Raw genomic sequence first — 72,089 nt, forward strand, 5'->3', positions numbered from 1 at the left:
TGCACTTTTGTAGTGGCCACTCCGAAGTATTTGTATGTCATCTTCTGACAATGTATTATGGGAGTTCATAATAATAATAAAAAGATTGCTGCCATACGTTACGAGAGATTTGACAAATTTAATAATGCATTTCGACGGGCATTTACTGCCGTCACACCAGCAATATTGAAGAGAACTTCACGTCGTACATACAGGAGAATCATACTGCGTTATGAAAACGATGGTGTACACACAGACACTCTGGAATAAATAGTAAGGAATAATCACACTACTTCAAAGTTCTCCTTTGCCATGAACCTATATTAGTACAATGCAACCATCTATGAATATGTGGACACGTGATAGGAGGTAATGTGACTTTTTGATATCTCTGTACATCTAAGTATATGCTGTGGAAGTATCTATAGCGAAGGTATGTACACCAGCGAAGATATATTCCCGGTAACTACCCGGCGAAGGTATATATATCACAGTTACAAGTGAACAGTGATACTATACTGAGAACGGTAATTCGAAAAATCATATGAATAAAAAAATAAAATAATATAACCTGTATGAAGAAATAAATTAATTTAAAATAATATTCTTCCTAAGCGCAAGAAAAAACGTGAAAAATCAATCCGCGCACAATAATTTTGAATGTTGAATTTCAGATAACAGGAATTGAAATTTAGGTAAAGTCACATTGTTCCCTAACTAAAAGGGCCTATGTTTAGTTGTTGACAGCCAGATTAATTTTTTAGAAAAAAAAAATGTTACAATTTCACTTATTTCTGTTAACATTAGGTTAGATTATATTAGGTTAGATTAATTTAGTTCAGGTTAGATTACGGCTAACTACTTGCATCACTGTATTCATATTCCCTTATGTGCGCTGCCGGTAACTACATATAATCTGTACAGTATTTCAAACTTCTTATTTCTATAATATGTACTATGATTCCGCTCTTAAACGACACACAAATCAATTACGTTTTCCTTACTTTAACTCATTTCCCCTGTAAATATATATATTTTTTTACATACTTCTGTCTCCCTTAATCTAAATATAGCCCAATAAAAGTTCGCATAGTTTCTAAATACGTATATTAGTAACGTATTAGGGGCCACGGTGGCTCAGTGGTAGAGCGTTCACCTCTGGTGCATGGGTCCCTGAATCGAAACCAGCTCGCTCCAAGTGGGTTTTGTGGTAGACAAACACGGTATTGGTGAGTTTTCTCCGGGTTCTCCCGTTTGCTCCCAGTTTCTTCTTCCCACCATTTCATTCATTTCCCATCATCATTGTCTTTAGCCTAGCCGGCATAACTGTGGGACGTAAAATTGGAAGATTTCATTCTATTTCATATTAGCGCATTAAATTTCACGAATATTGTGAACAAACAATTACGCTATTCAGTTCCTAAATGGAGCGCCTTTGTGGCTCAGCGGTTAGCATACACGCCTTTCACGTGGGAGATCCAGGTTCGATTCCCGGCGGGAGTTCATGTGGTTCGGATTCGACGTTAATCAGTAGATCCATGTCTCATATGGTTTGGGTACAAAACCTCGCGGCCAGAACCTCGCGGCGACAACCTCGCGGACCAAAACCTCGCCTGGCCAAAACCTCGCCTCCCAAAACCTCGCGGCCCAAAATCTTGCCGGGCCGAAACCTCGCCTGGCCAAAACCTCGCCGCTCAAAACCTCGCGGGACAAAATCTCGCCTGGTCAAAAACCCGCCTAGCAAAAACCTCGCCGCCCAAAATCTCGCCGGGCAAAACCTTGCCTTCCAAAACCTCGCGTCCCAAAATATCGCCATACCCAAAATCTCGCGGCGGGCCTAAAAAGAAGCGCCATATTGCGTCAATATGTAATACTATTTATTTAAATGAAAATTACTGTATATTTGAACTTTTTTAAATCGGGGAAAGGGGGATTAATTCGCCCTTTGTTGGAGGCTAAATTAATCGTTTATTCCTGATTGATTTTAATCAAAGATGTGAGAACTGTGCTAACCTTCAAATAATATATACTTAAAATTTTAACAAAAATTTAATAATATTTATGAAAGTATGAAATAATATATGAGTTTTTACGACGTCCCTTGATTATGTCCTGTAGGTTAAAGGAGACGTAGATGACCAGGATGAAGGAAATGATCGAATAAAGAAAGTGGGAGGAAACGGGAATAACCCGAGAAAGCCCGCGCACACGATGTTTTGTATATTATTATTATTATTATTATTATTTGTAATGTAGAATTGCATATTAAGAAACTCATTGGGTAAATTTTAAAGAAAAGTTTCATTCCGCAAGGTTTTGGCCAAGCGAAATTTTGGTTCGCGAGGTTTTGGATGGCGAGGTTTTGACAGGCGAGGTTTTGACCCGGCGAGATTTTGGCCACGCGAGGTTTTGGCCCGGCGAGATTTTGTCCCGCGAGTTTTGGCCCGGCGAGATTTTGTCCCACGAGGTTTTGTCCACGCGAGGTTTTGTTCCGGCGAGATTTTGTCCCGCGAGGTTTTGGGCGGCGAGGTTTTGCCCACGCGAGATTTTGGGCGGCGAGGTTTTGGCCACGCGAGGTTTTGGCCGGCGAGATTTTGGGCGGCGATGTTTCGGCCGCGAGATTTTGTCCGTATCCCGTCTCATATAGTCTCGCTGCTGAACGAACGTTAACATCAACTCAACTCAGTTCCCAGATGTTTTTGCCAAATTCTTATAGTACAAGTATTAGTAAATAACTGAAAGATTTATATTACAAAAAAGTAAGAATTTACTTATAAATGAAGTCAATGAAAGAAATTTTATATTTTATTACGTGAAATACTGAAGGGTTATTGTTACAAAGGAATCTTACATTGCATCGAAGACCGATAAAACAATATGCATACGAACATACATCGGCGAAATGAACAAATTAAAATTAATCTTGAAATACTTTCAGTTATTTTAGTATTTGGAAACATTAAATATTCGCTGAAGTATAATTTCAAAATAAGAATTTACAACCTGTTTCAGTTTTTATTACATTGATTTCGTATCTTGTCAGAAGGAACTTAAACAGGACTGCGTACAAGCAATCTCTGTATTGAGATTACAAATACTCAACTGAATACTGTTCCATTCTTGCTTATTTCTTAGAGTTACTAGGTATAATTGTCAAATTCTGAAATCACATCATATATTGATTAGGGATGGCCAGAACCGGTTCCTGGTGGAACCGGTTTTCGGGTCTGAACGGATCCGGTTCTAGAAGATCCGGAACCGGTTTTTGGATTCAGCTCTGGAACCGGTTCTTCGGATCCAGGTCTAGAACCGGTTCTTGGATCCAGATCTGGAACCGGTTCCTAAGATACGGTTTTGGAACCGGGTTTTCAGATCCAGATCTGGAACCGGTTCCTAAGATCCGGTTCTGGAACCGGGTTTTCGGATCCAGGTCTGGAACCGGTTCCGGAACCGGTTCTGAAAGCCGGATCTCCAAGCGGAAGCGGCGGAACCGGAACTTTGTGGCCATCCCTAATATTGATTTGTTTATGTTCGATCTGCAGGACCTATTTCACTTTCATAAAGTTTTTAAAACACATTACAACGTCCTGCTCTCTACTCACATATAAAGACATTCCAAATTACATATATGCAACAAGACACACATATTACAAAATAAAACTTAACATGCCCCTAACTTAACTTAGTGCACGGCTTTTCAATGCGTTCGCAACGCGTTTCTATGGCTCCTGCGTACGTACGCTTGGAATACGCTGAGCACGTATTTAAATGTGGATAGCTCATCACAATACGTTGCAAATGCGAAAGCAATAAAAAAAAACGCGCAGAATAGTACGCTCGAGCGTATTTGGTGCGTTTCGGTACAATAGACCGTCTGCTGTTTCGGAATCAGTAAAAGATTTCCAGAGGAAAGAAAAAAAAAAAGGGAAGACGTGTTGCCAGACAAGGGGATTTTAGCTAGAAACAGCTGCTTGGAAGATACTATGTGCAGAGTATTGAGACTCTGCTATTATAATGTATGTGCACGTATAACAGAAGAAAATTCACAAAAATACAAGGACATTCCGAAAAATTAGCTAATCACAGAAAAATGTACGTAACACAATAGGGTTACTTCTCATTATTCGCATAATGAGAATAAGGGTGTGACAGTAAGGCCTGGAGACCCTGACTGGCTCACAGTATGATTTATAACTCTGACGAAGCTAAATTTACCGAGTAGCCACTTTGGTCGCATTCGCTGCTGGGGGTAACGCATCGGAAACGCATCCTCGAATATCCATAGTCTTAAACTATAATGACAAAATTATACAGCACATACACGTTTTTATGCACCGTAATACTTTGAGAAGTCCTATTCTAAATAGGAATGTAAATGCAGTGAAATAGTTCCGAAATAAACACTGGACCGTAATATATAAAAGTAAATTTGGTTTACCGGTGAGATCAGTTTATGAGTTTGAACGGAAACTGCATAGATTTATTTATTTCAGCATTTCGATTATAATACGAAGGAAAAGATTAAGATTTAGAATATGTTTCTTTACCGGGAGTTATAACCACAACAAAAATAGTTTCGATGGCGCTATCTGAAGAATTTAGTTCAGATTGCAGGAAGTGTCGGTAAACAAATTTCAACACCTTGTAATACATTAGGGATATTGATGTCCTTCCACTCTTAGGTTCTATGGTGTTTGTCACAGATTGACATTGGTGTCATCTGAGTCGATTCTGTGTTGTGAATGAGCATAGCCAGGAATTCAGCAGGGAGTTAATATGACTCACGGACAGTAAACACAAGCAAGACACCATGCCACGAGGACGCAATTGTGCTCCATTCAGTCGAATGAGCGAGTTCGAAATCGTATTGTGGTCCTTCGAGAGGCTGGTTGGCCCGTCCGTGAGTTTTGAAAACGCAGTAGACCTTTCCTTATGGGGACTGAGTCCAGCCAATCAGAAATTAGAATGGAGATATCATCAAGCTAGCATTGGAAATTTATGGATCAAAAGTCTCGTCTACAAAATAACAATAAATGTCTACAAAATGAAAGTGCAGATGCTAGTGTCAGAGCTGTTGTATATCCATAGAAGTTACTTCAGAGAATAACCAGATTTCTTTCATTTAACACTCGCTTATCATTTTCCAAGAATTTGATTTTATAAGCTTTTTTACATTATAAATATTTGATTATTGCTTAATGATGTATTAATATTAAACTGGGTAATAGTGATTGCTATTTCTCCTTGAATTATTTATTTCATTATTGCTACAAGCCAGTTCTGATATAGTTCGTATTCATATCACTGTATATAAATGGGTTAAATTCCAAAGTTGGGCGTCTGTTTCCAGCGAAATTTTTAAAATTTACAGGAGAGATATGGATAATTTGATCGTTTGTGTGCTTGATAATATATGAGGGTCTCGAAAAATCTGTTTATTTGTTATATATAAGCGGTTATAAACATGGGACTATACGGCGAGCGGAGGGAACTATTTGGCGCAAGGTAACCGAACAGTTGCATTGTGGGAAAGAAACGAGCATTTATGTTATCAACACGGTGAATGTACAAGGGCAATGAACTAGCAGTTTTAACATTTGTGAAGCAATACGTTGATAACGAGCAAAATCTTTTAAAAGTTTGTGAAGAGCACGGATTAATGAACCTAATAACAAATTGCAGAAAGTGTGGAAAGGAGATAACAGCGAAAACAATTGACGAAAGCGGACGCCCAACTTCGGATGAATTCTTTGATGAAGGTAATGGATGTTGAGAATCAATTTTTTATGCAAGGCCACGTGCTTATTCAAAGTCATTTTAAAAGGTATTTAAATTAGTTTTTTTCGTCTCAAAAATTTAGGATAGTTTTAACAATTAAAAGGAAATATAAGTTAAAGTTATAGGAAATGGATAATTAAGTAAAGTAAGTTAAAGGAAATTTATTTATTTTATTTAACAATCACCAGATAAAGCTCAGATTCCATTTCACACTGGATATATAACAACAACAATAACAATGGAAAGGATTTGGAAAGGTATCGGCCAGGGCCTGTTTTAGTAGGTACCATCCCGGCATTTGCCTGGTAGGACTGAGGGAAACCCTGGAAAACTTCAGTCAGGATGGTCGGCAGCGGGATTCGAACCCACGACCTCCCGAATGCGAAGCCAACATTCTACCACTAATGAAAGATATTTATGGAATGAAAATGTGGACGATAATGTGCAAATTCAGAGTAAAAGTACAAACACGATGTTGTTCTCTAGAAATTCATATGGTTTGGAATTGAACCAGGGACGCCTCGCACCATAGGTAAACGTTTTAACCTTGAGCCACCGTGCACCCATTCTTTAGTTGAAGTTATATCTTCTCACGTTGTAAGACAATACTCAACTTAACTTATATAGCACTTCCAACCAGTAACGGACGCAGAAATACTCTATATCGTGGAGAGCACCTGGTGTAAGAAATACACTTTACACACATGCATACACACACACCAAGCATTATGTGGTATCATCGGCTAAAATGTGGGCTATCTTGTCAGCCAGAGTACTTCATAGGTTTTTGTGATACGAAGTTTAGTATTGTATTTTAGTACATAGAACTGAGGCGAATTGCAGGTGAGATATAAGAAATAAATAAAATTCTTTTTCAATTTTCTTTAGTTACACAGTATTATGAAATACTGAAAAAAATTGTTAGGAGGTAATAAACTAAACTTTCTGATGCTACATCCATGAAAGACTATGTCCAAGCAGATGGCTCACGTTGAACTGGAAGATGAGTTTCAGTGCAACAGTCCCCAGACGCCTTTATTTCTGGTTTCCTGGACCGGAGTTCGCTTCCTCTTAATTCAGATAGCTCCCCAATTGCCTCATGATGTTGGTTCGATACGAAATCTTTTTTATGCTACTGCCAAGAATAGGACCAGAAAACAAGGAAAATTAAGGTCGCGCACGGTAACATTTCGCTAAATCGGAGCTAGATAATAATAGTAATAAAATTTAAAGATTTCACTTTCTTTTCTAATGCTTTGTATCTATACCCGCAGACAAGGGCGTCCATCAGGTGGGCAAGGTAGGGCGCTCACCCCCCTTCCCTAGAGGAAATTGTACTCCGAAATATCGAAAACCCTATAAAATTTTTAGAATAGTTACAGCAAAATTTGAAACTATATTTGAAATGTCGATTTTTCTTGTCCCCCTTTGAAACCACAACATGGGCGCCCTTGCCCACAGATGATAAATTTTGATGGCTATGGTAACGAAAAAAGAGTTGAAAAAGATTAAGAATACAGTATATAACACTGAAATCTTGTGTAGGTTTAAGAATAAGAAAATGAAATGAAAACTTTAGGTTTTACGTCCCATGGTCATACCGGTTAGGCTAAAGGAGACAGTGATTATGAGAAATAAATGAAATGGTGTAATGAAGAAAGTGGGAGGAAACGGGAGGACCTCGAGAAAACCCACGAGCACGATGTTCGTCCACCACAAAGTACACACGGCGCGAGCTGGGATCGTACCAGGGACCCCAAGCACCTGAGGTGACGCTCTACCACTGAGCCACCGCATCCCTCCTTTAAGAATAAGAGTTGGAGGTTATAGGTAGTAAGTTTTCCTTCAAACATATCTGTGTAACGATTGTTCCGTGACTAATTAGTCGTATCATGTCTATATAAAAATCATAATTGGAACATAGTGTACGAAAGCAGAATCCGTTTCGTATCACTATACTAAAGAGGGGGAGGACTTGGGTTGATTCAGTATTGCCTACGCCATTGATACTATTTATCATTAACTTTTTTTTTTTTTTACTTAAATTTAGGTAACAGGATATACACATTAGATATTTATTAGCCTACTATTCTATTACACAACTGTCTGAGAATGATTTTATTTTTTTTCTTCGATTTTTTCTCAGTTTTTACCATTTTACTTTCAAGTGACGATAGGAAAGAAGAAAGTATGTGACAGTGAGAAAAAAAAAGCGAATTCAATAATTCAGTTGATTCACACATTTCGTGGCCTCTACACGTAAAAATAAATAATAATAAAAATAAAAATATTAGATATCTGTTCGTTTGTCCCGGTGTAAAGATGTTCGTTCGCCTAGATGTCACAGTGTCCAACGTATGAAGACCAAATTTAGAAGTTTTTATAAGATTCTCTAGGGTTGTTATTTTTTTTTTTAATCTTACTATCACGTTCGCTGCCACATTACAAAAAAGTATGCTTAAAAATACTCCTGCTGACTAGAGATACAAAAAAGCCGGCTTTTTTGAATCGATGGTTTTTTCACATAAAAAGCCGGCTTTTTTGGGAAAAAACGAGAATTTTTGAAATTTTGGCTTTTTTCATTTTCATGATTTTTCTATCTAAATAGCTTTCTTATAGTATATTCTATAGTTAGATAAGAATTCCATGACCTAAATGCCATATTTCGCTCTGAAATTAACCATCAAGATGGATGGAGCACATGTTTTACGAATTAAAGCTAACATGAAGAATGTAGTATTTGAGGGCAATTTTACAGGCCATTTAACTTTATTTTAACTTTTGAGTCATCGATATTTTTTTTCTTCTCTATATCAGTTTAGTTTGTCATCTGTGTTTCATTTCTAAGAGCTTAGTACTCTAGCTTCTAGCACAAAAGTTAAACTTACGTTTTTCTATATATCCGTCAAAGCGTACGTTTTTCAATATGTCCGTCAAACCGTACTTCCACATTTCTAATTTTCCGGATACAACCTTGAATACCAATTTATAAAATAATCAGTAGTGGATTTAGAAAAGAACTTTGGGAGGGGTTTCTCTGAATGTTTCGTTTTCTAAAAAGTCCTAATTTTATTTGGGAGGTGCTTGAAGTTTATGAGTACAGGCATAAATAAATATTTCGTTTCGTTTATATGTTTAGCAATAATCTTCCGGATACAACCTTGAAGATCATTTTATACTGAGAATCAGTGGCGAATTTAGAAAAGTATCTTGGGAGGGGTTTTCCTTACTAATGTTAAGTTTTTCTAAACATTTGTAATTTTTATTTGACGGGAGCTTAAAGTTTATGAGTAAAGGCATAACTAATAGATAATTCGTTTGTTTTAGACATTCTGCAACTTTAGGGAACAGGCTTCAGTCCAAAAGACCGACCCCCTAACCTTCGCAAAACCGTCACTGCTGGTAATTAGTAATAACAACGATTTAAAAACAATAAGAAAGGAAGTCGGCCAACTCACAGTACACGCACTATTTCTACATTCACAGATGGAATGAAGAAAAGCTTTGTCAGAATGGTTGAATGCTGGGTTGAATCCCGGACTTCCCGATAGAAGCGCAAAAGCTAACCACTCAGTCATGTTTGTTGTGCAGTTGTATGTAGCTTCACTTAAATATATTTCGTAGGTTTTTTTTTTTTTTTTTTGAGCGGGGAGTTCCGTAATGATATGTTGAATCCCTCTTGTTAAAAATTCAGAAAACTTGAGGATTGGGTAAGCCGTGATGGTGGTTATAAAAAACTTAACTGTAGAATGTCAAGAATATACAGAACCAAAAGTTCTAGATGGGCAGCCTTTAAGTGTATCATAAAAATCTAAGTATTTCTCTTATGTTTTATTTTAATTTTATTTTGTTTCAAAAAGATGGTATGAAATATTTTGAAGTAAAAATACTACATACAATTTTGCTAGTTATTTGTATGTTTTTTAGAAAAGAAGCGTTTACTTTTAGGGTTGGCTCGTTTACACCAGCTGTTTTTTCTTTTTCTTTTTTTTTAATAACTGGTTTAAACCAAAACATTAAAAAGAACGAAAAATGCGAATCGTGTGAACTTCATGGTGACGTTTCCACATATCAAACCATCTGCATTAGTTTTATTTCGTTTTCACCTTTTAATCAAGGTGTCCCATGTTCAATTCTCGGTCGAACCACAACCCTTCTTTCATATGTAAACAAGTAGCGGTTCGGATGTCACTTTAAGCGTAAATCTTCTCCTTGATAACCTCGGTATTACGTAAGGATGTTAAGCCTAAACATACGAAACGAAACCAAATTATATATTTCTGCATGCCTGAATGCCTGCTGTTAATGCCTAAAGAAGCCAAGGTTCCTTGAATATATTGATAGAAATTGGCAAAATTTATCGATTGCCTACGTAGCTTCCAACATCAGCTTGGATTGGACTTTCAATATCTACATACTAAATTTGTAATTTAATACCTCAGTGTTATCGTACTGATCATGATATTTGACCTTTAAATTTTACATGCAAAGCAATAACAGGATTTTTCCATGTTTTACGTTTAAAGTAATGACGGGATTTTCCCGATGGCTAGGGCTGGAGTTTCTCAATTTAAGAAATTTACTGACCGGACTTGTTTAAGCTTATGGGACCTCTTCCAGCATAATCCGTTGTTGCATAATAACACCAAGGCGAAGCAAACATATTTCTATGAATATGTAATATAAATACATTAAGCAAAATATCTAAGTAAAAAAACCTGGTTTAAACCCCCAAAAAAACCTGGTTTAAACTCCCCCCAAAAATGGGTTTTAGGCATTTTCAAAAACAACCATGTTTCTTGCCAACTCTGCTTACTTTTTTATATAGGAGGTTAAATTTTTTTTATTATAGACATTAGTTAATCCTTTGGAATTCATAATGTAAATATGTTGAAGTAAAATTGTTTGAAATATCTTTTCGAAATTCATGGTTTATTTTCAAGGTTTTATATTATTATCGGCATCAACCACTAATTAAATGACTTTTTGTGTTATAGAGAAGCGAAACAATGTCTGATTTATCAATTTAAAGCATAATTTTGAAAAAAGCCCAAAATTTCCCAAGCAAAAAAGTGAAGCAGAAAAAACCAAGTTTTTTCCAAAAAAAGCCATTTTTTTCGAGCCCTTGCATCTCTACTGCTGACACATATGTGTGTCACTATGTATTTCGCCAGATACCAATGGCACAGATATGTACCGTTCAATTACCCTGTACAGCTCACAGATGGCGAGAAGAACCCTAAAACAGGGGAAGCGGGGAAAGGTCAACGACACGATCAAGTCCATTTTCGGTTTTTGAGGTGTGGTCTATACCTAGATGTCGTCTGCCACTCCGAGTAAAATTGTATGACGCTATTCCGTGGTGTCATTTGAAACCCCCGTGCGAAAAGTGGGTGAGGCCATACCTACGTCACACTACTTCTGCTAGGGTTCTTCTCGTCATCTGTGAGCTGTACATGATGGCTGGCACAATGTCAAGGTCTTTGTTGTTTAATGGACGTCTATTAAAATAAGCTACCTGACACATATATGTGCCATTTGGCAGCGAACGTGCTATATCTAAAAATAAGGGTACTTTATTACAGGATGATAATTAAAATTTGCAATTTTCTCAAAAACTGCTCTCACGATTTCGTTCATATTTCATAAATAAATATTTCATTAATAGTATGACAATATGGCATAACTCATTTGTCTCCAAAGAATTTACAAGGGGAAATTATACCTGAGGGTAAATTATTATTGAGACGATATTTGCACTGGAAAAAATGAATACATTACCGTGAATGTAAAAGCAACATTTACAGTACGAAGTAGGTTACACGCGTAAATACGTGTGAAACACACGTAATACGTAAGAAACTCACGTTCAGTGAAATTTGTAATTAGACGTGTCTACATTACAAGAAATGACAAAGTGAAAATGTCAGAATTAAGGAGGTTTGCTACGTATACATGTTGTCTTTCCATGTATAAATTGTTACACGTATGGCACATCCTGCCGACTGGTAACACAAAGCAATATGACGTCATATACGAACACAAGCAAGTAGGAGCAGGATACAATCACCTGCTGAGAAAAGCATAAAAAAGACAATATTTGCAATACGTACGGATTTTTGCGTGGACTGCAGGAGATTCCTGCAGTACAACTGGAAAATAACAATATAAACTTGATTTTCAGGAGAGCGCTGCTATTTACAATCTGGAGAGAGGGAATGTGTGGGTAACCAGGGCAAGAGTGAACGCTGGGGCAAGAGTGAAAATGCTATTGATGAAGAAATGGCAACGTCGGTAAACAAACGAATGTTGAAAATTAGTTCGGTATGACACATGTAGAAACGGAAAAGGAGGGGAACCGTGTGCGTGCAGTGTGAAGAGCAGCAGAGTAGAAAGTTTGTTGCAAAAGGAAAGAAGTAAAAGATTCGTACGTAAGTGTCACAGTTTATAACGTAGTTTCAGCTGAAGGTGCAGGATTGGAAATATTTCCTGGAAAAGCTGTATAAGTTCGTATTTCTTATGAGTGGTACGCAAAAGAAAAAAGTGCTCTGGCGGTCGATGGCACGCAATTATTGGAAGATAACTGAAGCGGGGCAAGTGTGAACGTTCACACTTGCCGCTTGTTTTAAAGTTGGGTAAAGAAAATGTAGGTTTGAACGCGTAACATTGAGTAAAAAAAAAAAATGAAAAAAAAAAAACATTTGCAAATGTAAGACAGAAGTTGGCTTCTATTGACTACCAAGAAAACGTTTGCATTATCGTTTAGAATTTCGCAGCCCGAGTTGTTGAGCATATGTCATGTCGCACGGGAACACAAAAGAAGGTAGAAATTCGCATCAAAGTCATCCTCCACACCCATGGGTATGCCCAGCCAATTCAGTGGGAAATTGTTTTCAGATACACCAAACGGTGAAATGAGGATTTCCTGTATCATATGCGAGTGGTTTCACGAATAATGTTCCAATCTTAATCAAAGGAAGTCTGTGTACGTGTGTGACCACTGAGTGCACCGGAAGTAACATTTTTGTGCTTCGTGATTAATGTTGAACTGATTTCTCTTATTTTCATATTTTGTGTAGTATGTATGATATACAGTACTGTAACATTTGTTGGCAGTTCCATTTGGCACTAATCTGTTTGGTATTTTATAACTTCCTTAGTTCCATGTAATCAGTACATATATATCTGTAATTCAATGTATTTTTTGGTGTTTATGCCTACGCTTTTATGTTTGGATTCGACTGTACATCGTTGCCCCAACCGTTGTTTACTCTTACCCCACCATATGGGGCAAGAGTACAAAATTTTTCCTTCGTCAAAACTATGTTATTCCTCCGTATCCTCTACTTGATTTGCCGCAATTAAACTGTATACGTACATACAGAACATATTGCGTTTTTCTCTGTCACCATTCCACCGCAATTCTTTGATTTACAAAACGTGTTCACTCTTGCCCTGGTTACCCATACATACGTACCGGTGTGAAACACAGTATTTTCACGAGAATACAGTAAAACATACTACAGTCTGGCAGGATTGTGTTCAGTCGCTTCGTGGACTTCAAATGTTTACTGGACTTTGGCTGAGCGGAGAAGCAAGAAGTTATGTTAAATTCACAACACAGATCCACAAATTACAGCCGTGTTAAATATATACTAATTGGAAATGAATATGATCTCTTAAATAAAAAGGTAAGGGTTAAACTATTACAAGTACTGTGTGAATGTATTATCTATTGTTAATTTTCAGTACTCACGTAATGTTTACAATAGACTGTTTGTAAAGGAGAGTTGCTATGTTTGCAATACACGTTGAAACATAGCAAAATTCATATGAAGCGCCAAATAACACAATGTACGGACCCGATAGAATTGCTGCTTTTAGTGGTCAGCTAGTATATGTTTATCGCATATTTAGCTGAATGTAATGTAAGTTATAACCTACTAACCGAACCTACCGTAATGTTAGCTTACGTAGCCTATTACTACTGCTACTTCTGTGAGGAGAAGGATGGGGTGGGTATTAAAGGAAGAAATGTACTAATACTCTTGTTAATACTACTGCTACTATCATTACTTATAAGTTTAACTAGAGGGGTCCTGTCCCCCAATGTTTTATTTGACGAAAATATTGTGATATTTTTACGTCAATTTACATATAGCCATTGCAATATTCAGAAATAAGGGGCCATGGTCACCTCAGCAAAGTATATACTAGTTACGCCAATGCTACTACTAACTAAACTTAACATATCGTAACCTAATCTAACTTACTACTCCTATTATTATTATTATTATTATTATTATTATTATTATTATTATTATTATTATTATTATTATTATTATTATTATTATTATTATTATTTTGTCTGATTGGTATTAACAGAAATTATGCTCATCACTTGGTACGCATATAATTAATCTACACAATTTTTTGGGCATACTGTACTGCATAAATATAACACCGTAGGATGACTTAGGGAATCCTTTCGGGATTTGTTCCATTAAGACCCGCCATCTTCTCAAGAATTTCATTTTAAAAATGCCAGCGATACTACTACTAGTAGTTTAGTAAGTTAGGAGTAGTGAGGTTAGTACTAATGAAGCATCCGGCTAAGCTAGCGAGCACACTGTAATCAATCTACATATGGTCATTGTAAAAGACGTACCCACTGGGAGAACTATTCGTGCAGTCGCATAATAGGTAAACAATTTTTAAAATAGGGAGCACTATGTTTCAGTGGTAGAACGCTTATTTCAAGTGCGTAGGGACCCTAGTTCGTTCCCCGGCCAAGTAAGTTGTGGTTGGCAACATCGTGTTCGTGGGTTTTCTCGGGGTACTCCCATTTCCTCCCACTTTTTCATTCTACAATTATTCCACCATCATTCACGTGCCTTAGTCATAGTCCCTTATCCCAAAGGGTATAATGTTAAACTGAAATATTTCATTTTCATTTTTTTAAAGAAAAGTATTTTTCTCATCTTTCTTGCTTGAAATAATTCCCTAACACATTTTGCATTCTTACTTTATAGGCGCATGCCCAAATTATCGCGTACAGATCCAATATAAATAAAATAAAGAATTTGTGTCTGTGCTTCAATGTGGCCATACGAATGGACCGAGAGTTACCAAATTTTGGTCACGGGTAATCTGGTCCCGGTCCGAGAACAAGACGAAGCGTTTTTTTTTTTTCCTATTTCAAACTAGGAGATCACAGAGGAGGGTTATTGGAACATATAATAAAAATAGTTTAAAATGATCGATATTAGTTTAAATTCCATAGTTTTCGGGATCGCTGAGATCAATAGTGAAATTCCAATCGCTTTTAGTTAGAAATTCAACCCCCATTGGCTCTGGGACCGTGCCTTCGGGGTGGGAAAATTGGAGTTTTGTACATTTTTTTTTTAAACGAAATCCACTGCTTTCTCCAGGACTTTTCATAGTATCCGAAATCCACGGCTTTTTCACGGTTGAGTGGACACTCTGAGGAAACAGATTGTGATTATTCTAGCGTAGTGAGCACACCGAATCGAACTAACTTGTAAGCACTTTCAATGAAAATTTGTGTTTTAAGTGCGTTACTTCTATTGCATCAGATAGTTAAACATTTTCTTTTTTATCGTTGCTTACTTCAGAACGCGCAAATCTGCCTTCAACATTGGGGGGCGGGGGGGCGGGAGGACGGGTAAGACGGTTTCTATTGCATAACCCTACTGTTGCATAAGGACATTAAAATAAAAATTTCTTTCTGTCCGTATGTTAGCTAAATAAGTGAGAAAATCCATTTAAACCAAACAAAACGGTTTAAATAAAAAATCCTAGTTTGTGCCAATCCTGCCAAATTATTATTATTATTGTTATTATTATTATTATACTTTCAAACTATACTGCATCAGTATCGGAAGTCTTTTGGACAAAAGTCACATGAAACTCTCACAGAGAATCAAACTCGGGTCTTTCGCTCTGAAGGCTAGTAAGCTAACCATTTAACCACAGGAAGCGCTTAGTAATGAATCACTAGTAAAAATTTCAAATTAAATAATAATTAACTCCGCGGGTCTCACAAAAGTTATTTATTTTTTAAAAAATTTACAGGTACTGGTGAGCACTTTAGGGCCAACATCTGGAGTTGTGAAAATCCGTGGAATGTGTGATAAGGAAACCACATTTCTGTTAAGGAGTTCCGTCACTTGTGAACACTTTTAAAGGTATGTTTATATTTCTACGTTAACGACAAATTGACTGATTGTAATGCATAGTAAAACGTCGTCTAGTCAGCAGCGTTTCTCAACTGCTGTATCGCGAATACATGTCATGAGTGTCGCGAGATTTTAAGTTTGATGGATGTCTTCTTATATTTCTGATGGTAATATTTATTTCTCATATTCCTGCTTAAGGGTCATAAGCTTCTTTTATGTTAATCTGTTTCTCTTCAAGAATCTTACGTAATTTGTATGTGAGATTTGTATCTCACAGTCGTTCCATATATATATATTTAATGTATGCATTTCTGTGTGTTTGCTTTATTGCATGTAAGAAACAAATCACATGCAGGGAGGTCGCGAAAGTTTGAAACGTCCCACAGTGGGGCGAAAACGCAAAAAGCTGGCCAAAAGTAAAAAAAAAACGAAAGATAGTAATATAGGAATTTTTTAATGTAGTTGGCTAGAGTGATGTTAGAAGGGCCCAAATCCATAAATAGAATAGGGTTTTTACTTTATTCCGACTACCTGAGCCACTCTTAAGTAGACCCTTCAGCAGGTCAAATACGTAGAGAACAATAGAAGAATTGTGACGCGTCCGTTGAAACGGTTGTAACTTTCGAACGCGTTCATAGTTTTTAAATCTGTAAAGTTTTCCTATATCGTACTGGTAAGTAGAATAAGTGTATGAAGTGAAAAATTAATAATAATGATGTAATAATTTATAATTTGAATCGCAAGTCAAGCAAAATTTTCACATTGTTTATATATTTTATTAACTTAAAGCGTTGAAAACATTATGTGCACCCTCGTGCACCACATTCATATTTTGTAGAATGGCAGTCTGAATATTAATTAATGCTATCGACAAAAATGTAGCTGCCAAAACGTGCCAATTACGAAACGTGTTGATGTCAATTATTGTTCATTTAATGTTACAGTAACAAGCCGTTGCAGTTATCATAACGGAATCAAATACCAATAATTTGTGTCATTTAGGTAATAATACATTTCTAATAAATAAGAACGTAAGTAACAAGTAATTGTTCATCGAAATATGTGAAAAAAGTGAATGTTGTTAAAGATACATTGTGAAAATTACGAAGTATGTTGACATTGTTTTTATTCCGCCATTTTGGATCTGCCATTTTGTTTTTTTTAAACTTTAGTTGCAGAATCGTAATCAACAACCTCAATAACCCCTTTATCGCCATTTTTGAGAACATTTCTATGACTTTTTCGACTTTTGCAAATTTTATTCCACCATTTTGTTTTTTTCAACTTTAGTTGCAGAATCGTAATTAGTAACCTCAATAACCCCTTAATACTAAATTTCATTCAATTTGAATATAGTTATCATATTTTGGACAGCTTTTTGCGTTTTCGCCCCACTGTGCGTCCCTTGGTGTTCCCCAAAGGAAAAAATTTTGAGAAACGCTGGTCTAGAGTACCGATGAAAGATTAATCGCAGTGTTACATTGAGTAATATAAATTACCTTACTTCGATGTAGATCATTACGAAAGAATTATGTTACTCTACTCGTGTCGGGGGCCAGCACTGCGGAAAAGACCAAACTGTTATTCTTCTTTAGTTTGTATGTATGTTATGTATAAGAGAAAACGTTTATGAGCGCTTGAACACATGGAGAGATCGAAAACGATTTAGGGGTGGTAGCGACTGCCAGTAAGACGCTAGAAAACCCAAAGGCAGGGGGCAGTGGAGGATATTTAAATGAATATATATATATATATATATATATATTTGCGTTATTGCTTGTTGAAACACGTTCATTATTAGAGGCTTTCATCTGCACTGACTACTTAAAAAGGAAATAGGAAAGAAATCTAAATGAGTCAGATTCTTTATATTATTATGAACTGTCCTCTCTGAAAGTTTGTACTCGATATTTCGAAATTTTTGACAGTACGCTTGTCTAAAATTGTGGGGAAAATGCATGGTAGAGCTTGTGAGATTCTGATGCTATTTAATAGTACAGACAGCAGTTTCAGGGAAATGTGATTTGATGTGTGAAGGGGCCTTAAAGGCTCCATAATAGATAATGAATATGGGGAAGGTTATGTTATTTCTGGGTCTGGCTTAATGTAAAGGCCAGCACGTACCTTCCTAATACGTTAGGTAGTAGTTAATTAAAAAAAAAATATCTAGGTCAACAATGTGCATTACTATTTTAAAAATACAAAAAAAAAAAAAAGAGAGAGAGAGAGAGAGAGATTAGGGGTATAATAAATGCTGCAATATAAAGGGAGAACCTGAAAGATGTGCACAAACTCCGGGAGCTGATTCGTGACATCAAAACAAGACAGAAAGACATCTTGCATGCTATGCGCATGTTATCTGCGCGTGAGAGGGACAGAGTTGCCAACTCGGAATTGAAAATCGAATCGTGACAACTGGAACGAAACAGAAAGATGTGCTTCGGGAGGTGATTTGTCATATCAAAAGAACACAGAAAGTCCTCTTGTATGTTGTTAAATTCCGGTCGTGTACGAGTGCAAGGTGTGCCAACTCGGAATAGAAACTCGAATCCTCACAATTGGAACGGAATAGAAAAATGTGCACATCAATGCACCATGCAAGAGGATTTTTTAAAATCTTCTTTTGATGTGACGAATCTCCTCCCGAAGTATGTGCACATCTTTCTGTTCCGTTCCAATTATCACGAGTCATTTCCAAGTTGGCATCCCTGTCACTCTTACACGACACAGAATTCAAAGTTTTGGCCCCGCTGGGCGCTCCCTGTGTTAACGCTCGGATGTAAAATCACCTTAATAAATACTACTTAGTTGTTATTGATTAATACCTGTGAAAAATTTCAATCTCATTTCTTAAAAATTAAGGTCGGGAAAATTATTTATCCGTGTGCAAAAAATACCCCACGTTACTCTTACATAAATAAAACGCAAAAGACCTCTCTCCTCAATTTTCTTTCCTCAGGTACATGGTACCGACATGCGAGAGGTACCGTTCAAAAGGCTGATTCATTCCGAAGAAAACGAGGTACGATTCATGTTCTTATGATAATTTAGAGTGTCTCAGGAATTTTTTGTGTTTTTGTCATAATATAAGGGAACGTGGGATATTCTTTACACGTAGGGAAACATTTTTTGCGCCCTCAGTTTTAAAGATATGATATTTATATTTTGCACAGATATTACATACACTATGTAGTGTGTTTTAGGTGATTTTGAGATACGATCGTTAACACAGGAGATGCCCAAATGGATTCAAACTTTCAAAAAAAGATATTTTTCACAAAATTTTCCCTTTTTAGGGAATTTCTCTCCTCGAGTACGTGGTACCGACGTGCGAGATGTACCGTTCGAAAGACTGATTCATTCCAAACAGAACGAAGTACAATTCATGGTCCTATGATAGGGATGTCTCAGGAAATTCTTATACAATATCTTGTTCACCATGAAAAGGACGGGATATTCCTTACAAATAGGGAAATCTTTTTTTCTCGCTCTCAGTTTTCAATATATTAAAATTTTGCACAGGTATTGCATACATTACGTAGTATGTTTCAGATGATTTTGGGATCTGATTGTTTACACAGGGGACGCTCAGAAGGGCCCAAAATTTGAGAAAAGGGATTTTTCTCCAAAAATTCAACTTTTAAGGGAATTTTCTCTCCTTTTAAATGGTACCGACATGCAAGTGATACCGTTCGAAAGGCTGATTCATTTCAAAGAAAACGAGGTACGATTCTTGTGAATAGTGAATAATCTTTATGCTGAAGCTGATTGAATAAAAATTGACTAAAAAAGTATTATCCAGGGAAAATTGGTAAATCGGCTAGACTATCAAGACTATTTTTTTTCTTGGACCATTCTTTATACTTCATTCTCTTTAAAATGAAGCAGTTTTTTGGTGCCATTTCCACGTTCGTGTCCTGTACCTGAGGGAAGAAACTCACGATAAACGGAGATTTTTCCAAAAATTCCATTTTCCCACTTTGGGCGGGAATTTCCAGCCTTGGGTACATAATAGGGAAATTTGACTGATACACTTGGAAACATTGCTTCATTCCAACTAAACGGTGTATGAACCGTGCTCCTACAGTAAATAGCATTGACGCATTGGTTGATTGAATGAAAGTTTACAAAAAGCCTTTTTTAAATATTAAAAGGATAAAGCCCGCAAGGCGTTAACGTAGAACGTTAAACTAAAGATTTGTTTTCGTTTTACATCAAATTCTACTTTTTCGTTCAGTCGAGTTTGTTAATTCAAGCTAATGTTTTAGTATGTGAGGAACAGGTTTCTTCTCGTTGTTAACATCATTTTGTGTAAAACAAAAACGATTGAAAAAAAGGTAGGTCTACTCAAGGATGTTATAAAATAGAGGATGCGTCCATACATATCTTCATCCTATGAACTCAATGAAGCCTGAAAACAACCGAGCATCGTCTAAGCTGACACGTCTGATTGGCTAGTCTCGTTTCCGCCATGATTGTTGGCTCGAAACATTGTGATCTTGCTGGCGCGGAACGGGCAGAGTGGGTGTGGCGAAACTGTGACGTATGGATTCACGATTTTGTTGTATGGGCAGATCCTCTATTTTATAACATCCTTGGGTCTACTACTCTTTTGAGAAAAAAGTTAAATAGGTTAAGTTTCATAAGTTTATGTAAATTATTCAGGCCATGTATTACAGAAACTCCTTTATATACGGTATTTACATTTCCCTCCAGGAGATAGAAATCTGAAGAATTAATTAATAGATTATCACCAAATTTGGCCAAAATATAGAGGGACAAGAGTTACAAGTTTGTTGTTAGAATCGTCTACTCAAATCGGAAGTGATTCAAATTAGCCATTTCCAGTTTTAACCATAGAGCTAAAACTGCAATAGATAGCAAGAAGCAAATTCCTGGAATCGATTACAGCCATTTCCGGTTTTAACGTTGATCACCATAGAGATAAAACGGCAATAGATAGCAAGACGCAAATTCCTGGAATCGATTACAGCCATTTCCGGTTTTAACATTGATCACCGTGGAGCTAAAACGGCAATAGATAGCAAGAAGCAAATTCCTGCAATCGATTACAGCCATTTCCGGTTTTAACATTGATCACCGTGGAGCTAAAACGGCAATAGATAGCAAGAAGCAAATTCCTGCAATCGATTACAGCCATTTCAGGTTTTAACATTGATCACCGTAGAGCTAAAACGGCAATATATAGCAAGAAGCAAATTCCTGCAATCGATTGCGGTTCCCCAATACATGTTTTCTGTTCAGTCTCAACTTTCTACTAAAATCAAAAATGGTTCAAATTCACTAAAACTTCCTGTTTCAATATTACGCTATATAAACCACAAACGGTAAGAGATAGGGAAAAAACGGTTTTCTGTAATCGAGTAAATGTCTTACGAGTAGAAATAACTTCCGTCTCCTTCAATAATTACCTATTGAAACCGGAAGTTATAAAAATTAATAACTTCCGGTTTCAATGTTGATCTTCATAGAACAAAAACAGTAACCAATAACGAGAAGAAGATTTCTGAAATGGATTCAGCGTCTTAAGGAAATATAACAGCTTACTCGTATCTATTTCAACTGTAGCCGGAAGTTCTAGAAATTTAATACGTCCGTTTTCAATATTTATCTTCATAGAAAACAAACGGTAACAGATAGTGAGAAGCAAGTTTTTAACTAATTCAGCGTCTTCAGAACATTACAATATCCTTGTCCGTGTCTTTCTGCTACAACCGAAAGTGGTAGAACATTTCTACTTCCGGTTTCAATATACCGTACATCTACATATTGCAAAAACAATTAGATATGTCGAGAAGCTGTTTCTTACAATTGATTTAGCGTTATAAGAACAGGAAAAATCTCTCTTGAACTTCTATTCGAACTGAAAACTGGAGAAATTAACCACTTCCGGTTTAACGTTGATCACTACTATAGAATTAAAACGGTAATAGGTGCAGGAATCTGTTTTCTGTGATTATTTCAGGGTCCCAATAAATATATTCTGTCTGTACTAAAACTGGATTAGGTAGAAATCTACTACCGTTTCCGGTTTCAATATTAATTAGGAAAGTACTATCACACAATACAGACCAAACTCCTTCACGTGGTGTACATGTGGTACTACTACTTGGTTTATTTATAGCTATATTTGTTGTAGAAAACAGTTATCTCTTTATGGAAATTGCATCATTGCCTGCCAACGCTATTCTGTCTTATACCTTACATATAAAAAGCAAACTTATAAAACCTTCAATTGTATATACTCGGGATTTCTCTAGTAGAATAACTACGAAGTATATTAGTATCTAATTTAAGAAAAAGTCCGATGTTTCAAACACCAATTCTCTTGAGATACTGATACGATGAAGTTCGTAAAGAGTGAAAAATGTGTAATTGGACTGGATATCGAATCAGGGACAGAGCGTAGCAACACAGTATGTCCAAGACCCTGGGTTAGATACCTTCTCCAATCATAATTTTTCACTCTTTACAAACTTATCACGATTTCGCTTTTTTATTTTTTTAGGGCCGCGGTGGCTCAGTGGTAGAGCGTTCACCTCTGGTGCTTGGAGTCCCGGGTTCGATCCCAGCCCCCGCCAAGTGAACTTTGTGGTGGACAAACACAGTGTGCGTGGGTTTTCTCGGGGTTCTCCCGTTTCCTCCCACTTTCTTCATTCCACCATTTCATTCATTACTCATCTTCACCGTCTCCTTTAGCCTAACCGGCATGACCCTGCGACGTAAAACTCAAAGATTTCATTTTTTTCGCTTTTTTTTTTTTTTTTTTTTTTTGCTCAGTTAGTATGTAATTTTCCTGCGCATAGTTACTCTTTATTTGTTTGCTCATTATTACTATCTGATTTTTAGGTAAGTACTTCGAGAATTTCACCAGAGCTCTATTACTTCGATATTTCAAGCAGTATTTTGAGAGCCACTGGAGCAGAAGAGGATCTAACAAACTGTGCAGCAGATACAGTTACAGTTGGAGAATCGACATCAATCCTTTTCGATAAGGAGAACAAGGAACAACCAGTCAATATTGTATCGATTTATAGATAAGTAATATCGATTTACTGGTGCATAATGATCGATTTAAAGATAAGTAATCATCTTAATTGGTAGTATCTTAATCGCTATTATTTTAATTGGTAGTATAGTGGTTTTCCTTTTAGATTATTAATGTAGGTTTCAAATGCCTTGAAATTAAATACAGTTTGATGTAAGTTTATTAGATAACAAATCAGATTATTAACAAAACATCTTACAAATGTTGCAGGCATGTTCAAAGTTAATAATTCAAATAATTGATAATTTAGTGCACTAAAGATGTCTGCTATTTTCAAGACAAGTTAAGATTTACTGTACCGAGATCTGAAGGATCTGGTAATTTAATAGGCCTAGCAGGAGACCTCCATGAGAACAATTTAAATACATTCTCAATGCAAGACAAAATTCAACAAATTAAAAAGGTTAACTTACATGAAAGTATTCGTATGAAATACATTCTCATATCTCGATGAATATAGACGTCTGCCAGTAATCCTTCCCGTCTTCTTTCTTATTGACAGTAAAATTTTGGGAAGTATTTATATGAATTGTGAAGTACTTTCACTGGCTTATAATACAAAAACAACTAGGACGTCATACATCCTTGTAGACTATTTTAAAGTTGTTTTTGTATTTGAAAGTTTCTCTATATTCCAACAATAACTATATGTGTAGTTCTTGTACATGCTTAATCAAAAGTTTTTGATACTTTAATTTTAATACAATAAAAAATTTTAATATTTCACAGATTGTTAAAAGATGTTAACAATAGTCAACACATAGCCCTCTCTTCGTTTTGAAGTTCTCTTATTTGTATAAGTCATGTATCAAATTACGAAGAGAACTACTGTTTAATATTTCACAGATTACATGCACTATGGTCGGTGTCTATGTAATGAAGTTGTACTGTATAATAATATAGTAAAATTCGAGAAAGCACTAAAATCACTTTCACTGATAGAAACACTAACACAAGTGTTTGTAAACAAAAGGGTGTGTTCAATACATAGAGGTATTGAAGAGCGTCGTTGAACTTGAGAAAGTCTTGTTGACAACCAGAGATGATGTCATGTCGGCAACGGTAGCTGGATCTCGTAACGGCGAGAGTTGGAGAGTGAAGTATGGCTGGTACTTGACCATCTTTGATAATGAAGATGAAGATGATGATGACGCATCTAAGCATTGATTGAAGAACGTTGTAGTGAATCTCAGAACGTCTGATCCTATGGAACGTCTTCCACGAATCACGTTGAGAAGTCTCTGGACAGGGGCGTCGACTTGCAGAACGATGGACACAGTAAGCTTCTAAGATGGCCAGTCTCGAAGATGACTGCGACGATCGATGTGTGGTGAAATGGTGGGACATCGACATGATGCGAAGAATCGAAGTCTGGACCCTTGCTGCTGGAAACTTGTTCTTGGCTGGAAAACCAACGATGATAATAGGACTGGGTTGGAAACACTGCTACATTTTATGTGGCTGTCCTTAGAGCTCGTCAGGAACAGAGATGCTCAGTTGTTAAAGATGCGTAGAATCACGGTGAGCGATAGATGACCAATCGGAAGCTTGACGTGGTTCGAGGCGGATGATGAAGTTACTGCCTTGCTCTTGGGCTGGAGATAATGCTGGAAGCAATAACCTGAACACTGGAACAGCGTCTGGAAGGAACATCTTCTTCTTACTGGAACGGGTAGTCAATCCTTGGAGCGGAGTGACTATTGAGAAGAACATCTTCTTCTTACTGGAACGGGTAGTCAATCCTTGGAGCGGAGTGACTATTGAGAAGAACATCTTCTTCTTACTGGAACGGGATCAATCTTGGAAGCAGATTGTTGACGTCTGTGGGTGTGTAGCGCTCTCGGAATCTTCTACTGAAACTGTCAACGAGTTTGCTGAACCCTGGAACTGGAACTAGAACTGGAACTACCATGCTCTGGACTGTATTTTCGGCATCTGGCGTCGGACTGCGTGGACTTTTCGTCTTTTGAAGTGGTCGTCTGAGGTCGAATCGTTGTCCCCAGGAAGGCTAGTTTGTAGCTTCGTATTGTGACACTCATATTGCAGTTGAGCGAGTAGAGAATGAGAGATGAGAATTAAAATTTGATATAAATATAAAAATATATAAGGAAAAAGGAAAAGATTTGGAATGGGTTTGTAACGCGATAATCTAACAAGGATGGGATAATGGGATATGTATTTACCAACATCCTTATACATGGAGTAACACAATATATTTATGTGTTATGTCATTTATTTACATCATATATCACACAGACAACACATCCTGTGTAATGGGTCCTTAAAATTTTATATATGAAAACTAAAAATTGAATTGCATAAAAGAAAATCAAAATAAATATAGATATTTTAGACTAAAAGATCTATATATTAAAGAATATAGTTGTAAAAATTTAGTGTCGCTGACAGACTCAAAATTGGAAATATAGGATTATTGAAAATTAATACTGCATTAAGAAAATCATAAGTGAAAGGATGGTTAAAAATTGAAATTTAATGAATGGAATTGTAGTAAACCTTTTCTAAAGAATATTCATAACAAAATTTTCGTATTAGTTTCCGTAAAACTTTTTGCTGTATATAAATAGAAATAAGGTATTTAAACAAAATTAATTGTTTTTTTTTTTTTTTTTTTTTTTTTTACTTATTAAACTAATGAACTATGGAAAATGAAACGAAAAGTACAAATAATATTGCCGAAAGTGAAAACTGTATGCACTGACTGAATGAATGTACGTGACCTATTTAAGGCGTAGAACGTTCGATCCGTTATAACTGTATAGTATGCGATAAACATAACTTATTGAAAGTGAAAAAGTTGTTGAAAGTAAAAGTGTCTGAAAACTGAAAGGAAAATGCTAAATTGAAAAAATAAGATAATCCAACACCATAATGAAATATGTTACCAAAACCTTATATATATATATATATATATATATATGTGAATAATAATAGTAATACTAAAATAATCTCATCTCATCTGAAAGGAAATAACTATGTATTTCTATAAAAAAGGTATTTCATGAACATATTATGTCCAAATTATTTGGTAGAAAAATGTGTTTTAAGAGGAAACACTAAAAGAAACTCAATAAAAGAGTTGTGCTTCTATGTGGTTATTTCGAGGCTTTATTCGCCATAAATTTGCGATATTTCGCCTGAAAAAGTGGATCATGAGGAACATCGGGAATATATAATTTGAGACGTTCCTGTGCAATATTCTGCAGAGTTCCATTTATGTCAAGTATATATTGATTGGAATCATGAGTCTTAGCTTTAATGGTGTAAGGTCCTTTATATTGTTCTCGAAGACTAGGAGACTCGCCACGTTTTGTATAGAGACGTCGAACCATGACCTAATCACCTGGTGTGTAGGAAACTGGTTTGTTTTTCGACTCTATTTTCTGTTTAAGTTGTTGGAAGGTCCTATGCTTATGAAAGTTAACTAATGAACGTAGTTCATCCAATTGTAGTAATCTGTCATTAACATCTGGATCTTCCTTGGGAATTCTTAGAATATTGTCTACTGGATATCGAAAATTCACTCCAAAGAGGAGGGAAAAGGGCGATGTTCCTGTCTGAGTATGCGGGGTATTATTGCAGAAACTAACAGCTTGTTGGAGATAATGTGACCATTTGTGATGGTCTAACTTCGTAAGAAAACGAAGAGCGTTTTGTATCTTTTGTGCTGTTTGTTCTACAGAGCCTATAGTTTTGTGTGATGCTGGAAGTGCATAAGAAACCTCAATATTTAATGATTTTAAAAATTCTTTAGTTTTCGCAGCATGATGGTTTGGACTTTTGTCAAGATATAATTTACGCGGTACCCCATATTTGAGAATGATCTCATTCTGTACGAAATCTATAAAAGTGGTAGCCGTCATATCTTTGACAGGTTTACAGACGGAAAATGACGTTATAGCTTCAGTAGCTATGTAGAAATAATTATAACCATCAGAAGTTGGTAATTTTCCTACAGCATCTATAAAGAACGCATCAAATAGGTTGTTGTGGTTGTGAGTTTGAACGTGAATATTGTTGGGTCTATAATTTCGTTTAAATTTATTACAGTCAATACAAGCGTTTATCTTCTTATGCAGCCATTTTTGTAGATTGGGAATGTAATAACGATCTTTTATAAGAAATTTTAATTTCTGAAATCCAGGGTGACTGTCAGCATGAAATTCTTCAAAGATAGTATCTTTGAGAGATGCTGGTATGCATAGTCTTAGTTTAGGAGCGGACGGTGAGAAAAATATCTTATAAAGTTTGTGATCTTGTATCACGTATCCTTTAGACCATTTTGCATATTTAGGATGATCTTTTTCATCATTTTGTAGCACCCTGTATATATTAGAGAATGTAGGATCCTCTCTTTGTAATGCTGGTACATCTGTGCTGCCATCTAACACAAGTAATGTTAGTGGATGCTCTTGTTCATCTATCAGCTCATATTCTTGTGGAGAGAGATAGAGCGGATGACGAGACAGATAATCTGCTATGTTTTTAGATGAACTAATGTGGCGCACTTCAAAATCAAAGAGCTGAATAAAAGATAACCACCTTGTCATTTGACTTGTCAAATTCGTGGTCTTTTTAACGGCTGTTAAAGCAAGGTTGTCTGTAAGTAATGTAAATTTACTACCTATCAGATATTTATAGAACTTCTTAAGGGCAAGAACTACTGCAAACAGTTCGATTTGATATATAGGTCGAGCTTTAATTCGTGGTGGAAGAGTAGCACTAGCGTATTGAACAACAGACCAATGCTTTTCATGGGGCAGTTTCTGAAACAAAGCCGCAGCCGCGCCTATCTGGGATCCATCCGTTATGACCATGTGTTCTGCAGCTGGATTGTATATTTGCAGTATTGGTGCTGTTGACACCATCTTTTTAAGCTGCTCAAATCGATCCTCTAATTCAGGAGTCCACTGAATTATCTTTTGTTTGCTAGCTGCTAATTTATGTAATGGTGCTGCTACTAAGCTAATTTTATTATAAAATGCACGATGAAATTGCATCATAGCAAGGAACGATTTAAGTTGCTTTACTGTCTTTGGACGTTCTAAGGCGGTGATTGCTTTAACCTTATCTGGATCTTGAGATATCTGTCCTTTATTTATTATATGGCCGAGAAATTTAAATTTTTGAACACCAAATTGAGTTTTCTTTAAATTAAACAAAAGACCATATTTTTCGGCAGTGGTTAGAGCACGTTCTAACACACGCAACATGCCTTCAAAGGTGCTGCTTTTAAATATTAGGTCATCAATGTAATTTAGAAAGTCTTGTTCCGAAAAATCTCTGTATATTTCTTTTATGATTCTATGTAAAATTAAGGTAGAAGTTCGAAAACCTTGGGGCAATCTACGTAGTTTTAGCAATGTATGGGAAAAACCTAATTGACTAACACTAAAACTAGTTAGATCTTGGTCTATTTCATCAAGCGGCACTTGGTAGAAAGAATTCGAAAGGTCTGCAAGACAACAGAAATTTGCATTGTATAACTGGTCTAAAACATCTTGTGCCCCAGGCTGTACATCATTGATAGGTTGCGACCTCTGCGAAAGAACGCGTAAATCCAAAACAACTCGAACATCTTTCGAATTTCTCTTTGGAATCACCAATAAGTTATTACGATATAAAGCATTTGATGGAGCTAAAATGCCATTATCTAACATTTCTTGTATCTTTGCCCTAGCTTGCTCACGAAGTCTAAAAGGTAGAGATGCAAAAAAGCCGGCTTTTTTGAATCGGTGGTTTTTTTCACATAAAAAGCCGGCTTTTTTGGGAAAAAAACGAGAATTTTGGAAACTTTGGCTTTTTTCAACTTCATGATTTTTCTATCTAAATAGCTTTCTTATAGTATATTCTATAGTTAGATAAAAATTCCATGACCTGAATGTGATATTTCGCTCTGAAATTCACCATCAAGATGGATGGAGCACATGTTTTACGAATTAAAGCTAACATGAAGAATGTAGTATTTGAGGGTAATTTTAGAGGCTATTTAACTTTATTTTAACTTTTGAGTTATCTACATCTTTTTTCTTCTCTAGTTTGTCATTCGTGTTTCATTTCTAAGAGCTTTTAGTACTCTAGCTTCTAGCGCAAAAGTTAAACTTGCCCGTTTTTCTATTTATCCGTCAAAGCGTACGTTTTTCAATATATCCGTCAAACCGTACTTCCACATTTCTGTTATACTGTAGCTGTGAAGTGATTTAGCAATAATTTTCCGGACACAACCTTGAATACCAATTTATACAAATAATCAATAGCGGATTTAGAAAAGTACTTTAGGAGGGTTTTTTCTGATTGTTTCGTTTCCTAAAAAGTCCTAATTTTATTTGGGAAGTGCTTGAAGTTTATGAGTACAGGCATAACTAATATTTCGTTTCGTTTATATGTTTAGCAATAATCTTCCGGATACAACTTTAAAAATCATTTTATACTGAGAATCCGTGGCGGATTTAGAAAAGTATTTTGGGAAGGGTTTCTTACTAATGTTTAGTTTTTTTTAAACATTCGTAATTTTTATTTGACGGGAGCTTAAAGTTTATGAGTAAAGGCATAAATAATAGATATTTCGTTTGTTGCAGACATTCCGTAACTTTGGGGAACGGGCTTCAGTCCGAAAGACCGCCCCCCTAACCTTCGCAAAACCGTCACTGCTGGTAATTAGTAATAATAACGATTTAAAAACAATAAAAAAGGAAGTCGCCCAACTCACAGTACACGCACTATTTCTACATTCACAGATGGAATGAAGAAAAGCTTTGTCAGAATGGTCGAATGCTGGTTGAATCCCGGACTTCCCGATAGAAGCGCAAAAGCTAATCACTCAGTCATGTTTGTTGTGCAGTTGTATTTAGCTTAACTTAAATATATTCCGTAGTCTTTTTTGGGGGGAGGGGGAGTTCCGTAATGATATGTTGAATCCCTCTTGTTAAAAATTCAGAAAACTTGAGGATTGGGTAAACTGTGATGGTGGTTCTATAAAACTTAACTGTAGAATTTCAAGAATATACAGAACCAAAAGCTCTAGATGTGCAGCCTTTAAGTGTATCATATAAATCTAAGTATTTCTCTTATGTTTTATTTTAATTTTATTTTGTTTCAAAAAGAGGGTATGGAATATTTTGAAGTAAAAATACTACATACTATTTTGCTAGTTATTTGTGTATTCTTTAAAAAGAAGTGTTTACTTTTAGGGTTTGCTGATTTACACCAACTTTTTTTTTTAATAACTGGTTTAAACCACAAAAATAAAAAGAATGAAAAATGCGAATCGTGTGAACTTCATGGTAACGTTTCCAGATATCAAACTACCTGCAATAGTTTTATTTCCCTTTCACCTTTTAATCAAGGTGTCCCATGTTCAATTCTCGGTCGAACCACAATCCTTCTTTCATGCGTAACCCAAGTAGCGGTTCGGATGTCAGTTTAAGCGAAAGTCTTCTCCTTGATAACCTCGGTATTTCGTAAGGATGTTAAGCCTAAATATACGAAACAAACCAAATTGTATATTTCTACATGCCTAAATGCGTGTTGTTTTATAAAGAAGCCAATATTGCTTAAATATATTGATAGAAATTGGCAAAATTTATCGATTGCCTACGTAGCTTCCAACATTAGCTTGGATTGGACTTTCAATGATATCTACGTACCGGTACTAAATTTGTAATTTAATACCTCAGTTTTAGCGTACTGATTATGGTACGTTGACCTTTAAATTTTACATGCAAAGCAATAACAGGATTTTCCCGTTATTGTCTTACATTTCAAGTAATGACGGGATTTTCCCAATGGCTAGGGCGGGAGATTCTCAACTTAAGAAATTTACTGACCGCACTTCTTTAAGCTTATGGGAGTTCTTCCGGCATAACCCCGCTGTTGCATAATAACATCAAGGCGAAACAAACTTAGGCTATTTCTGTGAATATGTAATATAAATACATAAAGCAAAAAATTTAAGTCAAAAAAGCCTGGTTTAAACATCCCCCAAAAAACGGGTTTTTGGCATTTTCAAAAACAACCACGGTTCTTGCCAACTCTGCTTACTTTTGTATATAGGAGGTTAAAAAATTCTTATTATATACATTGGTTAATCCTGTGGAATTCATAATGTAAATATGTTGAAGAAAAATTGTTTGAAATATTTTTTCGAAATTCATAGTTTATTTTCGATGTTTTATATTATTATCAGCATCAACCACTAATTAAATGATTTTTTGTGTTATAGAGAAGCGATACAAAGTCTGTTTTATCAATTTAAAGCAGTATTTTGAAAAAAGCCCAAAATTTCCGAAGCAAAAAAGCAAAGCAGAAAAAACCGAGTTTTTTTCCAAAAAAGCCGGTTTTTTTCCGAGCCCTTGCATCTCTACTAAAAGGTATCGTATAAGTTGGCACTGTCCACGGAGTACGATCCACGATATTAAGGCTAGCAGAAAAGCTATCAATGCTTTGAAAATCCCTATCGTGCCATTGAAAACAAGTAGGATGTCTTTTGAGTACATTCAATATTTTATCTTGTTGTTCTTGGGGCAAATCAGGGTTAATTTGAAATTTGGAATGATCTATGTGCTACTTAATTTTTTCAAAGCGTGCTGTGACTCTCTGTTTGACCTGTTGTTTAGTAGGTTCAAATAATTTCCTAACTGTATATATTTCTGAGGTTTCTACATCTTTTGGAAGCAAAGCGCCTTGGGCTATATGCAACCCTTTTGCAAAGAACTTCCTACAAGGAGTGGGATTAATAATTGGAAGATACAGGCTTTTGGAACTTAAAGTTGTGTGAACAAAAACGCATGATTGCATATTCTTGTATATTGGAGTATGTACAAGAAATTCTGTGTCAGGAATATGCGTATCTAATGTGAGCCTAACATACCGCACTGAATTGGGTGGGATAACGACACCTTGTCGCACATAAAAGTTAAATTTACAATTTTTACAGACTTTGGCCGAAAGTGAAGTTTCTTTATTGAATTCTTTTGGCAATCTTTGATTATTGCCGAAATGCACTAACTGTAAAGAACTGGCCTGATAATTTATATTAGCATTATGATGCAACAGAAAATTATTTGACAAAAGAATTGGAATATTTGCTATTGGTGAAATTCTAAAAAGTACTTGAAAAATCTTGCCTTCTATCTCTATTGGAAGAATTACAGCTTTTGTAAGATTTAGAGGAGTAGAAGATATTCCATATACTTTGGTATGTAATGTAAACTTTTTACAATTCTTAGGCACTAACGAATAGTGAAGCAACGAGGCTTGTGCACCTGTATCAAGAAGCAAATTACATTCTGTACCATTTATTTTTCCCCTAATATACGGCAACTGATTTTTAAACAGTAATGGAACTGTAACTGTATTTCGTTCATTAACCTCCTGTTTATGAGATTTATTATTACAAGTAGTCATCACTACATTCTCAGTGGATGCTTGAGTAATAGGAAAAGCATTCTTAAACTGTTTGTCTTGGTCATTAATTTCAGTCGTCCCGGAGGAGATAGTGTGGTGGGGAACGGCCTTTTCTAATTTATTTATCTCGGTATCCACATCTACATACTGAAAATTCGTTTGCGTTTCAACACTAATTTGTTGCTTATTATTTTGATCTAAAGGCTTAAAAGTATGAATAGTGGCTTTTGCACTAAAATTGTGGGAAACACCACTAACAGGGGAATGGTCTACTGATGACTCTGTTACACTAGTTTTTGAACCTGAAACGGATTCATGATTACTTATCGTGTGCAAATCAGTGACCAAGTCTTCAGTCACAGTGGTGGAAATCGCCACGGAAGTGTGAAACGCCCCTAAGGAAGACTCTTGTGCATGAGCCTTGGTGCTAACAAATGCCGGTGCATTTGGGTTAAGCCTACTGGACGAAGTATGTGTATTGTTCATGGAAGGAACCGTAACAGAATTTTGCCTAAACGTGTTAGAAACTGAATAAATGGGTAATGAATTGTGAAAACCTAGGGGTTGCATCCGAGATTGGGTAAAATCAACCCCTAATGATACTCGTTTTTTGTTGTATCCTCTATGGCTAGGAAATTATTCCTAGGGGATGAAGGCGGGTTCATCACAGGATATGTTCCTGGATTATACAATATGGGATGCATATATTGAAATGATGGAGGTTGAGGTACAAAATATTGAGAATAAAAGCGTTGAGGGTTTTGTTTTCCTTTGGAAAACTGGTTGTTAACTTTTGTCGTCTTCCTATTATTTTTGTCTTGTCCACCGTTATGTTTACAACACATATGTGTCTGCTGTATAGGACTGTTTTGGTGAGAAGGTGATCGTGACCTATTTTGTTTCCGTAGTTTGTTTTTCTTCTTACCTTGTTGAATATGCCTGGAGGGCTTTTCAACCGCTACTGCAATTGTGTTTTCATCTAAGTTTTGCTTATTGATTGCTATCTGTAAAGCTTTTAACTGGTTAGATATCGATTCTAAAGGATCTGTTTTATTTTCAGTATTAGAAGGAGGTATCTGCAAAGGAACTTCCTTTTCTTTCTGCATGCGATATTTGACTAATGTCTCGGATTGTTCTATGATTTCCGCTTTTGCTATAACCTGAGAAAAGTTGTCAAACGTATGCTGGCTAAATAACGGGATGTACTCCCATGCGCAAAAAATATTGCGCGTATACTGTAACTCACAATTTTTCGCAATTATTCCATTTTCCATATGTTCATTGGTAAAATTCAGTTATTAGTACGTGGAGATAATAGAAAGCAATCCATCTAAGGAGATATTTCCAAAAAATATAATAAAATAATAAAAATATAAGCAAAAAACAAAATTATGTTCGGTTTTGTGTATACTGGCAATAATGTTTTCGAGGGAATTTTTGGAGTAGCACAGCACGATTGCAGAGGGAATAACAAGATTAGTAGGAGAACAGCTGAATCAAGGAACTGGAAATTGGAGCAACATATTGCATTTATTGGCTTAAATCTAGGGTGTAAATTGTCTGCCAAATATAAATTAGCTTCTGTAAGCAAGATGTTATACGGAAAGTATAAACAAAGAGAAAAACTGTTGTCTTAAGTTTGGAAGTGACTTGCTCTATAGCCATGAGCATTTATTCCTTAAGAAAAAGATAGGCAACAAAAGAAGATTTGTGGTCAAGTGGGTAGAGTGACGGACTAGTAATTTTTATACTGTTTTGACACCAGATCGAATCCCATCCGGTCCTGTTCAATTTTTTTTTCTTTACAAAACATTGTAGAAAGTGTATAATTTTTAAGTTAATAAGAAACGAAATAATACAGTATAATAATGAAATAACTTTTTGTTTTTCTGATGACGTATTTATTCAGAATTAGCTTACTATTTATTACTAATAGCGATTGTTTTTAGTTTATGGTATGGTATGCTTAACCGTTCCCTCTCCGTTTTTACACAGCTTCAACTCACTGCGAGTGTCTGTGAGTCAGGAACAGGAAAAAACAAAACTAGAGCAACCTGCAGCTTTACACACAGCGTGAGGAACACAGTCACAGCGATAGCTCGTTGTCATGAAAAAAAAACTGTTCTAGTGTTTCTGTGTGTGTGTTTCTTTTTAAAGTATTGACTCTCTCTCTTTCTCCTTTTGTTTCATATCCACAAGTGCAAGAAATGCAAGTCTGTGTGAAAAAAAAAATCAAGAGTGCTTTCTTTAAACAAAACTAAATTTTACAGCTCTCTTTGTGAGGAACGCGAATGCTTCCAAAAGATGCCATGAATATTAACTATAATCGTACCGAATTATACAGTAGCGTGAAAAACTGATAATAAAATGATGTAACATGCATAAGCTTTTTTTTTTTTTTTTTTTTTTTTTTTTTTTTTTTAGAGTAACCACACATTAAACATAACAAATTAAATTTTTGGGATTACGAATTATCACATTACGTGTCGGTGTAGGCCTATTCGTTTTCACATTCGAGCGACGAAAAAAGAAAGTGTGGTGATAGTTATAAAAACCGAATACCAGATTTCAATAAATTCAAGTTACATGGCTCCTACATAGCGAAAAAAATGATTTTTCGATGTCTGTCCATCTATTTGTCTCTCGGTTCGTCACGCTTTTACACGCACTCAAATAGAGGCCATACTGTTCAACGTATCTGCACCGAATTCTAGACATAACGTTTTAGTAACATAATATCTTTCGAATTTTATGTCCTTCGACACTTAAAAGCAAGGGTAATTTACTGAAGGATTAAAATTTAAAATAATTCTATTTTCTCAAATAAAAAAAAGCTGTGACGATTTTATTTACTTTTGATAAATATATATTTTATTAACAAATCTCCACCACATATGAATAATTTTTCTGAAAAAATATATATGGTGTAATTTACTGTATGGTATGCGTTCTTTTTGCACAATTTTCTCAACCACATTTCATAAATAAACGTATCATTAATTACCTAACAATATGTCAACTCGTTGGAAGGAGTAGCTTAATCTTAGGGTGAGCTTTCCCCCGATGGTTTTCCCATTAACGCCTCAGGCAATTTTGTTCATATTTCGTAAAAAAATATTTCATTAATAAACTAACATAGAGCATAAATAGTTTATTCCGATAACATACAGAAGAAGTGGTTTTCTCAAGGGTTGATTTTTTTTGGACAATTGTCTCAATTATTACTGAAATTTGTATTTTTACTGAAATTTGTTCTAATTTCAGTAAAAATATTTTCTGTAATAATCTTACAATATGGTATAGCTCGCTTGTTCCGAAAAGAAAAATCCAAAAGAGATAGTTTACTTTGATAGTGAAATTTTTCCCGACGATTTGCTTAAAAATTACTTGATATACTGTCAAAATTACAGATAGAGGAGTTTACCTTTGGGGGTAAGCTTTTCCCGATGACCTTCCTAAAAACAACTCAGGAGATGTTTGTTGTTCATATTTTATAAATGCGTATTACATAAATAACCTAGCTATATGGTATAATTCCCTCATCCGGAAAATCTAGAAATGTTATATTACTTTTGACAGTAAGTTTTACCCTGCGATTTTCTCAAGAACGACTCAGGTGATTGTGCTCGTATTTCATAAATAAATGTTTTATGAAAACACTAACAATATAGCATAGCTCGTTTATACTGAAAAGATCCACAAGGGATAATTTATTCTTGGGGGTGACTTTTTGCATAATTTTCTCAGAAATTACTCAGACGCTTTTGCTTATAGTTCACATACAATTATATCCTTTATAATTCTAATATATGGATCAAGTTATTTCTAACGGAAATATGACCAATGGGTACTTTACTTGTGGGCCTGAAGTTTCTTCTAGCAAAGTTTTCCAAAACATTATTGTATTCGCAATTTCCCAAATAAATGTATCAATAACAGTTGCAGCCTAACATAAGTCAGTGTAAAATATTCGAGCGAGAAAGTACAGTGCGTTTACTCCGTACCCTTTCTTAAATATATTTTTAAATGTTACACCTAATCACAATTTTCCGAACAAAATCGAAACTTCTTTTTAAATGTGCCTTGTTGTGGTCAAATGGTTCAAGTGCATTGGTTCTGGATTAGATTTCCAGTGAGAGCTAGTGTATCTTCATCCAAGAGATGTGACACGTCGGTGCAAAGAAGAAAGTGTTTAAATAAGCCTAACCAAGCTAATCAACAAAAGAAATAATACAATGTTACGAAATTATCGTAGAAACGTTGTTAATATTAGGTAGGTTCGACTGGAATGCCCAAACAATTGTCAATTCCAAAGGTCTTTGTTTTCGTCCGGCGGGAGCTCATGTGGTTCGGATTTCACGTTAATCAGTAGGTCCACGTCTCATATAGCCTTGCTGCTGAAAGGGACGATAAACTCAAAATCACATCACACATCTTTGTTTTCGCCTTTGTTTTAGCTCATAAATGTCTCTGTTCATAAGCTCCTTAGTGGTTAGCGTACGCGCATTTGGTGTGGAAGACCCGGCTTCGATTCCCGGCGAGAGCTCACGTGGTTCGGAGTCCAAGTTAATCAGTAGGCCGACGTCTCATATAGCTTCGTTGCTGAACGAGACGTTAAACTCAAACTCAATGTCTTTATTCATAAATGTCTTTGTGTATGGTTTTTCATATACGTGGCATGGACATTAAATTTTGATTTCTACGCCATATGTATCTAATTACATACACACCTATAGAACGAACACAACAAACTTGGAATATCTACATTGTTTGCGTATGGAAAATAATCACGCTCTACTGTACAGGACAGCCGTGTGTATGGAATTCCATACACATGGCAATCAACGTATTAAGAAATGTATAATAATAAGAATTATTATTATTATTATTATTATTATTATTATTAATAATAATAATAATAATAATAATAATAATAATAATAATAATAATAATAATAATAATAATAATAATAATAAACAGAAAACGATACGATCACTTACATAATTTATAAATATAAGTTAACATTTAATAAGCATATAACTGCAATGGAATTAAGTTGTTTTCCTCTCTCCCTGAACGCTACAGCCCTTATTGTTCTAAGGCGTAGAAGAGAACTTGTGGCACCCACGATTTGGGGCGGTGTGTGGTCACAACTTGGTATCCCTTTGTTGTTAGTCCTAGCTTTCTAGACGGATGCAGTTATTACCGGTAGAATATACAAGCAAATAGACTTTTGTATTACTATTAAAGTAAATAATTACACTCATTCCTTCAATGTGATACTTGTGGTTGCTTAACCGTATACAGACAGCTGATCCATGGAAAAATCGTTAATAATAATAATAATAATAATAATAATAATAATAATAATAATAATAATAATAATAATAATAATAATAATAAATAACAGGAACTCGACAAATATTCTTGCAAATAATAGGAAAAAGTTTGCGTCACACTGTTCACTTTGCTGGACACACCAGTGTGGCGCGTTATACCGATTGTGGCACACTGGAATATAGGGTATGTTTTTTTTTTTTCAACTATTCCAACTGCTTCAATTGAAATGGGTCTATAATAATAAGAGAATGAATTTAGTCTTCTTACCCTTCAATTTAGAAGTAAGGTTCGCGAGAATTTCATAAAAGAATAATATACTCAGAATTGTATATAGTAGTTTGTTTTATTCGAAATTACATACTTCCTGCAACTGTTTTTTGATTGAAATGATTTGAAATGAAATTTTTAAGTTTTACGTCCCACGATTATGCCGGATAGGCTAAAGGAGACAGTGATGATAAGAAATGAATGAAATGGTGGAATGAAAAAAGTGGGATAAAACGGGAGAACCTCGAGAAAACCCCCACACACAGTGTTTGTCCAGCACAAGGTTCACTTGGCGCGAGCATAGATCGAACCAAGGACTCCATGCACCAAAGGTGAACGCTCTACCACTGAAACACCGTGGTCTCTGAAATTACTTATGGAACTACCGAGAACTATGCTGTAATATTTGAATGTGCTTCAAGTTTACAATAATTAGTTTAGTTAAATTCATTATTAACAATTAAATAATTTCATTCATTATTAACAGGTAAATGCTGCTGATGCAAAGACTTAAATCTAGCGATACCGCGAGCGTAAGTATTAAACAGAGGGATTTTAAAGGGCCCCCTGAGCTGGGGGCCCTGGGCTCCATTGGCTCCGCCCTTAATCCGCTAATGCCTATAGATTATAAATTAAAGGGGACGGGCCGGGTCCGTTCTAAAAATTCCGGCCCGTGCAGACCTCTAGCTCCTGTGTATATGCTATCTGAAAATACAGTAGAGTTTCGCTTATCCGACATAAAACAGGCAGGCAGAACGCCGGATAATATGGATGTGTTAAGGAAAGACCTGTAAAAAGTCAAACTATGATATAATTTTACACATTACGCATCTAATTATCATCTTTGCAAGAAACAAATATAATGCATTGACTCAGTGACGTATCCAGCGTGAGGTCCTGGAAGCTGTCCCTTACCAAACCTCAAGCACTTTTTAATAAACCTACTTTTTCCCTTTTGAGTTTTTTTTTTTTTTTTTTTATTTATGTCAGATTACTTTGAGTCAGTGTCCAAACTGTGGACAATGCGTTGTTGTTATAATTCTAACAAGTAACACTTCCCAAGTGTAACACTCCGATTTTGATAAAATTTGGCAGGTAGATACTATACATAAAATAAACAAATAAGTGCTTTTTTATTTTTATTTTTTTGCTGAAAAAAGGGTTTTAGGGGGCAAAAGCCCTCACCCAAAATTTGAAAGTTGACGCTCGAAAGGCAAAAACAAGTGGACCAAAGTGAACGAAATCGTGAACAGATATTGCGGACATAAAATTAGAGAATACGTGTTTTGTATTTTCCTGGAAAAAACGGTTAGGTGGGGCACAGATCCCTCCAAACCTTTGATCATGAAATATCAAAAGTGCTAATAACAGTATGTCAGAAGTGCCTAAATTTACATGAAGAATTGGAACAAAACTTTGTGTTAGGACAATATGCAAAAAATAAACAAATTCGGCTTTTTTATTTCCTGCGAAAAAACGGTTTTAGAGGACAAAAGGTCCCCCGCATGAATTTTGAAATTTGACGCAAGAAAGGGAAGAAAAAATGTACCGAACTGAATGAAATTGTTCACAAATGTTGTAGAGGTAAGATGAGGAAATACGTGCTTCGTATTTTCCTGAAAAGAGAAAAAAAAACTTTTGAGTGGACCGAGGCGTTGAGTGTCGGAAGGATTGGACCGAAGCGAATGAAATTGTCTGTAGATATTGGATATGAAAAATAAAGCCTCTCGTGTTTCACAAGTGTCTCCATCAGATTTCTTCAAATTTGGCAGATCAACAACAAGCACAAACAGTATAGCGTATTTTGTAGTATTTTACGAGGCAACTTTAACCCTTACAATGTTTATCCGCATCAACAAAAACACGTGCCGATTAATTTCCTGTTTGCTGTTGATGTGCCAAAATTGATAGGGACATCTTTAAAACACGAAAGTCCTTATTTTACATACAGTCTATACAATATCTACACACAATTTCATTTGCTTCGGTCCACTCCTTCCTGCACTTTTACGGTAATATTAACTTTTTTTGGAGGGGCTCTAGGCCCCAACACTGTTTTTTCATACAAATTAAAATGCATTCCATTTATTGTTTTGCAAATTGTCCCTATACGAATTTTCGTTGCAATTCTCCATACTCTTTAGGAACTTCTGACGTATACATACTTATTTGCACTTTTGATATTTCCTAATCAACAGCTTAGAAGGTCCGTGCCCCACTCAATCGCTTTTTTTCAGGAAAATACGAAACACAATTACCTCAATTTACGTCTAGAATATCTGTGCACGATTTCAAAATTTTGGGTGGGGAATTCTGCCCCCTAAAACCAATTTTTCGCAGAAAATAAACCCGTTCTTTTTTTTTTTTTTTTTTTTTTTTTTTGCGTATTGTCCCTACACAATGTGTCGTTCCAATTCTTCATGTCCTTTAAGCACTTCTTACATACTGTTATTAGCACTTTTGATATTTCACGATCAAAGTTTTGGAGGGGTCTGTGTCCCACCAAAACTTTTTTTTTTTTTTTCAGAAAAATACGGAACCCATATTCCCTCATTTTTCGTCTACAATATCTGTGCACAATTTCATTCATTTCGGTTCACTTCTTCTTGCCTTTCGGGCGTCAACTTTCATCATTTTGGATGGGGGATTTTGTCCCTTAAAACAGGCATTCGTTTAGTTTTTGCGTATTGTCCATACACAAAGTGTCATCGGAATTCTTCGTCCTTTACACACATCAGACATATTGTTACTAGCACTTTTGATATTTCATGATCAAAGGTTTGGAGGGGTCTGCGTCCCACCTAACCGTTTTTTCCAGGAAAATACAAAACACGTATTCCTTCATTTTACGTCTGCCATATCTGTGCACAATTTCGTACACTTTGGTCCACTTGTTTTTGTCTTTCGGGCGTCAACTTTCAAAATTTTGGGTGAGTGCTTTTGCCCCCGTAAAACAGTTTTTCCGCAGAAAATAAAAAAACATGTATTCGTTTATTTTATGTGTAGTATCTGCCTGTCAAATTTTATCAAAATCGGAGTGTTACACTTGGGAAGTGTTACTTGTAAGAATATACCGTAATGCCATTGATACCAGGTGGAATTAAAGAACACTTTTAAATGGGATTACAATTTCGTTTCCGGTCTGTTTATAACATTACTGTATTAGAACGATACACTCATTGCCATTTGCTATTTTTTTTTTATGTGATATACGTAGCAAACAGTTTTCCTTACATGTCTCTAGAAAATATTTTTTGATTTCGTGAGAGTTAGAATTAAGTTTGACCGGTTCATAAATGACAAGTAAGAAACGTTTAAGAGAAATACAGAACTGTTGCATTATTATTATTATTATTATTATTATTATTATTATTATTATTATTATTATTATTATTATTATTATTATTATTATTATTATTATTATTATTATTATTATTGATATTTTGGAAACATTAGAATTACGTGCTTACGAGGATTCGTGTCGGGTCCCCTCCGAAAAGAAAAGCTGGATATGTGCCTGCACTGAATGATAGACGTATGAGTCAAGGTATAGACGAGCGTGCTAGGCGATCGAGTCCGGAGCATCAGAAACAGACTAAGACCACAACTTGCAGTTCTTCTTGCCGATTGATGCTGCTTTTTACCTGCTATGATATGTCGGATAATAATGTGAAATAAACGAAGGTCAAGACCATGGCGTATTGGTGTTTCATGCACCTAAACCTGTAAAATATTTGTGCCGAAAACATCTTTCACTCACTAGCTAAATTTGAGAGTATGATCGCTCATCTTGCCTTATAAAGTATAGTCTTATAAAGAATATATATAGCATAATAAAACCTAAAGACCAAATTCAATGATTATCTATAGTTTTATTTTTTAATAACGGGAAACTTGTTTATTTCATCACGATAAATCATGTTTGATACTAAGATGTCTGTTTCTGACTATATATATTTTTCATACTTTATTGGAGAATTTTTTTTTTCAAGAAAAGAGGATGATAAAGGAAGCTATACAACACCATAAACTGAAAGCAATCGGTATTACTAATAGTACACTAATTCTAAATAAATACGTCATCAGAGGAAACAAAAAGTTATTTCCTAATTGTATTGTTTCAGTTTTATTAACATAAAAATTATACACTTTCTACAATGTTTTGTAAAAAAAAATTGAACAGGACCGGATGGGATTCGATCTGGTGTCAAAACAGTATAAAAATTACTAGTCCGTCACTCCACCCACTTGACCACACAAATTTTCTTTTGTTGCTTATGTTTTTCTTAAGAAATAAATGCTCATGGCTATAGAGCATGTCACTTCCAAACTTAAGACGACAGTTTTTCTCTTTGTTTATATTTTCCGTATAACATCTTGCTTACAGAAGCTAATTTATATTTGGCAGACAATTTACACCCTAGATTTAAGCCAATAAATGCAATATGTTGCTCCAATTTCCAGTTCCTTGATTCAGCTGTTCTCCTACTAATCTTGTTATTCCCTCTGCAATCGTGCTGTGCTACTCCAAAAATTCCCTCGAAAACATTATTGCCAGTATACACAAAACCGAACATAATTTTGTTTTTTGCTTATATTTTTATTATTTTATTATATTTTTTGGAAATATCTCCTTAGATGGATTGCTTTCTATTATCTCCACGTACTAATAACTGAATTTTACCAATAAACATATGGAAAATGGAATAATTGCGAAAAATTGTGAGTTACAGTATACGCGCAATATTTTTTGCGCATGGGAGTACCTTGGTAAGAGGGAAAGAATTGTTTGTAGTACAAACGATTTGAAAGGCATTGGGGGAGAAATCTTTTGTGAAAGATCATATTTCTCGTATAGAAACTGGGTTAACCGGTCTCCTTCGGACTGATGTCGTTGCTGAAATAGCAATGTAGCCTGAAGGGCTGAACGGGTTGGTGAGAACTGATCCAAGAATTTTTCACGCAAATCTTTCCATGATAAACTTAAATATTCTGGATTATTAGCTAACCACGTATAAGGGAATTTGCCTAACGAAAGTTTAAATACCTGTTTCTTAGTGTCTTCATTCCAATTGTGACTGAGCGCAAACCTATCAAACCTTTGTAAAAATTCTGAAGCATCTTGCCCGGCTTCATTAGAAAAGGTTTCAAGAAAGGAATTATACGAAACAGGAGTCTGTACGGAAGTACTGGAAGGCGTACTATTGGAAGTTTGATGCTTGTTTCGTGACATTGTGATTCTCTAATGATAGAAACTTTCTCTAATAAAAAAAAAACACAAGAAAAGCAATCTATGCAATATAAGATGCAAAACTTAACACTACATGTATAAAAAACATTGATAAAACGTGTTGAGTTTGCTTGAGTGAGAATGTATTTGTCTTTTTATATTATAAAGCATGAAAGCATTATATCAAATGATCACATCACACCACAATAGCTAAATGCTAATTTCAGTGGTTTAGTCTAACAAAAATAATACTGATTATAAAAATTGAATTTGTCTTTTACCATTCGCGTCGGAGCCATGTATCGATTTACTGATACATATTGTATTGATTTAATGAGATATAGATATAAATCATCTTAATTGGTAGTATCTTAATCGCTATTATTTTAATTGGTAGTATAGTGGTTTTCCTTTTAGATTATTAATGTAGGTTTCAAATGCCTTGAAATTAAATACAGTTTGATGTAAGTTTATTAGATAACAAATCAGATTATTAACAAAACATCTTACAAATGTTGCAGACATGTTCAAAGTTAATAATTCAAATAATTGATAATTTAGTGCACTAAAGATGTCTGCTATTTTCAAGACAAGTTAAGATTTACTGTACCGAGATCTGAAGGATCTGGTAATTTAATAGGCCTAGCAGGAGACCTCCATGAGAACAATTTAAATACATTCTCAATGCAAGACAAAATTCAACAAATTAAAAAGGTTAACTTACATGAAAGTATTCGTATGAAATACATTCTCATATCTCGATGAATATAGACGTCTGCCAGTAATCCTTCCCGTCTTCTTTCTTATTGACAGTAAAATTTTGGGAAGTATTTATATGAATTGTGAAGTACTTTCACTGGCTTATAATACAAAAACAACTAGGACGTCATACATCCTTGTAGACTATTTTAAAGTTGTTTTTGTATTTGAAAGTTTCTCTATATTTCAACAATAACTATATGTGTAGTTCTTGTACATGCTTAATCAAAAGTTTTTGATACTTTAATTTTAATACAATAAAAAAATTTTAATATTTCACAGATTGTTAAAAGATGTTAACAATAGTCAACACAATATAGACTTTTCAGCAGGCTTAAAAACAGTGTGTGGTCAACATACATCAGTTTATATTGGAATTATATGATGGAATTACTTTCTTACGAATTATCTTTTTCCCATCCACGAAAGACAAACTCATTCTGTAATTATGAATAGATCATAATACAGTTTTGTATATATACGCAGATCATTATTCTTCAATTAAATGTATACAGTATGTATTTTGCCACTTCCATTTCTACAGAGCGTTCAAAAAGTCTCTATACACCTGAATTGTCACATATTCAAAGCAACGAGAAACTTATTTTACTCAAAATGTATAATATTTTATGGCATAAAAGCACTATGAACAGGGCGTAGCATATACACACACATTTTTCACAGCAAATGTTGGAAATGTCCCCCATGAGCCTCCAAACATGACTTGCCACGATTCAGGTGTATTGATACTTTTTGAACGCTCTGTACATAAAATATCACACAAAATATGTGCTTATAAAATGTTGTACAAGTGCACAGAATACCAACAAGTATAGACCTTTTATTTATTTAACATTGTAAACATTATTGATAAATACAAGAATTTTAGGTTATTTTGTACTGTTTTTCATGATTGAGGATTCCTTTACAATTATTATGCAATTCATTAGGGTCTATACATGCTATGACATCTATAAACTGAAAACTTTGGTAAATGAAGGTATTATATCACGTATGCTTTTCGACATTTGTTCTCCTTTCAGGACAGTTGTTCTACATACCATTCGAGGTGGCATATTGCTGAACTTCCAATTTACACACATGGAAATGCATTAAAGAACACCCTGTATACATCGTTCATATGAACCACTATTCTCAAAGCAGAAACTACCTACAGAACTCGTGGTGATTGCAATCGAAACGTTTCTGCACAAAATGTACCTATAAAGGGTAGGCTGTTCGTAGAGATCAAAAAGGGAAGAATCTGCAGTGAACTTGGGATACCACACTTCAGATAGATATTCAACATCTTTACAGTCATCTGTTTGCATAGCTGCTTGTGTGATCATTCTAACAAGGTCACAGATATATCTTTAATATGACCTGTGTATGTTTTGGAAAACACTTTATGAATTGATCCGCATTACATGGTGTCCACATTCTGGAAAGTCAGGGAAAATCAGGGATAGTCAGGGAAATGGATTTTAGTCAGGGAAAGTCAGGGAAATCACAAGAAAAGCTTGCCAAGTCAGGGAAAGTCAGGGAAAATGCACAAGAAATTGTACGATCAATTACAAACATTACAATTAGAAAGATTTCTTGTATGTTTTGCAGTTGATTCCTGGAGGGACAAACACCATATGTTGATGGAAATGTACAAGTATTTTTGTATTCACCTTCTGATGCTTATCAGAAGGTACTTTCCCGCCTTCCTAGCGGCTCATTTTTTTCTTCCTTTTTTTTTTTTTTTTTTTTTGTTTGCTTTTTATTTGACAGTAGAGTATTTTGAATCTCTTCTTGGTTTCATACATACTTTATTTTCATCTTTTTCTAACACCTGTACTATAGGAATACCAAGTCAATATTTCAGGCTCTTTGGTAGGCTAAGCGAAAAAAATTCAGTTGTTAATATCAGTTGAAATGTTTCGCACGACCTGAGCCCAATAATGAAACATACCAAAACTGAGGGCTTGTCTAGATACTTAATAGATTGTTTCGCATGGCCTGTACCCAATGATGAAAAGCAACAGGATGATTCAAAAGACTTGCACCATAAACTACATCCGTGAACATGTGATTGTGAGTCAATGATGCAGGCATAATGGGCTTGCTTATTCCGTGAGCACTTGCTTCCCGTAAACAAACTTGGCCTAGCTGTCAGTCCAAAGTCCTTATCAGTTAACTATTCCTTTGAACACAGTGTTTTTTATATAAACAGGGCTCCCACTTGTCCTGTTTTCCTATATTTTGGAAATTTGTGACAATTATTATAGGACAAATATATATGTCCTTTATTTCCTTTATTTTTCAAGTGCAGTCCCAATGATGATTTAAATTGCTACATATTAGCAATATGCTAATTGTGTCTTAGGATTTTTTCTGAGGGACTAGAATATGCATATGCCTTTATGAGCTATACATATTTGCTAATTTAATTGTATTTAAATTTTTCTTGTATAGATCATTAGTTTACAATGCCAAGAAAAACTCGATTTTGCGATCAGTGGCTAAGTGATCAGTCCATATTTATTTTATTATTATTTTTTTAAGCATACAGCAGGTCTACTAAGTTTAAAAAGTAAAAAGATACTCTTATTTTGTATTAATCTAAATCTTGTTTCCGGTTGCCCTTGGAGGTGAAGGGTGACCTTTTCTTACAATACATTTATATTTTTTTCTGTGCTTCAGAGCATAATATTCTATTGTATCTACCTATCTACATAATTTCTAAACCGCAAAAGTTGGACCGCTTTGTAGTTACTAACATTGAGCCTCTTATCTAGTAAATCATGGCTTGGCTCCATATTTTAAAGATTGTGTTATGGATAGAGTTAAACAGGCTTCAGATTATGTCATATATTTCGACGAATCTCTGAATAAAGTAGTTCAGAGAGGCCAGATGGACCTAGTCGTAAGATTCTGGGATGTAAATCAACAAAAAGTTTCTACATCATATCTAAATAGTGTATTTTTGGGACGGGCAAGAGCCGATGATCTTTTGGAGAGATTCAGAGAGGGAATAGGTCTTTCATTAGACAATTTACTGCAGGTTTCCATGGATGGACCAAACGTAAATCTCCTCTTCAGGGAAAAACTAAAGAGTGAAATGTGCCAACGAAATCCCGATGGAAAAAGTTTGATAGACACTGGTGTTTGTGGACTACATGTTTTGCATGGTAGCATGAAAAATGGGCTGAAGGCATCACAGTGGCATTTAGACGAGACTCTTAGGGATATGTATTACCTTTTTAATAACAGCCCAGCTCGCCGGGCGGAATATACTACCATTACAGGATCCACCGATTTCCCAAAAAAGTTCTGTTCTATCAGCTGGCTTGAGAATGTGGATTGCTTGGAAAGGGCTGTGAAAATTGATCACAATGTGAAGAAATTCATACAAGATTCTACACTACCTAGTTGTCGGCAACAATCTTCTTTAAAGGAACAGATGAAAGACCCTCTGTTGAAGAGTAAGTTGGCTGGTTATAGAGTTGTTTCAGCAGAATGTGAAACTTTTCTTCGAAGATTTCAGTCTCCAAAGCCACTAATGCCTTTCTTGCACACAGCACTTTTGGACTTAATGCATAGTTTATTGGCTCGATGTGTGAAACCAGAAATATTGCAGCAAGCTGACTCTGCTCAAAAACTGATGTCTTTGGAACTTTCAAATGAGAACCTTCTTCCTTCAGCAATGATTGACATTGGTTTTGCTACGAGGAAAGTATTAAGAGAAACCGTATGTACAGACAAGGAAAAAGCAGAATTCAAACTTGAGTTTCGCAAATTAATCATAGGTTTAGTTCAGAAGTTGCGTGAAAGAAGCCCGCTGAAGTACAGGTTTGTGCGTGGTGTCACTTGTTTTGCCCCAAGTATTATTTTGGAGCAGCCATCTCTAGCAAGAAAGAGAGCGCAGATTGTTCTTGAAGACCTTCACAGTGCAAACAGGATTTCGTCAGATGTGGCTGAACAGGCAAAGAAACAGTTCAGTGTATTGTGTGTTGAAGCACAAGGTTCCTTGAAATCATACTTTTGCGAGTTTACTGCAAGACACGACGATTCTGTAGGATTAGATGAGTTTTACTACAAGATGCTAAAGGATGATGTCAAGTTTGCTAGCCTTTTGAATGTAGTGAAAATTTGCTTGATAATGTCACATGGCAATTCACCGGTTGAAAGTGGTTTCTCCATCAACAAGTCACTACTTGTAGAAAATCTTGTAGAACACTCTCTGGTGTCTCAAAGACTTGTGCATGATGCTATCAGCAGTGCTGGGGGTGTAGGTAATATATCCATCACCAGGAGCTTACTACAGTCTGTAAAATGTTCCAGACGAAGGTACCAAGATTATCTGGACAAACAGAAAAGTGTACAGCGCGAAGAAGAAAAGAAAGTTGTAGAAAAGAGAAGGATTAATCAAGAGCTAAAAGATTTAAATGACAAAAGACAAAAGTTGCAGAATAACTTGAAATCAGAAGAAAGTGCTCTTCAAGCAAGAATCGATGAGCTGGAAAAGAAGAAAGGCAGTTTGTAATATAGAACACTTATTAAAAATATAAACTCTTCCCCACTTTTATGGATAGTTGTGCAATCATAAGTGAGAAATTTTCATGTGAACACATTCTCCATATTGTACAGAAGACGCTTTATTGTTATTATTATCATTATTATTTTTTATTTTAAACCATGATATTTTTCAGTTTTATGTCAACATGTGCTAATATAATACATTTTGTAAACTTGTAAATGTACGTTAAAAAATCTTTCTGTATCTTTGTAATCTTGTGTGCATAATGTGTAATAAAATGTAATAATACGACAGTAAATAAGGTGAGAGTTGGCTGGCTATGGGGATGGTGGAGGCCAGAAAAAGTCAGGGAAAAATTGGAAATGCAGTCAGGGAAAATCAGGGAAAGTCAGGGAAATTGAGATGGAATTTTCTGTGGACACCATGCATTATCTTCGGGTATCATTCAGGAAAACTTCCTGTCATCGTCACCTTGTCTTGGCGTTCCAACTTCAGATCCGTACACATTCATATGGGGTATCCTTCGATACATTTCTTCCAGGGTTTTAAGGAAAGTACTGAAGAGCAAACTTCCGACTTTAATTTATTTTCTTGAAGAATTATGTTTTCTTCGACTCGGCAACATTTTTTCTCAATTCCATCAGGTGAATACCTGGAAGTATGATGAAAGCTTGACCGACCTTTAGAATTTCGTTTCTCGACTTTAGACACATGTACAAAAAGCATAAAATAAAAATGTAATACCCTCATTTACAACTTTAGGGGTATCTCAGCAACTGTTGTGTTTTCTCTCGTTTTCGAATGCACTCAGCCTGCAGATCATAAGTCGTTTATAGCCTGGTTCTGTTAGAGCTAGGAGAAACAAACTATCGTTAAGATGCAGTAACCTCTTAAACTTTAAATAAAATCAGGAGAGACGACAAACTGTTTCTTATTTCACTTTAATTTGAATCAGCGAAAGTAATGTGGAATTTGAAGTGGTTGACAAAAGATTTGCACGGAACATACAAACCTTCCAGGTAATAAACTTTTCAATGAGTTATCCACACGAGGTACGAGATTGTGTTTATTACAATTTAACTCAAGATACCATTTCATACCAACAGATTACGTAATAATTGAGGATTGAGGTGGGTATTCTGGTATCTTGTGTAGAATATTTTTTTTTTATGCGGGAAATATGATAGTAACTAAACTATCTTTTTTTTTTTAATTTTGAAGTTATTGCATCTTGACGAAATATCTGAATCATATTTTGAAAATATGTCACTCAATGAGTAAGATTGTATCTATTGTGTAAATATTGAATGTATTGTATGAGCTACCAGATGTGTTCCTACGGACTACTTCACTCTTGCAGGTAGTTCTACTTTTAGGTATTATATAAAGTAGCAAAAAATTCGTGGTCGTAGAAATTTATATTTAGTACTATTGTACTTTATTTACGTTCCATGCTAAGTACATTTTTTTTCATAGTAATGTACATATTACATGTTTAGTGTACCTATTACATATTGTGAAGATAGGCTAAATAGACAATGTTATGAATATAAATTAAACAAGTATAGTAGGTTAATAAAAGTAGCTTATGGGAATCTCTTGCTTGTATGAACAATACAAATTAGGTACACATGGAAAAGATTTTTCGAGATAATTAAAAGCATTAAAGGTTTGTATTGGCAATCCCACGGGGATCGCGGTAGCTTAGTGATAGAACGTTCACCTCTGGTGCGTGAGGTCCATGGTTCGATTCAGGCTCGCGACAAGTGGGCTTTGTGGTGAACAAACACCGTGTGCGTGGGATTTCTCAGTTTTTTTTGTTATGTCCCATCTCTCACTATCTCTATGATCATTCACTTGTCATTATCGTAGTCTCTTTTATCCTAAAAACATAAATGTGAGACAGTAAACTAAATATTTCATTTTTCTTTCTCTGATATCGGGAAAGATAATATTGCTCTTTTTATCTTGCAGAAAGTAGTTTGAGAAAAAAATAAATCTTTGAGTTTTACGTACAACGCATTTGTCATAGAGGCTAAAAGAGATGGTGATGAGAGTAAATAAAATGGTGCAATGAGGAAAATGGGAGGAAACGGAAGAACCCCTACTAAACTCAAACCCACGGTTTCTCTACTACAAAGCCCACTTCGCGCGAGCGATAATCGAACCAGGGACACACACATACCAGAGGTGAAAGCTCTACTACTAAGCCACTCTGCTCCATAAGTAATTTGGAATAGCTAATGCAAAGCTGTAATGCTGTTTACTCTCTCAAATCTTCCTTTTTTTTTGTGTGTACCTATTTTGCACGGTTCTTTATAGGCAAGATTTTGTACCCTGCTTTGCATGGTGCATCCTACTGTTAGTACGTACTGCACGTACGGTAAGTCTGTAGGAAACCTCGTTCATATTTTACATATATGTTGTTACACACTCCTTTGAATACAATGTGCTGTACTACTGACCAGCAGGAGGAAACAACATTCATTGAACATACATACGTAATTATCATACGTTTCTTCCTCTTGGAACGTCCCAGGCCCGTCTGAGGGACGGGGGTCGCCCGCCCTAAATTTTCACTGATCCTCTCTAAAATTTTCACGGTAGGCTTGCAAATGAACTATAATATGGGATGAACTAATATTTTTGGATCGGCCCCTCCTAACTTCCACCGCCCCCTTACATTTTCGGGCTGGCTACGGGCCTGGAACATCCTGAAAAGGAAGATTTCTGGTCCTGCTAGGCAAGAGGTCACCACAAGGAATCTCTTTCTTGGCAGTAGCACTCTTACATGCAAGACGTATTGTATGCGACGTACGACGATGCAGGAGAAAGTTCCATGTAGTTACATTACGATAATGGTGTATCATCCATTCTTTCCCTCTAATACATCTACCTGCTGTAGGTCACTCCAGTACACGGTGTACGTAATGTCTTGTTGTACAAGGTATTCGTCCTGATAGGCAGGAGGTATACTACAATGAAGATACTACATACGTGTCTTACCGGCCGTACTTACGCTACAGAAAAGGAAGGACCCGAAGTACATTCTGGCATGATTGTGAAAATTATTTACTGACGTTACTCCATGACGTCAGAATGACGTAATAAGTCACTTTTCGCTACTTCTGCCAGGCAGGAGTTCAACACCAGTTTACATAATACATTCTCGATACTGTAGTTCCCTCGAGATTTACCATTATCCTCGTTTTCTACGTATTTAAGTACATGACATGCAGATTTAAGGAATGCTCGTCTTTAAATCCTAGGATTTTTTTCTAGTGTGGAACACTCATCATACACATATAGACAAGTAAATACTGTAATTAGCGCTTAAAGTACAAGAGGGTATTAACAGAAACGTTCCGATTATAATTCACTCTTGTACTATATATAGATGCTTTTTCACTCGCTTTTCGATCAAAATGCACGTTTACATTTTTTACGCAGAACTACAATAGTACTTGATTTTTATCAACCTCTATCAATAATTACCTTATCATTTTAACTTGTACAGCACTCAATTCCGCCTCAAAACAATATGTCTCGAAAGCATATTTTAATTGTTTCATTATTCTCGAAGCTAAATTTTATTGGTTTGTGTAAGAATTCCCTATCCCTACTCTTATTTACGGTCCAGAGAAATTAGACTTTTTGATGCATAAAATTCTCATACTAGCTTCATGATATTTCCATTGCAACTCCTGATTGGCTAAACTCAGTCCCCATAAAGAAAGTCTACTGCGTTTTCAAAACTCGCGGCCCGTTCGCCGAATTGGCCACCACGTTGTCCGTGACGCAGCGGTGAATATCAGCCCATTCCTGTACCCGCAAAGAAGGTTCTGAAACGTTCTCGTAACATGGACTTGCGCGAAGATAGACGTATTGTAGGGTAGTATTGACAGGCCGCACAGATACCACCTCCAACATCCGATCAAATAAAGCCCCTGGAGTGCCCCTATGCACTATTGAGAACCGATTACTAACGACAGAACTTCGGGCATACACGCTAATTGTACGTCTGCCACTGATGCCACATCATCACCGTACATGGCTGGCCTGGTGACAGCAATGGGACACCTGCAGGAGAGAATGGCGCTCCGTTCTGGTGTTGTGTCGGTCATGAACGATTCGATCATTATGAACGAATCATGGCGTGAATAAAATGAATTATGATTCTTTTCACAAATGAATCGATTCTTCTAGTAAAATCATTTGTACTTCTCACTTAATTGCTTGCCGTGATCGAAATGAATTGAGAATCACAAACTGCCAGCTTGTGTGAGACAATTGGTGAGGTTGCTTCTGCAAATGCGCTTGCAGTTCACACGGAGTGAAAAAAGAAAGAAAGCCATACCGCGCGCCTTTTTTTCCTGCTTTTGTAGATGCGTGGATTTTTTCTTCCTTCGTGGTAGGGTTGCTTCTTAGGAAGAAAGGAAGCCGCGTTGTTAGAAACAGATTACTTTCAAAATAAATTTTCCTGTTCTTTGCTTCTCGTCGTGAGGTACTGAGAGTATTGCTGAAGTAGATGTAATACGATTTCGTACTTAATATCAACATACTCTTGATGAGCATTTATCCATTTTATTAAGATACTGTACGTACATTGGATAAAACTATTATCATCACTTTCAACTGCACTAGCCAAAAAAGGTCAATTTTAATGTTTCATAATCAACTCAAAGTACTATATTATATTCAATGTAAATACAGTATTTACACAGAAAAACAGCACTGTAAAATATTTGTACTGTACATAAATGGAAATCTTTTAAGTTTTACGTCCCACGGTTATGCCAGCTAGGCTAAAGGAGACGCTGATAATGAGTAATGAATGAAATGGTGGAATGAATAAAGTGGGAGGAAACGGGAGGACCCTGAGAAAACCCACGCACACGGTGTTTGTCCACCACAAAGTTCACTTGGCGGGGGCTGGGATCGAACCCAGGACCCCAAGCACCAGAGGTGGACGCTCTACCACTGAACCACCGCAGCCCCTTGTACATAAATGGATTTTACAAATGTATATATAGAAAGACGAATATAGGTAATTTCTGGGAAAACAGTGTATTGCATCTTTCAGTAAAAACACTTGTCCACATGGAACGAAGCTTAGTGGTACCTATTTTTCACTTTGCTACTATTGAAATAAACATGAAAACACAAATTGTTTTCTAAGCTTCCATGTAAACAAGGAGATGTCGGAGACTCGGGATCGATTCCCGGCGGATGATCATGTGGTTCATATTCCATAGTAATCACTAGTCCATGTCTCATATAGCCTCGCATTTGAATGGAACGTTAAACTCAAAAATAACTAACTCAAATTTAACTAACTAATGGTTTTGTCCTAGGAATATAGACAAACAGTGATGATTTCAGGGGTGTCGGGGAAGAAAATCCCCTGGTCTAAGAAGTTTCCTCTGGGGTATTTCTCAGATTACATTCAATTGGGGTTACCAGTATTTCCGCAAATATATGTTCATCTTTCGCTTCTTAAGGTAGTGGTGGCTCAGGGTAAAGCGTTCACCTCTGGTGGATGGGATCCCTGGTTTTCTCCTATTTGCGCCAAATGGGCTTTATGGTGGACAAATACCATATATGTGGGTTTTCTCCAGTTTTCGCTCACTTTCTTCATTTCACCATTTCATTCATTCTCATCATCATAATTTCCTTTAGTCTAAATGATGATAACCATGCAACGTAAAACTAAGATTTCATTTATTCAAAGTCTCCTCGAGGGAAACCTTTTAAAATGATCACACTAATATTAAATGTATATTGATGTGTCAACTCCCTTTCTTCTCTAGCTCAAGTGAAGTCAAAAAGATCATTATTTTTTGCCAGTAAAGAATAAAATAGAACATATTTTAGAATGCAATAGCATAAAATAGAAATCTTGCAGTTTAACGTTCAACGTTTATGTCCATTAATCTAAGGAAAACGAATGATTAAGGCAAGTAAATGATTATGTAAGAATAAGTGGAATGAGAGTGTGGGAGGAAACGGGAGTACCCCAACAAAACTCACGGACATCATGATGTACACCACAAAGTTACTTAGCAGTGAATCAAACCAGGGACCCCACACAGCGGAGGCAAAAGCTTTATCAGTGAGCCACGGTGACCCCCAGGATAGAACGAAATGGATTGCAGAATAACAATTTACTTTAGAGAAGAAATTCATTAACATGATGTGTATTTTACAAAGTTTATATGACCTGGGAAAATAATACTCACCAAAAATGAATATAGAACTACAGACCCATTCTATAATGCTATCTGTATTTAAAACCAAAAGCATGAATGTCAATTTATTTGTTAGGGAGAAGCCATATCCTCTCTTGTGTAGTCCATGGATGCACCTGTATTGCAGCAATCTTAACGGTACCATAGCCACTTACTTCGCTGGGGACACTACATGTATTAATTACAATGTATTAGTAGCAAAATTTAGTCAAAGGAACCACAACACACTTGTTTTCTCTGGGATCTAATATGCTGTTAAAGCGACACTGAAGAGTAGAGTAGAAATTACTAGCGCGGGGCCCCCCCTTAGGCGAGGGGTCCGATTGGGAGCAATCGGTCCAATCTGCTTAAGGCCGGCCCTGAACACAGTATACGATATTTTCTCGTTCACAGCAATCTTCAGGCGTCTATCTGTGGATTGTGTTCTGAGATATTTAATTTTTGTAATTAAACTTCAATTTGGAAGAATAGGTTCTGATTAGTGATCTTGTATTAGTATAAATCTTAGCCGCTAGTATTGTTAAAGCGTGAAGCGCCATTGGTGGCGAGTTTCGAAATTATTGCGTTCGTGATTTTGAAGTTGGATTAAAGGCAACACCCTCTTATAATTCAGAATCACATGTTCGGAAAGGTACTCACGAAACAATTTTTGCAGAGGGAGATTGGCTACGGTCATATAATTTGAAGTACTCTCCAACTACCTCTATAAAAATTGCTTCGTGAGTACCTTAGGATTCTGAAACATGCATTTTTGGATAGGGCACATACTATTTCCTAAGTGAAGTCTTGACCCAACTACGGTAGGTCCCATAGTTTTGAAGCTATGGACTTTTAAAGTTCATTTTTTTATGTTTTCTGCAGCCTATAGCTCTGAAAGGAGGCATTTGTGCACCCAGGTTGGTCTATACTTTTTGTCTTATCTTAGTGTGAGGAATCATCTCCCAAACATTGTCGGTGTTGTTTTGAAACAGCCTGTAGATAGAAGTATGCAACACATTAAACTCGGCTGCAGATACTCGGGTATTGTGTACACCATTCATTATCACAATCATAATGTAATGTTGAAGGTTTCTGCTACACTTGTTTCATGAAGAGACTAACATGCTCATTCCCCATAAATAGTCATGTAATTCACTCATACAGGAATAAAGATACGCAAAAGACGATTTCGGATTCGTGTTTCGGGCGACTGTCTTGGCTCAAAAGAAATATTATATGGCCCTTCCATTATTTAAAAAAGAAAGAGTTGGATTCAAGATGGCTGACACAATTAGATCATCTTAGAGCCCATTGACAGTAGCTGTATCCCAGATTTATTCTCAATGTATTTTGTTCAATTTAGAAGGATGTATGCAGACCTTGAATCACCCTGTATATTCATTGTTATTATAAGGTGGAATACAAATGCATAATAAACGTTGGCCAAACATAATAAACATTGTTCTAAAAATACTTAAAAAGTCATATATTTGTGTCTCATTTCTTCGTGCTAACAGTATGAAATCATGTTTGTCATGAACTAGTACAGAATAAAGTGCTGTAGGCTAGTTTATATTAAGATAATATAGATTTTAAAATATTAGACTCAATTTGGAATATTTAGACTAATCACTTTCTCCCAAATACAAACTATAGATATATTCAACTTGTTTGGTTTTAATTTACCCAATTCGTAATTTCAATATCACTAATCAAGATTTTATGTTTTCTGGCATTTAATTATATTTGCATCATATTCTTTTGCTTGTTTTCTTGTATCTGCCTTCAGATTAAAAAAAAAGGAAATCATACCTATCTATAAATGTGAATTATGTTTTTAATTTTAACTATATAATATTTAATGTAAAACTGTGTTTACATCATTTTGTAAGAAACCTTCATGATTTCATATTATATAATGCTTACGGACATACCTCTCTTTCTCTCTCTTCTATCTGACAATCTGAATACAATGAAAAGTTGTGGATTTAGAACACACTAAGGTATTGTACTACATTTCCATTTAAAGGTATTGTACTATATTTCCATTTAAAGGTATTGTACTATATTTCCATTTAAAGGTATTGTACTAGATTTCCATTTAAAAGTATTGTACTACATTTCCATTTAAAGGTACTGTACTACATTTCCATTTAAAGATATTGTACTACATTTCTATTTAAAGGTATTGTACTACATTTCCATTTAAAGGTATTGTACTACATTTCCATTTAAAGATATTGTACTTCATTTCCATTTAAAGGTACTGTACTACATTTCCATTTAAAGGTATTGTACTATATTTCCATTTAAAGGTATTGTACTACATTTCCATTTAAAGGTATTGTACTACATTTTCATTTAAAGATATTGTACTTCATTTCCATTTAAAGGTACTGTACTACATTTCCATTTAAAGGTATTGCACTACATTTCCATTTAAAGGTATTGTACTACATTTCCATTTAAAGATATTGTACTACATTTCCATTTAAAGGTATTGTACTTCATTTCCATTTAAAGGTACTGTACTACATTTCCATTTAAAGGTATTGCACTACATTTCCATTTAAAGGTATTGTACTACATTTCCATTTAAAGGTATTGTACTACATTTCCATTTAAAGGTATTGTACTACATTTCCATTTAAAGGTATTGTACTTCCTTTCCATACTGACAGTACTATCCCTTCGGCAGTATATAATTTGAGGAATTCTTAAACGCAGTCTATTACTCTGTAGTAGCACATCCAGTTAGTACGAGAGAGATTCAGAGATTCAGAATACTTCCAAGGTGATACCTTTATTTGTGCTTGACAGATATCACCGATACAGGCATCAGTGGAAAGCTTATAATATCAAGTACAATTGGTGGCATTGTTTATCAACATAGTCTCCATTAAGAGCAACACACTTGCCCAACGCGAAAAACAAGGTTTTTCATACCGTTTTTCATGCATTACCGAACTGCTGCTTCCTTCTCCGCGTCACAACTGTACCGTTGGTCGTTAAGGTGATCCAGTTTGGGGAAGAGCCAAAAGTCGCAGAGCGCAAGACCCGGACTACAGCAGGATGAGACAGTATGTCAACAACACTTTGTCAGGAGATGGAACAACTTTGATTTATTTATTTACTTATTTTGTTATTATTATTATTACTATTATTATTATTATTATTATTATTATTATTATTATTATTATTATTATTATTATTATTATTATTATTATTATTATTATTATTATTATTATTATTATGTTTGGCAGAGGAGAGGACGTGTGGTGGTACTCCGTAGACTGAAGCTTCGTTTCCGGGTACCGGTAGTAATGGTGTATCCACGACTCGTCGCCAACGATGAATGATCCTGGCCGCACAACCATCCGCAGTCAGAAATTCAATGATAGTCCACTGTTTCAAACGGACTTCACCACTGGATGCCATTAATTGCTCCAATACTCAGGAACGAGAAGAGATAAGAAGGTAAAACAAGTGACTGTCATCAGTGCATTAATTATAAACATTTCAGAATGTTTACAGTACTACTAACCAACTAGTGAGCTGGGAGGCATTACTTTTTGAATCACCCTAGTAGTTTACTAAAACCCTCTTCCTCATTGGCGTCATTAAAACATAAATTTTTGGAGGGATCAGACTAAAGAGGTACTGGGGTATATAGAATACACCAGAGACAGGCGGGGGTCGGGATCCTCCAGTGGAAAATTAAAAAAAAAAAAAATGTCTTTGTACATTGCATTTTAGAGCATTTTTGACTTAAAAAGCAAACAAAATCTTAAATCTTTTTGTGTTTTATTTTTACCTTTGATAGTTTAACCTTTTGGAAAACGTGGTAGTAAGAAAAAAGAAAAAAACACTTTACAGTTTGTTTGCTGATTCTAACATTAAAATTGAACCTTGTTTTTCAATTTTAATTAAACTTAAATTATACCACACATGTATGTCAAAAACAAAATAATGATAAAAGGTAGTATGAAGTGATTACACAGAAACAATAAAATTTTGAAAAGAGGTTTTAGGCCCACTATCGTACAATTAATGTAAATGTAGCTCAACAATGTACGTAAAGTTAAAAAAAATAGTTAATTTTTTGTTAAGCTAAACTCGCTTTGCTGCACGCTACTTAATCAAAAGCAATTTATTACGGTATATATATATATATATATATATATATATATTTTTTTTTTTTACGTGGACCAATCATTTGCTTGCTTGGTGTCTTCTTCGCTAACAGCATGTAACCGTGCAGGTTCTCCAATAGGTGTTGGCTCACTCACAACTCGTCCAGGGGTGGATCTAGGGGGAAGAAACTTTTTTATTTTATATATAAATAAAACCGATCTCAGAGTTTGGAGCTCTTAAAAGTATCTCTAAGTAGCAGTATTATCCCCTCCCCCTTCCAGAAGTCCGTCCTGGATTCGCCCCTGCGTAGCACATTGTCGATAGTCACAAATGCTGAAGGTCCATGTAGAATCATAAACAGCACTTCAACTTCACGTAATTCATGATTTATTCATAATACTTCTGCTACACACCATTGGTTATCATACATATATGTAACAAAAGTTCCTTTTTGCAGATTTCTTAAATCTACACTTTGAACTGCAGAAGTTCGATTTAGGGGGAAGCTTGAAGTTAGTTCATGGTGACCCGTTACTGCCATAAAAACTTCGCCATTTTCCGAAAGCCAAAAATGACTTCGTTGAATACCAGTTACCGGTCGCATACTTTCCCTTTTTTTTTCTTCCGGAAGTCGTCGAATTCAGTACCAGGCAACAAAACGAGAGTAATACCCGGAGTTTGTCCTTCACTATACTCACGAATTCTTCTGCGGTTTTAGTTGGGACGCGGTGGCTCAGTGGTAGAGCGTTCATCTCCGGTGCTTGGGGTCCCTGGTTCGATCCCAGCTTGCGCCGTGTGGGGTTTGTGGTGGAGAAACACCGTGCTCATGGGTTTTCTCGGGGTTATCCCGTTTCCTCCCACTCTGCATTCCACCAATTCATTCATTTCTCATAATCACCGTCTTCTTTAGCCTAACCGGCATAAGCGTGGGATGTAAAACTTGAAGATTTCTTTTTTTTCTTCTGCGGTTTTAATACTGTGGATCTATTTTTGCTTAAGGTTATGCCCCGTTGCCACATTCTTTACACCTCCCCCCTCAATACCGTCGCACAGACCCTTGCATGGCCGGTTTCACTGCAAAACCACTGCTTTATCGGACCTGTCTGCATCTCGAACATCTGAAAGCGATTTTTAAAGTGGGATGCAGCATTATCAGAAATCACTGACACGGTTTGGGAAATTGTAGACACTTATTTTCACGTATTCAAACCTTTTTCTATAAAATATATTTTCGCTTTTCTTCGAGTATTTTTAGAATCTTGTCTATGGCTATGAGTACATGAACCGAATCGTGTTTTTTATTGTCGTTTATTACAACAAAACTGTCAGTTGTTTCATATTCCGGTGATAACTCTGAATTTCACTTTGCAGAATAACAGTCCAGTTTTCAACGAAGTCCAAATGAAGTAAAGTAGAATTTGTATCTTGAAATTTTATACGGTGCTTTTCGGTAGCAATTAATTCTCTTTGGATTTTCTTGACATAGTCATGAATTACAATTCTTACAGTTAAACCAGCAATGTACGATACGAAAACAGAAAGTGGCACAGTATTCTAACGAGATAATTGTTTTCCCATATGGCATACATGACACTTTCATTTTCATCAGGATCAATAATTAAAGACTCCACACTTATTCCTTCCACTCCAGGACATTCACCACATTCTTGAAGAAGACAGTTGTCATGTTCTACGGATCATACTACTAAAGGAAATAGGTCACTCATGACAGCTTCAATACAGGCTGCACTTTTGATTTGTAGCAACGCAGTAGCAGCTAACTTAAAATTTGCACAATACACACACTTCCCTCGCAGGTTGCGGACTGACCCACTTTAGTCGAATACTGTAAAATTCCGAGTGACCCATTCTTATGTTGGGATTGTTCTGTTTAAAAAGTCAGTAAATTTCTTTGGAACGCGTAAGAAAACGTTTCGATTTTTTTTTTTTTTTAACTTTTTGTCCTTTTTCGATCATTAATGACATCGCACTTAATTGAGACTTTGTCTGGAGCATTCCAAATCATCACTGAGGTAATAGTTCAGGCTTTTTGTAGATCATCAGAATTTATTGGATGGCCATTTCAAGTGAATTTAAAATTTGTGTTTTTCGTAATCGTAATTTCCGCCTCGGATTATTTCGGTTTAAGAAAACGGAGGAGTAGGGGGAGGCTCATTTTACTATTTCAGAGAGCCTTCTTGATCAAAATAATGAAAAAAACAGTCAAGAAAACCTTTTATTCTTCATTTAATAAATGTGAACCACAAACATAATCAAATCATTGCACTTTTATTGTTCCCAGTGTTGCTAACTGTGACATCAAAGTTAACGAAACTTCGCTAACTTTAAAAGGCTGCAGTTAATTCATGAAGTATTGGTCGAGAATGGTATTTGGTGTGTTTATTATTCATGTAAAGTTGAACCACCTGACAAAATTTCAGAATTTTGAAAGATGGTGTTTTCGAGAAAATGGCGCCCAAAAATGGCGATTTTTGAAAATTTTACAATTTCTCGAATTTTTTGCGACAAAACGGTTGCACACAGAAACGATACAAAAATTTTTCCGGAAAGCGGATAACCAGGTCTTACCAACCGTGAAAACAGAATTTTAAAATTCGAACCGGAAGTGCTCGAAAAAAATTCGCAAACTTCGACTTTTCAGATAAATTGACGTTCATTTGTTAATTTATGTACAAAAAGATACGCATGCGCAAACCAAACTATAATAAAATATAGTTTATTTATATCCCTATGTACATACCACAACAAGAATTATAACTCTACCTGTCTCCATAGCCGAATTGTGAGGCTCCGAAGTTGACCATTTTCCATGTCTTCTACAATTCATAAATTGTACTCCCCGTCTTTGATGGCCCATTACTTGGCGGGAAAATTTTTTTCGACAAAACAAAAAAATATGGGTCTCTTAAAAACATGTCTAGTTGCTATAAAAAAAAGTTTCAACAATATCTGAGATGGTGATGGTAAATGCTCTGCCTGAATTGAAATGGAAGGCACCTTATCGCCTTTTCGGGTGCAGTATAAGACAGGTTCGGTGTTACGTAGACGTATTGGACCTCCCTCAAATACTTTGGACCCCTCCCAGTTAACATTTCTGGATGTAGAATTGGCAGTGCTGTTTGTTTTGATGTTCTTTGATTTTTGACTTCTGTTACATGCTGATCCTACATCTGGCGGGTTTCAAGGTTTCCTTTCCAGAATGTATCACATTGATAAGCATTGTTTCGCATTATGTGGAAGTATATTGTGTTCATCGTGCATTGCGTAACAACCAAGACGTTTTTTTCTTTTACGCACATGTGTGTGTGTTGATGTATGAATATCTGACATTCGGAATTCATATACCAGTACGTCTTTTGTATAAGCTGTTTTGGTTTTTAATTATTAGATTTAATTTTATTGTGTGTGTGCTTTAATTTTGTAATAACTTAGAAAATTAAAAAAAAAAAATACCCAGCTTTCAACTGAGGAAAAACTTGCAATTAAGGCTTAGACAAAACAAGCAAAGGACAATTCAAGAGTGTGTTCGAAAAAATCCAGTTTGAATTTACAGGATATCTTATAGCAGTAATGCTGTTTGCACTAGATACATTTCCTCAATTTATTTTAAATTTTCCTAGATAAACTGTGAATAAAGTTTGTTCAATGTACATTTTTTTAATAACACTAATCTCTGCTACGAACTCTCTTCAGTCAACGCTGAAGAGGAATTCGGATCACTGTCAGGGACTGAGTTTGCTAGAATGAATCGTTCGCAATAATCTAGAAAAAATATTTAGTGAATATACAAGCTTCTGAAAGCTATTAACTGTACCTATGGCATCAGCAAAAGACGAAAAGTTTTTTTTTCCACATGAGAAAGAATTGACACTTTCAAGGAATTGAATGTCGTTCGTACTGCAATACCCGATACCACAATCCACCGGCCGCCACTGCCTAAGATACTTAAAATAGTGGAAGAGGCCGCGGTGGCTCAGTGGTAGAGGTTTTCCCTCTGGTGCTTGGAGTCCCGGGTTCGATCCCACCCCCCGCCAAGTAAACTTTGTGGTGGACAAACACCGTGTGCATGAGTTTTCTCGAGGTTCTCCCCTTTCCTCCCACTTTCTTCATTCCACCATTTCATTCATCACTCATCATCACCGTCTCTTTTAGCCTAACCAGCATAACTGTGCGACGTAAAACTCAAAGATTTCGTTTCATTTTTTTAAACTTTTAGTAACATTTTCTATGCTTGGAACTGTACTAACTGTATGTCCAACCATTAGGAGCTGCACGAAAATCTACCTATTCCTGCAAGCCTAACATCTTTCCTTATTAAATGTGTAAGGTCTTTGTTATTTGTGACTAGCAGCGTTCACCCCGCTTCGCTGCGGTCACCCCGGAACGCAATAAACGTTGTTACTTAGATAATTTTTACTTTTTCGCTTTCAAGTGATATGATAAAAACCATAGAAGATTGCAGTAAATGTTAACATTATATCGCCTGTCATTTATGTTAACCCGCCCCGCTTCGCTGCGGTCACCCCGGAACGCAATAAACTTTGTTACTTAGATAATTTTTACTTTTTCGCTTTCAAGTGATATGATAAAAACCATAGTAGATTGCAGTAAATGTTAACATTATATCGCCTGTCATTTATGTTAACCCGCCGAGTGACACGGTCATGCGGGTTGCATATAAATACGTTTATTTTTATACCTATGATGAACTAACAAAGGATTTGTACGTCATGGACACTTGAATGGTTAATTATCTCAAGACACTGGTAATTAAAAATTAAAGTGATATGATAAAAACCATCTAGGGTCCAAATCCTAATAACCCCCCAAAAATGAAAGAAATTGGTTCAGCCGTATTAGCGTGATGAGCTAACAAAGGATTTGTGCGTTCTCTTTTATATAATAGACTAGCAGCGTTCACCCCGCTTCGCTGCGGTCACCCCGGAACGCAATAAACGTTGTTACTTAGATAATTTTTACTTTTTCGCTTTCAAGTGATATGATAAAAACCATAGAAGATTGCAGTAAATGTTAACATTATATCGCCTGTCATTTATGTTAACCCGCCCCGCTTCGCTGCGGTCACCCCGGAACGCAATAAACTTTGTTACTTAGATAATTTTTACTTTTTCGCTTTCAAGTGATATGATAAAAACCATAGTAGATTGCAGTAAATGTTAACATTATATCGCCTGTCATTTATGTTAACCCGCCGAGTGACACGGTCATGCGGGTTGCATATAAATACGTTTATTTTTATACCTATGATGAACTAACAAAGGATTTGTACGTTATGGACACTTGAATGGTCAATTATCTCAAGACACTGGTAATTAAAAATTAAAGTGATATGATAAAAACCATCTAGGGTCCAAATCCTAATAACCCCCCAAAAATGAAAGAAATTGGTTCAGCCGTATTAGCGTGATGAGCTAACAAAGGATTTGTGCGTTCTCTTTTATATAATAGATAATTTCGAATTTTGAGGTTTTGGCCAGGTTTCAAGGGTATCTAGACCACTGTGCACTGCACTGAAACACCATGTTAAACCCAGAAATGTATAGTAACTTTCAGAAAATTATGTACAACAGTAATAAATCCGCTTCACTAATGAGAAAGTAACATCTAATTTTTTTCACAGCGAAAGAAAAGGTTATCCCATCTTAAGATACTTTTTTAATTATTTATTTTGAAAACAATTAATCTTCGTCTCAAGAATTAATAGTTAATTTAGGAAGCATTTTGAGATAAGCTGCCCTTTAATGTTGTTTTTCTTTTCTCATTCAGTCTCCCCATTAGGTTTTTTTTATTTCTTTAAGAGACAACCAGGCATGTTTTATTTCTTATGGATTCATAAATATTTATCTGTTGAGATATATAAATCTAACCATCTCGCAATAACACAACGCACCGCCAGTCTTTTTGAAACTATTGTCTGATTTTTTCTTTCTTTCTTCCACTCTATGGATTACATTTCCGTTTGCTTTTTTTGTTTCGTTTTCTTTTTTTATCTGAAATTCTTGTTTTTATTTCGTTCTCAGTTGATATTGTCAACGCAAGATGTTGCAGTACTTTCTTATATACAAGATGACTTCCACTGACATCTGCTGGCGAGGTTCCAAACTAAAACTTAAGCATTCAATGGACTTCTAAAGCTTTTTTTGAATAGCAAAGCGGAGTACATGTCATACAGTTTTTGCTTTTTAAGCTGAACTAAACACATGTTGAAGCTTGATATTGTACGGGAGAAATTATTTGTCTTGTTATGTGACTTGTAGAAGTGGAAGCAACGCAGCTAAAATTTTTATATTCCTCTTGTATATTGTTGAGTTTATGAAAGGAAATTTCCGTTAGTTGGCGCCACAATTCTGTATTGCATTTGCTTTTTCGTTTATAGATGGCGCTCTAATCTTAAGAATATGAATAATGGGTTTTATTAGCCAACTCGAGAATACGTGTCTCAGAATATATTCAGCTTGATGACTTAACAAAGATTGGAATCAGTGGCGGCTCGTGACTATATCCATATTGACTCGTGTGACGCTAAATAAAAATGAAATTTTTCCTGATAGCTTCCAATGGTATTGTTGTTAAAATAGGCTGTATAACTAATAGAGTCCGTAATTATCTCCACATATTTTACTGTATCAAAATCAATGCAAAATTAATAAATTGATTAATTTGAATTTACATTCTTTGTGAGCAAAAAGGTTATATAGACCTATAGGACAGGGTTTACAGTTTTAAATGAAAACTGAATCGCGCTCGATGGTCTCTAGTAAGAAATTGAATCCGAGACCTCGTGCGTCAAAGGCATGCACGATAGTGAATAAATCAGCTAGGAGGAATTGAGCGGGAAACTTGGAAAGAGACACTACGTCGTTCTACAGATTTTATTTTTTCCTCGAAGGATATGAGTCATCACGTGTACATGTAATGCACAATTTATTATTATTATTGTTATAATAGAAAAGATTTTATTATTGTTATAGTCATACTTACATGTTTTCAAAAGCTACATTTATGAAATTACTTTTTGGGGCCATAAATACATAAATACACTCACCTACTTTAATCGTCCTACTTCGAGCATTGTGTGTCATATTATTTATCATCATATTAACTAACTCTGTGGTGAATGGGATCCAGCCAGAGATTCAATGCCGCATTCACAAAAGCTCTTCATAGATTTTTGTCTCTAGCCAACTGGATCCAGTTTCTACTTTGTGTTCTTATTTCTGCGATTTCTTCTACATCGTCCTCCTATCTGCTCCTATAGTCTTCTTAATGATTTCTTTCTGATTCAATTTCCAATCAAAATTTTGAAAGGTTTTCTGTTTTCTTTCATTCTAGCTATATGACCTGACCACCTGAGCCTCCTAAACTTGATAACTCTAACAATGTTAGGTAAACCATATAAATTGTTAAGTTCCTCGTTATGAAGTTTCCGCCATTTCCCATTCCCGTCCGTCTTGAATCTGAACATTCGACTTAGATTTTATTTTCAAACAATTTTATTCTGGGTTCTTCCCTTAACCCTCCATAGCCTGAGTGGTCAACTGTAACATCAAGGCACTGTAACTGCGCAGTCTCACTCTGCAATATTTATTTATCTTCTATTAATGTGTATTTTGTTTTGAAGCGATTTTCAAATTTAGGGTAGCCAGTGCTCGTTTGATTGTAAAGGGGGAAGCTACATGACAGGTTACACTTGGCGGTGATCTACCAACTTAAGAAAACTATAATTGTGTAGTGAAAATGGAAAAGGCTGAAAGTGCCAAAAAATAAAAAATCGATTTTTTGCATGGAATATGTTGTAAACGACATCGCCAATAACCTAGAGAAGGTCCAAAGTGCCAGAAAAATTCCTACTAGTTTCTAGAGCACTCGCAAGGAGCAGCACCTTAAAGGATAAAGTATAGTTTTAGGAAGTTTTTATTGAATACTGGAAATTTTACTTTGTGGCACTTTCAGCCTTTTCCATTTCCATTACACAATTGCTGTATCCGCGGAGTGTGACACCATGGCGCGCGGTACGGTGCGTTAAAATAGGCGACCATGTTTCACAACCGTACAATACAACAGACATAATTATAATTTTATATACTTTAAGCTCAAATTCTTTGACATGATTCGCAAATGCAAAAGATTTTGAACTGAGTAATAACATAAATTCCTTGGTTTCAACCTGCTTTCTTTAATTGACACAGATAGTCAGTGGCGTATTTAAGGGGGGCTTCTGGGCTTAAGCTCCCACCCCTAAATTTTACTTACTATTTTAAAGTAAATGAAATATTTTGCAGAATTTTCACATGTCCAGAAATAAGTTAGCAAAGTCCCCCAGAAACAAAATTGTAAATACGCCACTGCTGATGATAGTAGTGTATATGTTATTTCTGTGTTATGAGTGGTGTGTGCAAGTACTACAGTTCTTTATCAATCACTTACCATACTAAATGTCTCCCTTCTGAACCAAGCAACGATTCTTTCTCTCATGCTGATGGATTTGTATCGATATGAAGTTCTCTTTGCATCACTACTCCTCAATAGAATTTAGTTTTTTTAGAGTTCAGTATATTTAGAGTTCAGTATATTTTTATGGAATTTGATTACACTCAAATGTTGGGTGGGTAGATGTTGATCAGAAAAAAAGCTTTGATGAATTGTGAGAGGATGTAATAATGACCCCCCCCCTAAAAAAAACTGATTTGATTGAGAAATGACATATTTGGAACCGAGTTTCAGATTTGTCTGTGTTTTGGTTTCACTCACAATAAATCGCGCATCTGTTAATGTTTTGATCCTGATCTATTTACTGCTGCTTAAAAACATCATAAGGATGGTACCGTGAAGAGCAGCAATCTTGAATCCTCACTGTGAGGCAGTTAAAATTTTGTTAAAATTCGTACCTCCCAATTACTCCCAGGGGTAATTGGGCGCATGGGGGTAAATGGGTGGAATGCCTTAAATGAATATTTTTTTGGTTAGAATTCATTTAAATACTATGCTATCTTTGTCTTTTGTGGTGTACACTTTTGTTTCATAGTGTATTGTGCTTACTAAGCTATTTTATTTAACTTAGGCCTCCAGTGGTCGTTACTTATGCCAATAGTGCTGATGCTGTAAATAGGACCTGTTGATCAATCCAGAGTTCCAACACATGTTATATTGTAATTAATAGTTTATAGTTATTTAGCGTTAGTCTTATTACCTTCTATGTTTGTTTGAATATCAGGGCCTGTTCTCTTGGTTTTTCCATTTTTGTTTTCATTTTTGGCCAAAGTTTTGACCGCTTATAGTTTTTATCGTAGGTGTTAATTTTAGATTAAGTTCACAGGACAATATATATACGATAACTGGAAGGCTTGAAAAGGCATTCAAATATCTTTGAGATTTGGAAATAAGTTACTCCTTATTTTGCGTAAACAAAGGTATATTTTTTTCTAGGCTACATTAAACTATTAGCTTTTAAGTGGAATACAACTTATATACATCGAATGAAAGCTTGAGTTTTCTTCATTTACACCCAATAACCTTGGCGGGTTTATGTGCATCGGCAATGGTTTTAATAATTTTGCACCCAATTACCCCCTTGGGGGTAATTGGGTAGAAATCAGACTAACAACTAGAAAATGTTGCAGCATCAAAAGTAAAGGTGCCGAAAGCTTACCACTAACACAGTACGTGCAGAAGAACCTGCAACATACAATCAGTTCCTTAAAAAAAAAAAAAAAAAAAAAAAAAAAAAAAAAAAACCCTATAACTTGTGCGGGAAAAAGGTTGAAAAACATACCTTCCAATTACCCCTTCTACCCTGTTAATGTAAGTAACAGAATGCAGACAATAGTACAAGAATGCGTCATAAGTGTTGCAATATTCAGTTACACAACATACTTGTGTTTATTACACTATAATAAAAGCAGTGGTGCCCACCCCCCTCATGACCATGACGCACCCCCCTCAATTGTCTATCCGTAGGTGTTCTTCCATGAAAAGAAATCTTTTCGATTAATTTTTACACACCCTCAAGCATATTTATATAGATTTTTACCCCCCCAAATATTTCAATGACGCAGTTTGCGTAATAGCCCTCCCCCCTTGTGGGCACCCCTGATGAAAGCAGGTTAACATTTAAAGAATAGAACCTCGTGTTGGACTGTCTGCATATTTCTTCTTGCCAGTTCCTCGATTCCACGATAGTGTCATGTCTTTTCCTTAGAGTCAAGAAAGTTACTGCTGTTTCCTCCTGCTTAGTGAAGCATCGTCATTTCTGGAAGTATGCCATGGACCGAAACATGTAGTAATCCGAAGGGGTATACCGGGTCTGGCATTAATTTGATACCATCAAGTTCCAGCGGGTTTAGAGTTTAGTGTAGTTTTGTGTAATCCTGTTGTTGTTATTCATGCTTTTGTTTCAGCAAGGTAGGATATTTTTTGGCGTAGTGCAGCATACATCTGCTCCAACTGCTGGAAATAAAATAACCACTAACAGTACGATCGCTAGAAACGAACTCGGGGTGGATTACCTCTTTGTAGTTCCACCACATACAGAGCATGACTTTGTGTTCGCAGCTGGTCTGATTGACGACTGATTCTGGAAATTGATCCCTGCTAACAAACTGTCTCTGCACATTCAGCTTTCGGAAAATCAGCCATTTTTTGGTCTCATGTGAGAGTCTATTTTAAGAGTTACACAGTACGCAGCTCCTGATGGCTTTTCAGAGTTCGGGAACGTGATGCACTACATGGGCTGGAACATACCGAGTTGGTTTTTCAATCATGTGTTGAGGGATGGATTTTCCTTAATGTTGTGTGGTATGACCTCACAATCTGTTAGCGTGAGGCTGCCGGACCTTGGATGATTGACGTTTTTACAGGCTGCTCGAAATTTCTGGGGACCAACGAGCTGCTGTGTTGTGGTTCACTGCACCATTTCCTTTCGCATGACAAGTGTTTTGGACTGCTTCCTCAGCTTTATGCCAAAGTTCAAACGCATACAGTAACAGGTCATATGTCAGACAGACGTTCTTGAGCACTTATCGTCGCGTCACTGCCAGTAAAAACTGACTGAATAGCGGCTTCTGGTCCGCTTACCACACTACCTTTTGGACCACTTTGACCTTGTACTTACGGTTGATCACAGCGTATACACACACATTATCTTTTTGAGTTGTGGAAATAGTGCAAAATACTTGTGCAGGATGCGGAACTACGTTTGCACTCAGAAAAATCCGTTCTCCGGACAGCAGTATATTGTACAAATATACGGAATCCTCTTGCTTACTACAGAAATCAGTAAGAAGCATACGTTATCCATATGCTACATAGGCACTGTCCTTAGGTGTTACATCATGCTGTTGCAGGATGTCTGACATCTAACAGTTTTCTCTATATCACATGCATATACTTATGTTACATTTCTTAGTTTTTTATGTTATATACGTTCATTTGTATATGAGATTCCTGACCGCCTATATTGTTTCATACGGAAAGTACGTATAGATGAAACACTTATACGGAAAGTACTGTAAAACATGCATTTTCAGTTATACGTTTGCTGTACGTTAAGTCCAAAAACTACAGGATTTACGAATGTAACATACGATTTTACGTATGAATTTCTTTCTCAATGTAAATAAGAATCATTTCATAAAGCTACTAGGATCATGAATAATTTTATTTCATCATCGAGATATATTTATAGAATTTCATTTATTCCATGATCGTAATACTTATATATATAGAAAAGGTCGTCGTGTTGAAATTATCTTTAATAAAAATTACAATTTATTAACCGGTCCACTTTATCCGAAGTAACCAGGTCCTGCCGGAGCAACCCGAGTTATTAAGATTTCCGCATTTGCTTCAATTTGGACCAGGACGAGTAAATTCGCACTTTCTTTCGTCGACCGTTCTTTCATGATTTATTGCGAGATATTTCGTGTACAACATAATCACGTTTGAAAAGAAAATTTGACCAGAACTGATCTACTTAGTAAAACGAAATAACTCGGGTTAATCCGGGAAGCGGTTAAAATTGGTCGAGACAAATGGCATTACAATTAATACGTCTGGCTTGATTCGAGATTTGGCATAGTTAACTGCATACAAGTAAATTCTTCTATTATTTTAAATTTAGTTTTGCTAGGCAGTAGTTAAATTCAGGAACCAATGCATTATATCAGGTGGATTTCACACTTAATTTCAGATGTTCCCAGCAATTAAACAGTTTCGATTGAGTATGGATTAGATTTTCTTCGCTTCAATTATACATTTCAATATTTAACACGATAAATATTAAATACAAACTGTTTAAACCTTTAGACTATGAATTATATTTTCACTAAAGACAAAAATACTTGAATTCTGATCTACGAAGTTAATTTTTTTTTTTTAAAATACCATTCTAGGTCCTCTTTATGGGGAGAGGTACTTATTCAGACATGGGAAACTTTTCCATTCGTCTGCATCCTAGTTTATGTCCAATATTGTTAAATACTCGTATATAAAGGTTTTTCTTCTTCTTAAGAAATTCTTCATCTTCATGTTCATCCACTTAGCCTTCATTTGTTAGCAGTAACACTTGTTAATTTTATCAAAATATGATTTCACTTTTTTGTTGTACAGGGCTCATAAAATCCTTGCTGTAAAGTTACCAAGAAAGTTCTATCGCTTTTTGTGGACGTCTGTATTTAATTGGCCCTCACACCATGAGTTGACTGCGAATGAAGATAAGTTGAAGATCAATTGTTGGTGTGGTATGTCCAATATACTAACTGGTTGTGGCAGTTCAGTTACACCGTGAACTCGCGCAAGGACAGGGTAAACATGCATCCCATGAACCTGTTTGAAAACAGCCTAAACCAGCACTGCACCAGAAGATATTCCTGTGTGTTTCGTGGATTTTTCGCAGCATCGTGCATTGGGAACTGCTACCAGTTGATCAGAGCATCAATGTAACTGTGTACTGTCAGCAGTTGACCCGTATTCAAAAAAAAAAAAAAAAAATCAAAACTCTGAAGTTAGCTCTTCTGAATTACAAAGCGATCTTCCTGTTACAGGACAACGCTAAGCTCTGGGTGGCTAGGATGACCCGGGACACCACGTCTTGAATGGAAAACATTATTACATTCAC

At 35.8% G+C, this 72,089-nt stretch overlaps 1 long non-coding RNA gene across 2 annotated transcripts; it reads left to right on the forward strand.

The window, feature by feature from the left end:
- Positions 1-13,136: 13,136 nt before the first annotated feature.
- LOC145684070 (uncharacterized) lies at positions 13,137-58,572 on the forward strand. 2 transcript variants are annotated; one of them, XR_014131241.1, is made up of 3 exons: positions 13,137-13,448; positions 15,853-15,965; positions 58,063-58,572. It is a non-coding gene; the product is annotated as an uncharacterized LOC145684070 (long non-coding RNA). The 2 variants fall into 2 exon arrangements; XR_014131240.1 differs by lacking the exon at positions 58,063-58,572 and adding an exon at positions 22,827-23,670 and having other exon boundaries at positions 13,144-13,448.
- Positions 58,573-72,089: the final 13,517 nt, after the last annotated feature.

The sequence above is a fragment of the Thermobia domestica genome, chromosome 4 (assembly GCF_964235325.1).
Source record: "Thermobia domestica chromosome 4, izTheDome1.hap1.1, whole genome shotgun sequence".
NCBI classification, from domain to species: Eukaryota; Metazoa; Arthropoda; class Insecta; order Zygentoma; family Lepismatidae; genus Thermobia; species Thermobia domestica.